Raw genomic sequence first — 72,089 nt, 5'->3', positions numbered from 1 at the left:
GTCTCATTTTACTTTCTGTTTGTATGTACTGAAGCACCTCTGGTCTCAGCAGGGCCAGAAACTGTGGAGCCCAGTACAAAGGAATCTGGGACTACCATATTCAAATTATATTCCAGTAAAATTAAGTAACTTGGGTTATCATCCAAAAGAAAAGTGCACCAATGTAAAAATATATATGCAATACTGCCTAAGATAGGATATTGATCTATATGCAGGTAACTCAAGAAGTTTGGTTTAACAAAGTGTGACTGAGATCGTGTGACTTATATGTAGAACTGTATTTATTTATTTTATTCTATTTAACTCTACTCAAACTATTTGTTTGTTATCAATCTTATGTTGTCCCTGCTAGTCATTGAAATATTTCTATATGTTCACTAAAAGTGTAGTATCAAGGGCTTAAATCCCTTCAGCAATATCTAAAATCTCCCCAAAAGGAACCAATTTCTCTTTTGTATCAAGTGTCTTATATAAAATCTTTGCTCGAATCAAGAAAAAGTCTTAGGGCCTGATTCATTAAGGATCTTAACTTGAGAAACTTCTTATTTCAGTCTCCTGGACAAAACCATGTTACAATGCATGGGGTGCAAATTAGGTTTCTGTTTTGCACATAAATTAAATACTGTCTGTTTTTTCATGTAGCACACAAATACTTGATAGCTTATTTGTACACTGAAATCAGGTTTTTTTTTTCCAGATATTCTAGCTGTAATATCTGTAAATTTGAAGATCCTTGTAATAAATAATACTTATAAGATCAATTGTCTTTTGAATTGTCAGACTTCATCAGTCTTGGCTTGTCATCATAAATATATTGGGAAGACCAAAAGGTCATTGATATTGCGTTTACAAAAGAGCTATTAAAAACAAATCAGAGTTGAATGCAGTATCTAGACATTTCAATATATAGCATAATGGTGATGTGAATTGTCTTAAATTCAAGTCTCTCAAGCATGTTATATTGGGCCCTTGAGGTGGTGACCTTAGTAATAAGTTGGCCCGTAGAGTGATGTTCTGGATTTTCAAATTAGGCACTCTCACTCCTCTAGGTTTAAATGAGGCCTTTGTGATAGCCCCTTTCATCTGATTTTATCCCATTGGTATTATTGTCCATACTAATTATATCTTTTTGTCCTTCTCTTCCCCCATTTTTTTATATTTTTTTAATTTTTTACGAGTTTTTTATTTGAATTTATATATTTGAGTACATTGTATATTATTATATTCATGCATCATTGGTTATGCTTTTTATATGATGTCAATAATTTCTTTGTATGATGTATCCTTCATTCGAGTCTGGTATGTCATTGAATTTTTCTTTGTATTTGTAAGGCATACCTTTGAATGGTTTCTATTATGGAGCCCCATGTGATTTGATTTTATATGTGCTTGTTTTTTTGATATAATTATTTATATATATATATATATATATATATATATATATATATATATATATATATATTCGTATCGCTAGATTTGAAATAGCCTTTTCAGTCGGGCACGTTATATATTTTGTGTCCTATTACCTTGTGTCTATATTAAGTCATGTCCATGCACTGAGCCATTATTGCCGATTGTCATGGCAACGTTACCGGAAATGACGTTACGGATCATCTTTTGGGCGGAAGTATCGTTGCCCGCAAGGGTGGAAACACACTCAGATGTGTGTGGTTCCCTGATTGGATTTTAACCATCATACTTACTATAAAAACACGGAACGTCATGATAGTTCATACTCCTTTTGATAAAGTCCTGGAGATGAAATACGTTAAGGGAAGGACTTACCTGGTACTTCTCTGTTCTCCTCTTTTTGATGAGTTACTTTTGTGGCCGGAAAGCTTTCATCATTGGGATATCTGCAGGAGAATTTGTGGTTACCAGATAAGCTGTTTATCATTGTGCTCTATGTATGGGCATTTTATTGTCTTTTATATATTAAATATAACCTATTTTTTTATGTTCCTGTTTTGTCCTTTGGTCTAAACATATTACACCATGGGATTTCTTGTGTTCTGGGTTTGCAGTACCTTGTTTTGGATTATCTGGCTGATGTATAGTATATCGCTGTGCAGGAGGTCTATTATTATTTCAGATAAGCTTCTGATTTATATATTCTTGGTACGAGGCCATTCACTTACGTGGAGTTCACTTTCCTATTGTGAAACATTTTACACTATGTGTGGCGCTTCTGTTTTGTTTTCTGTATTTTTTAGGTATTAATCTGCAAATAGATGATAAAAGACGTGAAGCTGCCTACTGTATGTGTTTATTATTTTACATTGTGTGCACTTTTTGTTCACTTTTTGTATTCTAGTGCCGTTGTGTTTTTCACGGTCGTTTCTCTAAATATAAATATATATATATTTGCTTATCTTCACTTAGACGATCTCTCTGTACCCACCTCTTCTTCATAACAATTCTTTCTCTCAACAGAAATGGAACATACAGGACAGCCACTTGGCGTAGTATTTAATTTTTTTTTTATTATATATAAAAATGATAATATTGCACGTACAGCATTGTAAAGGTATAGAAGACTTAGCTGTCATGTAAATGTTAATCCATTCAGGTAGATGTGAGAAGTTAGGGTTCTCAAGGGTGATTTGTACGTTTACTTGCAATTACTGCTGCCACTACTGTTTATCATATTTATAATTTAATAAATGTGGTGGTTCCTGCACCTAGCTTTGTGTGGTCTGAATTTTGTTGATAGATCTGATTGTTGATATCATCTAGGTGACCTGATTCACCAAGTGGAAGAAAAGGGTGGGTTTGTCCCTGAGTAATGTAGATGGAACTCGCTTGAAACACTTACTGTGGGGAATGCTAAAGCTGGCTCTGCTAGCACCAAAACTGTTGCATGGGCCTGGACCAAGAAAGTGAAAACTGTGAACCCAAAATATTAGACCTTTTCCAGAGATGAGGAGATTTTTAAAATCTACAAATATATGTGCAGTGATACTTAGGATAGGAAATTCATATATATTGTGACACTTCCAAAGTGTTGCACACTAGCAACAAAGTTTGTGCTTGTCAACTTAATAATTGATTGACAAAAGTAGTAAAACTTTGCTTTTCATTGCAATTTTAACTTTTACTTTATTAATTAGTGAAATATAGCGTTCACATTCCTGTGGCCAGACCATAACGTTTAATAGCAACAGGCAAAACAGGTGGTTTTTAAAATTATATATTTAAGTCACCAGCTCTTCTTTGCTCTGATTTGGCTTAATAACCTATACGTATTTGTTTTTTCATTAATGCTCACACAAATTCAATCAGGTTAAAATCTGGTGATCTATTTTTCAAATGAGATTGTCAATCCAAGCTCAGGCCTGGGCTACCCTTTTTCTTTAGTAACAACTTGTATTATGTGGTAAATTATGCGTGATAAACATATGCAGAGCATTGGCATTATGGTACTGTACTTATAGTAAATGTCAATATTGTACATGTGTACATTGTGTTTACACTCTTCATACTGTTTATCATATTATTGCGCTACTGTATACTGTACTAGGTGGATCCGAAGGTCCATTCAAGTTTTCCTCTTATCATATGTTACTTTCAGAGGTTTCTATGCCATGTTGACTTTGTAGCAATCTTTTTATTTGGGCCGCACAAAGGTTATCATTGTTGCATCCACCTAATTCCTTACTTCACTGTGAATGAACGAAAGGCAAACAAACTTATTATATTGGAGCAGTAGCATACCGTAGTCATAAATTACTGAGGTGCTATACCATTAATAAATATATACGATGTGGTTTTTATACTGTAGAGCACCTTGTTGTTTTTTTAGTCCCTGGCCTAGTACGGGTTGGGTAAGTTACTGCGACTAGCAGAATGCTGACAAAAGTTTACCCGACTTGGTAACTGCAAACCTGTCAATCACGACATACTGGTAAGATGAAAGGTTTGAAATGACCACCTGCTACAATCGTGAGGAATAATGATGCCAGCAGCAGAAAGTCACGGAACTTTGCAGGACGATACTATTATAAGTGGTGTTAAGGGAGTAAAATCTGATCTAAGAATAAAGAATTACCTTCATCGGAGAGATGTACCCCATCCGATCTATATAAGTGACATTATTCAACTGTAATTGAATGGTGTGAAATGACCAAACCACCCATCAGCTTAACAACCTTACCTACTATCTTGTTTGCGTAATTTAAAGAGTTCTTCATAACAGATGCAGGTACCAGGGCTCTCAGGAACGTCTGGGTATCATGTTAGACCAAAAAATGCACATCTGCGGCGATTGAGCCTGTATGGTGCACAAATCTTCTCTAATAGCTACCAAAAGATTTAATGACTTTCCAAATCTTAAATTGTTACCCCCTAACTGTATTAACAAAATATCAGGAATGCAATTTCTTACGTGTTCACCTTTAAGAAGAGGGAGAAGAGAGGCCCACTTTAAGTCTCGACTTCCCAACCATTTTATGTTAACCATATGGGAAAATTCAGGGCTATTAATCGCAAGTTCTTGTCTGGTCACGCAGAACACATATGAATGCCCCTCAGACTGTATTTGGATCTTCCGACAAGATGAACCTGTAATCAAACAAATAAATTACATCAACGTAAGGATGTCTGTCCATTTCCACAAAATTCCTGCTAGGAAAAAATATTGAGTTAACATCCACAAGGTAATGATTTAATGGGAGGTGAATGAAAGGAGATAGGGATGGAGATAGACGGGGTAACCCATATGAAGGTAAACACCCATAAACCATGGAGGCTCACTACTAATCAGGATTAAATCCGAGGAGAAAGTGGGAGAAAATTCCTTCATGCCCTCGGTAAAAGCAACAAGCAGAAAAGCCCTGGGTTACTGACAAATTAAATGATAATATTACCAATTTACTTGTAAGGCTTTATAAGCATCAGATTTCCACCTGCCTAAAGATTGAATGTCAGAAATTAAAGAACCCCTTTTGGCTGCAGTAGTAGACGCCCAAATGCTGAAAAAATGAGTGCCATAAAGGGCTGGCTCTAAACCCAGACATGTTTAAGAATTGCTTGAAACTGAAATTTCATAAGTGGGGAATCTTCATGAGTTAATGACGGTTCTAACCCTTGTGGACATACTTTTTCCAATTTTTTACAGAAATTAACAGGACAGATAATCCAATCCTCTTGAGCTGTCAAGGATAACCAGTAGCCTTTGCCCAGCTGATCCGTCTTGGACCTAAGAATTTTGCAAGACAACATATTATGCATAACAACTATGTGCCTAGCTGTCAAAGCACCACCTAAATCTCTCTTAGAAGGAGCCAATATTTTACTCACTCAAAATGCTCCAATGTTAATTGACCTTCAAATAACTTCAATAATTGGGCCCATCCTTTTAAAGCTTTACAGTAGTGAACACAGAGGAATTACGGTTATAAGGATTAACCTATAACATAATTGTGGGGAATAAGGCCTAATCATATCTGCAGTGTAAATATGGTATATCAAATTAATCCATTGATAAATTGAGCTACTAAGGTGTAAAATATGAAGAGGGTCTGGTGTGTGTTTACCTGGTGGCTCTGCCCACCTCTATGTTAAAAGATAACAGCACCACTTTCAGGGAAAGCTGAGCAGCTTCAAAGGCCCATGGGGTGAGCTACATCCTGACATAGTAGAGTTGTTTGACACTGGGAAAGACTCTAAAGAGCCGTTTACAGCTTGTGGTCTTACCCAAGGATGATGGCTTGCTGTATCTTATATAGACAAATATAATTCATTTTCCGAAATGCAACTTAAAATCAATGAAAATAATGATAAACCACATATTCCTCAATAGCATGATGAATGGCTGCCCATATGTCAAAAAAGCATTCTGTCACACAGAGAAGTTGAGGAAATGAGTACAAGCTCAATGAATATGCTGGATCTAGGTCTGTTTGGTATCAATAAATTGGTAAATTCGTAGTGGATCTATTAATAATAAACTTGGGTCTGCATGACACTCCACAGGAAAGTTAGGTCACATAGTAGAATTGGGTAGTAAATCAGGCAACATGAAAATGGTGATTGTAAACAGTGTCACAGACCACAATACCTGGAGGTGGGGTAAGGTGTAAAGGTGTCTTTAAAAAGCTGAGACCAGTTTTAAGAAATTGTCATTGATGAGCTGTCCCTCTTCCAAGCCAATTTCCCTTGGTGCAGAATATACCATTTGCCTGTAAACTATATTCTAAATTTAATCCCTTTATTTTAAATCTGTTTTGCTCATGTATGTCATGTTAATTGTTTCTTAATTGTCTTTTTTTATATATAGCCTGTAAGCATTGTACTTTTTGTATATTAAATCTAAAATTTAATTTGTGATGTCCTTATTGCTCTAAACAAATTCACAGCCTTTTATGAAGAAGATTGCTTGACCTTGCTAACCCTTAAAATTATGAGGTGTGATTTGTGAATACATTTGTATACCAAGTCTAGTGTGTTTCTGCATGTACATTTGTGTCATAGAGCCTTAAAGGGTTAAGTGTTAACTCTTTGATTGCTGGTGTTTGCCTTGCTCACCTGTGATTAACTAGGTGTGCTCATTGTGTGTCAGTGGGAGACAGTATATTGGGGTCCTATTGCTCTTATTCAATAGGTGGTGGCAAAACCAAAGTGGGTAACTCCAGCTGTCTGTTAGAAACCTAAGGTGACGGGCAGAAGCAGTTATAATTTGAAAGAAAATGCAACCAAATGCGCAAATCTTTATTTCAGCCGGCAATGACACCCTAGAATGGGATTTAGTGTGGCCCGCAACTGCCATTTATAGCTTCCTACAGAAAATTTTCCCGATGGGAATTAATCCAGCACCTCCTAAGGGTAGTGAAAATGTTGGCCACAATGTTCACAATGGTTACCAAATAAGCACAGCTCTTACCTTGCTACCTTGTGCAGTCAAGGAGGGTTCAAAGGACTATTAATAGTCACTCTGCTACCATATTTAGAGTCGCTGTCAAGGGAATTGTTGAAGTGGGGAAAAAACTAGTTATAAATAGCTAACTTGGCTCTCAGACCTCTCTACATGCCCATCAGATTTCACTAGATGTCCCTTACAGGTATCTCAGACCCCACTTACATTTACTACTGTAGCGCGTGCAGAGAAAGGAGGGAGAGCACACTATCCAGTCCGATATGCTGTCAGCCAGGAGCCACATTTTATATTGGTTCCTAGGAGGGGTGAGTGTGTGACAACATGTTACTGTAAGCCATTAAGCACCATATGGAAGCCCCTGAGAAGTGTCCCCACCCATAACGAGAGGAGTTTGTTGCAAAGGCAGTGTAGCTAACAGAAGGATCTGAATGAGGGAAGGAGGCCCTGCTAGATGAGAGCCCACTTGTAAAGCGCTCCCAAATTGAGGGTGGGGGGTTGCTGCCTCCAGGGGGAAAGAGTGAGCAGGAGAAACATCTTTATGATTAAAGCATAGTGTAATTTGCAGGGGCAGCGCTCCTAATTGTTATTGGTGCTATGTGAAAGATCTACCCTAGTGAGTGTGAGGATACCACCCTTAGTTAGGAAGGCAGTTACCCTCTGTGGGATTCAATTCACTTGGGTAGACCAGAGTATATACAAAATAAGGCTTTATTACGACAGCACAACACCACAAGACGTTCACAAGATACAGGGTAAATGGTAGCATGTATCCTGTATCCTCCAGCAGCCTCTTGCAGTCAGAACTCCAAAGTAATAATCTCAGTCTCTTTCAGAGTCTTATTCTCCCGCAATATTACCACTACCGTTTAGCTAGATAGTTACTATGCCGCCCAGCTTGGGATACTGGCTCACACAGACTCCAGCGGCACTACAATGCCTGCCCAAAGTCCTTTTCGCTAATGTCTTGTAAACCAGGATTCTCCAAGCTAGCATCTCTCTTGGCATTCTGCTTCCCTTCTATTATTGGCTGTATACACAGGGAGTAGGGTCAACTGTCTCAATCCTCCCCCTTTCAGCAGGGGTCTATCAGTGGATACTTTAACTGTTAGACATACTGTCTCTGTTACCTTGATTATACAATGGAATGGCTTGACTCAATTAGCTATTTGGCTGGATACATTAAAAGAGTTACAATATAACATCAAGTAATGACACTTCACGCTTGTGTGTGAAACATCAAGACATTTGACACATTTTAACTGCAACATTATACAATCTGAGTCTGTGATATATATTGATACCATATCATTTATATTGATACATATTAATACATTTCCCAGAGCTATTTCAGCCAGTATATTACTGTGGTCATTACAATGAGTAATATACTCATTGTCATGAGTATATTACTCATGACAATGGACATTTGAGACAAATGGTAATTACCTTAGCTAACATAAGCAATATGACTTCTGTTGTCCTGTTATTTTCACACAATATGGCATTATTATTTATTTCTATTTCTAATACATACAATATTGCAGGTAATAGCAAGAGCAAAATGTACCTAATAACATGAAATAATACTACACATAATACACCGATGCTCTGGTGTATATACTTAAGACTGTGCCAAGGATTAAAAAATACATTAAACTGTGAAAAACAGGTGATGAATAAAAAGTTCTCAGTCCAGTAGCACCCCGTTTCCTCACATTCCTCCCCCACTTTTTAAACTTGAGCCCCAGTCTCTTCTGCAGCCACTACTGCAGGTTTTATACGGTCTCCGACAAGGTGATCCAATTTCCTGCTGGGCTGTGCGCAGCATCCAGCGTTCACTTGTTGCACCTTGTTATATACTTGTAGCTGCCAGCACTGCTCAATTCCCAGAGCCTCTGCAGGAAGTCTCAGTCTCCTACTCCTGTAGCTACTCTGAGCCCTACTGCATGAGAGCCCTACTGACTGCCTTTCCCTGGTTATCTGGGGTCCTGCCTGGCTATGCCTCCACCTCCCCCAGTCCCTTCCTGCCTTGGGGTCATGGCCGGATTAAGGGGGGGTACATGCCCCGTGCCCCCCTCTCTCCGTGTGCCCCCCGCCACCTGCATGACCCCCTCTGCTGACAGCAGCCGCGGTGCTGCTGACAAAGAGTAGTCGCATGTGTAAGTGGAGACCCCACCAGCCGCCGCATCTGACAGCTGTCAGTTGTGGTCAGCCAGCAACTGACAGCAGGCTGTCAGATGTCAGATGCGGCAGCTGGCGGGTTCTCCACTGACACATGCATGCAGCACCGCGGCACTTAGACTGTGAAAAACAGGTGATGAATAAAAAGTTCTCAGTCCATTAGCACCCTGTTTCCACACAGTGACACTTTTACAACAAGTAATGCGCATCAGCAGGGTGGTTCCCAAGGAAGTAAGAGTCCTTGGATATATATGATCTGTGTGGATAAAAATCTGTATAGAGGCAGAGAAGCAGTGGGGTTGCAAAAAGGAGAGTCTCTGTATATTGAAATGCTAGACTAGGACAGTGGATCCCAAACTTTTTCAGTTCAAAGCACCCTTAGGGTCTCCATAAGTTTTTCAAGGCACCTGTAAGCCAAAATAATAACCAAGTAGTCCCCTGCCTTGCTTACCACCAGCCCTGGCCGCGGCACCCCTGTAAGATCACCACGGCACCCCAGGGAGCCGTGGCACACAGTTTGGGAACCACTGGACTAGGAGGATAAGTGACCTTGACTTACTTGAACTAAGAAAGCCTGGTACCCAATTTAGTGACTTCACCAGTTTAGATCACTAGTGTCCACTCCATGTTAAATACCTGTGGTAAACATCTCTGTATTTGGGAAAGGGGGCACTGGTCTTTTTTTGCGTGTACCCACCAGCTAGCCAGAATAAAGGGCCGCATATGGTCATTAGACCAGGCCATAAGTTCTTCAGAGTTATATTTGCAAAATATAGAACTACAAAAAAAGGTTCATATAGTAGTAACATTCTCAATGTTGGTGTTTCCTGACACTGACATCTCACCAAGAAATTACAGTGGATTGTGAGGATTTAACAGGGAAACATTGAGCTGCAGTATTATTTTTTTTCTATAGGGATGTTTTAAATCTTCCATTTGAAGAAATACTAAACCTGTGCAACATAGCCTTTAAATTGTGAATTAAAGCAGTGTGCTTATTTATTATTAGTTGTCACGAACAGCACTCACCTGAGTCTGCGTGATACATATGTGACACAGGGTTAACCAAAAAAACAACCACCTGGGCTGTCTAAAATGATTAAATCCTTCCCTATCTATGCCACCCACTAGCTTTGCGATAATTTGTCACAACCAAGGTTTTTTCGGACAAGAGCTGACACTCTTATTTAGGAAGCCTTCGGTTCTCCCTAGCATTAATCTAACACAATTTACTTTAATCAGAGTTCACATAAACCACAAGGTTTGCACAGTTTCAATTATGCAGCGTCTGGACCAAACTGTCGCGTGAATTCGTAAGAACACAGAGACTAGAACTTATTAAGTGTAATTTAATATGGAAAATACATCCACAATGCTTAAGATAAAACAGATGATAAAAGACATACAAATATAGGGCAATTGTTTCTTATAAAATAAAAAGGATGAAACACAGAATTGATACCTCACTTAGAATCAAGGTTCTGGTGCTGGGAGAAGCAGAAAAAATGGGACCTCTTCAATCAAATGACTCCCTCAGAGTGAACCAAGACTTACATTTCCACTATAGTTTTAAAACCCAGCTACAGGACTCCCCAGCCCCCTTTCCTGTGAGGTCAGAACCAACAGGATGGTAGAATGCAAATTAGGGTTTTATGACTCTGCTGTTGAAATACCTTTAAGTCAAGTTTTCTTTACACCGTCCTAACTTTTCAACAGTATGGTTTACAAACATGATTTTACCTCCACACAACAGGTCATAAGTTTCCCTTCATCTGCATACCACACATGCCTCTGGTAGGTATGATATTGGAGAAAATGATATGATATTTTCCTGTGACCCTATTCAGCTTGAATCTGTCATTACCATACAACCCTTTCTCTGCAGTCGGTATCTCTGGGGCTTCCCAAACATGTGTTAGATTTCATTGTCTTGCAAGAGATATCCTCAAAGGCTTTCACATTTGCGTCCTGCCATAAATGGTATAAGGTGCTACCCTTATCTACCAGCCCCCTCTGGGTAGTTTAACATACACAAAACCCATTGATCTAACAGCTTCTAAGAGAACCATGTCCCACTATTCCTTGGAAGTAATTCACAAACATATATTTGCAGATTTATGCCTAAAAATTAGCTTGCACATGACATTAGTGGATTGTAACATCTTCGCAGATGCAGGTCCCATAGGTATCTATAGGGACTGCGTAAATGCCCTATTTATCAAGCTCCAAATTTATGAGCTTGACCACGACAGCTAACACCATCTGAAAATACTATGAAGAGAGGTCTTTGGATCCCTCCCTGGCAGACTTCATTCTCCTCCCCTCCCCCGTATTTCAAAGTGAACAAAGTTCATAAGAACCGGTATGTAAAGATAGACTATTACCCGGGGCAGGCTCCTGTCCCAGGTGAAGTATTTCAATAAGCAGGCACCTTGAGATAACAAATGATAATTAATGTGAAGGAAATATGTTGGGTCATAGACCCCTTTGTTCCCACTAATAAATATATGTTTCAGTCTATTTCTCTCTGTTAGCACCACTGAATGAAAGTAAAAGTGTGTGATTTAGATCTGCTTGTGGAACCATATGCATATCCCATGTTGGTTTCTCTAACTGCTCATTATAACTGCACAGAAGGTTACTATCAGCTTGCAGTCTGGGAACCTTGCCAGCAATACAGAGAACCAGGAAATGACTACAACACTAACCTCCTTCTGACTGCATGACCCATAAAAAGACAGCAGCTGTTACCTGGAGGAGGATAGATAGAGATGGAATAGCCCCTCCTTTAGCTGAGGGAAGTGTTACACTTGGATCCTTGGTGCAGATGTACATTTTGTGAACTTTGTTTTTACAGGCTGGCATTTTCAGCATGATTGCCTTTCAGTCACTGGGTGTAAGTTTATAATTAACACTGTAATCAGCATTTCATTGCTTCACCATTAATCACTGAAATTGTTGAAGAGTTTTGCCAAGAATTTTACTTTCCAATATGTCTAAAAGAATAATTCCACTTTCATACAAGCGGCTTCCATTAAATATTTTAGGCGTAAACATATGTGCTAATACGTACTTGGAGAGCTTTAGTTTAGAAGAACTAGCGATGGCTGGCCGTTTTCAGTGCTGCTATTGGATGCATTTTTCCATTAATTATGTGAGTTGCTATTTACTGCCACAGTAATTGCACATACCACCCACCGCCCTGCAGATCACAGTGTCCTGACAATTTTGCCAGCCAGGTAGCATTAAGAAGTAGATTGGTTGGGGCATTTGTAATACTTTGGAATAATATTGAAAAATGCTGGAGGTTATCGCCAGGGCCGTCTTTCCGACTGGGCACGATGGGCAGGTGCCCGGGGGCCCAGTAGGAAAGGGGGCTCTAGGCAGGACCAAAATACAAAATCCTGTTTAAAAAAAAACCCCCCAAAAAAACCTTACCTTTTGCCTCTCTTCACCGCTGTTGGGCACATATATTTTTAAGTGCTTGTTTTTAGCAATTCATTGACATTAATTACACTCTTTGTATAGGCTGTACATCTGCCTTACACTGTAGTTTGTTTTGCGCCCTTTTACTCTATATTTGTTAGTGTAGTGTTTGTACTCCCTCACCCTTACAATAGTGTGTAGTGTTAGTACTCCCCTCTCCCAATAATAGTGTTTAGTGTAGGGTTAGTACTCCCCCAACCTAAAAATAGTGTGTAATGTAGTGTTAATACTCTTCTACCCTAAAAATAGTATATAATGTAGCGTTAGTACTCCCCCACTCTAATAATAGTCTATAGCATTAGCAACACCCCCTCTAATACTAATGTGTAGTGTTAGCACCCCCCAATAATAGTGTATAGTGTAGTGTTAGTACTCCTCCCCAATAATAAAGTATAGTGTGTAGCATTAGTACCCCCCCCCCACCCTTAATAATAGTGTGTAGTGGTGTGTCGTGTAGTGATAGTACCCCTTCTCCCATGGTTTCTATGACAGACACCATAGAAAATGGCTAACCTGCCATCTGACTCCTGGATCCATGTTTCTTCAACTCCTCCGGTCAGTAGCTCCTACTCCCAGCGTCAGCTCTTCAACACATGCAGCGTTGCTATGTCATTGACGACCGCAATGCTTAAAGGTGCAGAGCTGGGTGTCTCGGTTCTGAGTGAATTATTTGTGGGTAGATTAAGTTTGTCACGCTTTGCAGTAGAGGGCGGGGCCATCAGGGATCGAGGCCCATCATGGATTTCCCCGGTAGCCTAATGGGCCAGTCTACCGCTAGCCACTCTTATCCTCTTAAGGTTACTGCCATGTCAGGATGGTGGTTACAGAGCCTTTACAAAGAGAATATGCTTTATTTAAATAAACCTTTTTCTCAGTCTGGCTTAATTTAAAAAAATGTTTTTAATATTTTTTAAATATATTTTAGCATTTTAATTATTATTATTATTATTATTATTACTTTGGCTCCCATTATCAGTGTGAATGCGCAAACTGGCAATGCCAGTTCACTCCTGCGTAGAAGGACCTGCAGTGGCTGGCAAAACAGTATGAGGCAGAGTCAATTATGGCCTCAGGGTTTGACAGAAAAACGCTGCTGATTTTTTTCTAAAGGCTCATAAAACTGCGAGCAAAAATCGGGAAAAATAACTGTAGCAACGGTAATAATGTGCAGCAGCAGCTAATTGAATGTGCTCCTAAGTCTTTTTACCACCTCTTGCCAGTATTGATGGGGTGCTGAGCATGACAAATTGTAGTTATGTTACATATTATTTTGCTGTGAAAACCTAGATTTTTTTATTGCTACTTGTTAAATAAACTCCATGATCACAGAACGATCCTTATAATATACAGTAGTGGGTACTTATAATATACACCAAGTTCTGAGATTTACTGTATTAGATAACAAAACATTGAAATAAACTAATAATAGTTAGCATTTTGAATAATTAAAAAAATGACACAGAAAAAATGACTTCACAGATAAATGCTGAACACCAATATCTGAAGTGTAAATGAGAGTAGTTTTGCATCTGTGTGTAAGACACATGTTGTTGTTAGTATTATGACAGTGAAGTAGGGACACTGTACATAACATGGCAGGGTGGTGTGACTGTTTTGGGCAGTGTTGGGCTGAGCTATTTGAAGTGACAGAGGAGGGGCATGTCCCAGGCAATTAGAGGAGCTTTGAGTCGAGTCAGTCACCTCCTGTAGTTGGTCCTGTGCAGTCTGTGTGTTTCACTGGAGCTTTAGCCTTGGTGCACAGAGAAGCCTCCTGAATCTGAAGATCTGTTTGGGCAGGACCCTTCTGCCTGCCTGGCTTTGACTTCCCCATGTGTGCTGGGCAGGCACACACTGATGGACACGCTGGATCTCACCGAGCACCTGCTGCTGGCTCTTGTATTTGGTAAGAAGGAATACTAATGGCAGTGAGGACTGAGTTACAAACAGCTGTGTGACGTAAACTAAGATATGGTTCTGGGAAATAGTAAATGTAATATTACCACACATTAGGTGACATATGTTTATATGTAGGCACACGTGTATGTTTAGGAGTAAGCATATGTTAAAGGAAATATTATTATACTGACAGCTATACAATCCAAAGTGGGTACAGGAAATGTAATATAACCACAGGTTAGGTGGCATTGGTGCTGTTTCTTATCATTGGCAATAGCTATGATTTTAGATGTATGTTTTCATGTATGCACACCTATTTTTTTTCTTCAGGTACAAGCACATGTTTGCCTATAAGACTGTATTTTATGCTTTTGATTAATAATGGAAATACTGTAAAATATAAGGATATAAGTCACAGTTTCATGACCTTTTATATAGAATGAGGTGGCATCAGATGTACACAGAAAGACATTATTTTTTTTTTAGAAAAAACAAGTTTCAGTTTAAAATAAGGCAAGTTTCTTGTATGAAGTGATCCTTATATTCAAGTGTGTTTTAATTTCACTAACTGTTACAATTACAAATATAAGTTATATTTTAAGGTAGAGACATCGCTACTATCTAAATATAAGCAATGGTACCACTACTAACCGACTATAAGGATATATTTTTTACAGTATATTTTACATATATTAATGCCATTTGTTTTTATTACAATGTTAGATGGTTAACATAACACTTTTGGTAAAATCATGTTAACTACAATTTTAAAGTGATACTAAAGGGTCAAACAGTTAATTACAGATCTATTATGTAGATCATTATTATGACCAGCTCTGGTGCGTGCTCTAATGTCTTTCTAATATTTATTGTTGCAAAGTTCACTTTTTTTCTTAATTATTTATCAAACACTTGCAATGGAGTTACCATGCAAGACATAAGGCAGTAAAGTAAAGCATTCTAAACTTTGGTATTGAAGAATAAACTGAGATTATATTTATGCAGAGAATACATGGGAGAAAGTGTTCTTATATAGACACAGAGAGAGAAAAATAGATGATCCCATTCTTGCACATGTAAACAAACCAGACAACTGCCTTTTTCTGTAATGTGTACACAGATTGTGTTTTGTTTTCTTTTCTTTTCCTTTTCTGCTTGTACAAGGATTGCATTAGAGTATTTGCAAGTGCGTGGGAAGTATGTTGCTGTTTTCACAGAATATGAATACAATGCTTGCATGCTTCTTCTATGACTTAAGGCAGCGTTCCAGGTAACACATTACATTTTTTCTGTTTTGTTGTTTCTCCTTACCTGGATCCTGTGAACTGCCAGCTGAAATAGGTTTTCTCATGGCTCCTGTGTTTCTGTAGTATAGCACCAAAAAAAAAGCATACTTGCCTATTCTCCTGGAACATCCGGGAGACTCCCTAATTTGTGACTGTTTTTCCCGGACTCCAGGGAGAGTAGGCCACCCTCCCGTATCCAGCTTCTGGAAAGGCCTTGAAAACAAAATTTGCAATATCAAGCCTTGCCGGACGGATCCTGATGACATTATTCATGTCACCAAGGCTCCACTCCCTGCAGCACAATGATTTGATTTTGTTATTTTGCAATGGGGGAGGATCGTGATGAGGCAAATCACGTTCTCATGCCCCTCGCAGTTGCCCATACTTGCCTACTCTTTGAAAAAATGTTTATTGTTTTACCATTCTAAAATGGCTGCTTCGATGGGTGTAAGTGGGGAGACCAATAAGAAGCTGCAAGCTCATAAAAGCTTAATCTATAGAAAACCAATTTTAACATAGAAGTTTCAAAACCAGTCAGATAATAAGAATTAGTGTTTAGTCAAGTAGAACTTTATAAGGCAAATAAACCAGTTACAAGGTTTGGATGAGAAGATCATGGAAAATATTGAAAGTTTACCAATAATGACAAATTTTATAATGTGTAACCCATGGCATGCAATGTGTCAGGAACGTTATTTGACCTATTTATGTTTATATATGTTTATATATGCTTCCTACATTTACTGGTAGTCCCTAACTAATGTAATGAATATTTTATGCAAACAATATTGAAGAGACATATATAATAGTAATTTTATTTTGGGGAAATAATATTGCCATTGCTACTGCTGCTTTGAGGTGAGAGCGAATAAAGCCGATTACCAAAGTTCCTTTTTGTTTTAAAGGAGTTGGAGTATGGTGGCTGTTTGCATTATTTAAAGCTGTATTAAAGTCTAAAGTGGTGAACTTTTTTGTTCACCAATTTTAAAAAGGATACAACATACTTGCCAACTCTCCCTGAATGTCAGGGAGACTCCATGAAATAGGGGTGATCTCCCTCACTCCCTGAAGAGTCTGGCATTCTCCCTGATGCTGAGCCAGTACAAGACGTGGTTGGCTTCGCTATCTGTGGCATGATGACACAGTTCAGAAATTGTATCCTATGTCCATGTATTGATGCCTATGGAGGTGGCCATTTTTATAAGACCAAGATTTAATCATAGGGGCGTATTCAATTGTTACTCCGGCCGCCGGAAAAACGAGCGCTCTAAAACTATTACCGTTTTTACGGTAATATTGTGCGCAAAAAACGTTAATACGGTAGTTTACTCGCTGAATTTCATCTCGCAGCTACCTGAAATTCAGCGAGTAATTACCGTATAAACGGTAATAGTTTTAGAGCGCTCGTTTTTCCGGCGGCCGGAGGAACAATTGAATACACCCCATAGACTGACAGGTAAGACAACATGACTTCAATAATGGAGCCAGAAATGGTAAAGTCACTTCAGTATCTAGAGATTCATTAGCTGCTTTTCTTTAACACATAGTTGCCTACTCTCCTGGAATGTCCGGGAGACTCCCGCATTTCTTGGAGACCTCCCGGTAGAGCAGGGCAACCTCGCCCCCGCAATAGACAAGTCATCTTAGCCCCGCCCCTGCCGTAATTGGCCAAAATCGCGACAATTGTTTAGGGGTGGGGTCAAATGATGTGATTCGTAAAGCCCCACCCTCGCACGCCCACCTCCCCCGGGATCTCACTGAAGCCAACGAGGAAAAGTTGGCAAGTATGGGATACAGAAGTCTGATTTGAACTGGTGGACCAATCAGAAGCCGGAATGTCTTTGATTGCAACTTCTTATTGGTCCTCCCACGCACACCTTCCATCTGCAGGACCATACAGCGCTCTGCTTGGCCTGGGAAAAACAGCAGCATAGAGCAGCCCCCATAACTCCGGGGAGGAGGAAATCTAGTTAGCTCCAGGTGGGAATGGAGCTTTATGCCCTTTCAGCCGGGAGAGACAGAAACAGCCACCATTCCTGGTCGAAGAGGGTGTCCTGTGCTGGATGTGAGTCGATCACGTGATACCCACATCCAATAATGTGCATCCCTCTTTGCTCAGGGATGTTTGTGATTGTGATTAAAATTTCATGATAATTCCCCTTTAAAACTATTTTTTGTTTTTTTAGCTTAGCAGTTTGAAATTCAAAAAAATTGAGTCTATTCTTAGCCAGTCTGAGGACTAGGGAAGGGCATATTCACAAACACACAGGAATGTACCTGCTTTTCAATACCTGTGGTTACAGGAATACCCTGCATTTAGTTTTTAAATTCTACTTGCCAACATAAAACTATTTTAGTCAAGCGTTTATCCGTCTATGTGTTTATGATTCAGGCTTTCATTAATTACCAGGAAGTGTATTCTAAACCTGGTTTTAATGAGCCTGGGAAAGTTGACATTCTACAAGGAGTCATTTTCATATGATGTCATCAGTGTATGGAGAACCAAAATTTTGATGCATGGGGTAAAAAAGAAAACTGACACCAACTTGTCCTCAAGTTTAATCAAATTAAACTAAAATATTAATTTCCCTGCATTTTGCCCCTGGAGATTTGTGCCCTGTAAAGTACTGCACAATAAGAGTCAGGTGGAGATGAATTTGAACATACAGCACTGTGCTGCACTGCAGCGAGGCCACTACACTTGTGACTTCTTCACATGTTTATTGACAGGTATCAGACTTCTACTGCAAAACTGTATTTGTGAAGGGTTTTTTCCATGTATTGATAATAAATCATACTTGCCAACCTTTGAATAGTGAATTCTGGGAGATCCCGGGCAGGGGGCGTGGTTTGAGGGCGGGAGCTGGTGAGGTGTGGTAAATTGTGTCATTTTGGCCCTGCCCCCGCATAAAAATGACGGTTTTGTCGTGGGGGTGGGGCCAAAATAACGCAATTCACCGTGAATCGCGTCATTATGGCAAGTAAATTGCAGTATGCAGGATACTTGCCTACTCTCCCGGTAGTCCGGGAGACCTACCCGGATTTCGGGAGTCTCCCGGACATTCCGGGATAGTTGGCAAGTATGTAATAAATCGATGATCTTGTGCAACTTTTCCACAAAAATAAGCAGTGTCCAATTTTATTCCCATAATTACAATACTTGACTAGTGCAGGAGGGATTGAGTGGATTCATCATCATCATCATCATCACCATTTATTTATATAGCGCCACTGATTCCGCAGCGCTATACAGAGAACTCATTTACATCAGTCCCTGCCCCATTGGAGCTTACAGTCTAAATTCCCTAATATACACACACAGATAGACATACAGACAGAGAGAGAGAGAGAGAGAGAGAGAGACTAGGTTCAATTTTGATAGCAGCCAATTAACCTACTAGTATGTTTTTGGAGTGTGGGAGGAAACCGGAGCACGCGGAGGAAACCCACGCAAACACGGAGAGAACATACAAACTCCACACAGATTCATTTTTAGAAGCCTGCCTTAATAAGACAAGATAAATACATAATATGAATACATAATGAGCATGTTAGTGAAAAAATCTCATATTACTAAAATATAAAGCATTTTTTCTTGCAAGATGTTGCATCCTAGCGTGAAATGCAGTAATACGTACATCATTTCCCACCTTGCTGAATTTGGTTAAAGAATAACAAAAGAGAATAGAAAGGCTAGTACACATTTTTAAAACAATAACATAGCAATGCATGTAGATGCTGCTTACCAGAGTTGTTTCATATCAATAAAAATAAAAGTTCCCCAAGCGCTTATGCTTACTTCTTGTTTACAATTACTATAGGGCTTTTTTCATTGCTTACAATAGTAACTGTTTATACAGTGTGCGGTAGTGCATGGAAAGATTTATTAAGGAGTTGTTTGACATTTCCCTGAACACGAAATTACCAGGCATTTGCTGTTTTCCTGGGCTTCTTACTTATTGCCCCGCCCCCATCACGCCCATCAGGTGGGCGTGATGGGGGCGGGGCTCCAAAATTTGCGTCCTTTTGTACCCGCCCCCGTGACGTAATGATGCACATGCGTCATTTTACAGCAGGGGGCAGGGCCAAACGCCGCTATTCCCTGTGAATCGCGGCGTTTTGGACCTAATTCTGCCCACTTCACTAGGAAGTGGGCAGATGTGAGAGATTGCCACACTCTCCCGGGAGTCCGTGGGACTCACACGAAATGCGGGAGTCTCCCGGACATTCCGGGAGAGTTGGCAAGTATGCCATACACTCCCGGGAGTCCGGGAGACCCACCCCGAATTAGGGAGTCTCCCGGACATTCCGGGAGAGTTGGCAAGTATGCCTTAACTCCGTTATGACTAGGGGTATTTTATATGTGACCAGACAGACATGGTGAAATCTTTTTTTTATTTTATGTGCATTACACAGGTTAAAATAACAAAACAAAACACTTTTCGCATTTATCCATGATTCTATCCATAGCTACTTTATCTCAACTACAGTTAGTCCAAAAATAAATTGGCTTTTTCTTAGAATTTGGAGATGCATATATGTGTATGTTATGTAAGGTGTCACATCCAGCACTCCACTCCACCCTGCTGGTGATGAAGAGGTTAATCCTGCTGAATACATGGATAGCCTCTCCTATGCAAAGCAATCTCGGGGCAGGGAATATTCAATGAAAAATGCTTCATTTGAATAAGAAAACATCTTTCAACAATGACTAATTTTAAAATAATGTAATATATATATATATATATATATATATATATATATATATATATATATATAATTTTCACAAGAAGGGCTGCCCTGTCTAAACATAAAATGTCACACTGAAAGTAGTGGCTGAGTTTTAAATCATGTGTACAAATGTGGCATAATTTTGTTACATAAGAATCTCTGCAGCCTCCATTCATCCAATCCGCACCCATTGAAACTCATTGGATTATCTTGTCCCACAAAACAATATCTTGTGTTTGTATTTGTATGCAGAATGAAGTAGTGTGGATATCCCATGTGTATGCTCACATTCTTTTTTCTTTTTTTTTCATGCTACATCTATTTACTTGGTGTGTATGTGCTATTTGTCATATGAAAGGTACAAGGAATGTAACCCTCTACACTAGTGTTGAAACCATATAAAGCATGTAAACTTGTTCTATTGAAGGCATGTCTCGGGTCATTATGCTAAATATTTGCAAAGTCCTAGACATTAGGCGTTGGCCTATAATCTTGCAACACTGCCAAATATTCACAAAAGTCTAATTTGGTGAGTGTGAAAAAAAAAGACCAACTGTGCTGAGGACTCATAGGGTGTATGTACTGGCATAATTTATACGGCAGTGTAACATGATGCCATCTTTCATGCATATTGTACATAGGTGAATTCCCGTGGCCTATGACATTTATTTGCAGACACCTGTAGAGAGAGCCAACAAATGATGACACAGTGATATTTTTACTGAAAACAAATTTGGAATTGCAAATCTACGTATGTGACAAATACATCACTATTGAATTAGCTGCCATCACTTCACAAATCTCTTTTAATAACAAACTGCGTCACTCTCAGCACATAATCTAATCATATTTTAACATAGTCCAAAATAATTTTAAGGACTTTATGTGATCACTATGAGCCAACGTCATAGAAATCTTATTGATGTGGTTTTTATATGGTGCAGATGGTTAGATTTGGCAACGGAAAGGGTAGAACCTTGTAAAGCTCAGTGCTTAAATAGTGGGTGTGACTCTTCCCCAATCATCGTATTTAGCCCCATGTCTTTTATTTGATTCCAGTGGTATAGAATGCTGTTTTGATGCAACTGTATACCCCTTGGATCACATTCATTAGATATGTGGAATATTGTTGAAATAAAAGCATAAACGGACAGGTAATTAGCAGTTAACATATTCTAACCAGGGAAATATGTCATTGTTCTTTCAACCTTTATTCAGAAGTAGGTTAAAATGTTATCTTTAAAGGGCATAGCCACACTGATTTATTGTGTCTAAGCTTTTATCATCTCAGCCAATACATTAAAAATCTATTCTAAAAAGATTGTACTATATCTTCCAGCTCTGCCATTGCTTTCCTTCATCTACAGATTCCTGCACCCTTGTAATATCGCTCCTTGATACAGATCTCTTCACACCCTCTTTCCTTGGTATATTGTGATTGGCTGTCCTTAATGTATTGGGATTTGCTACTAATTTAAATAAAAACACACAAATAAACTCAAATTATTTAATTTTTATATTTGTAGCATTAAATTGCCATACTAATAAGTCAAATTACAAAATTACACAACTTAAAGCCAGCACGTTATGCAAGTTTTATTTAATGACTATGAGGCATATTTATTAAGCCATATACCATGGGGAAACTGCATTTTTTAAGTATCAACTCTATCTTACAAAATGCCTAATGTAGGAGATGTCATAGATATCTCTCACAGTTCCCATAATTTTCGATGGGGACTGCGGTGTGAGCCAATTTAATAAGCTTGACCCCAATGACTAACTCCATCTGAAGATGGCGTTAGCCTTTCTACCCAATGTGGAGAGCATCGCAGGAGAGGGATCTTCGGATCCTCTCTGCAGCCTTCCCGCTATCCCCTCCAGTAACTATCGCAAAATGGCTCTGCGCATGCCTGACCTAAGATCACACAGTAAAGGCTCTGGGACAGAACCCGGAATTGTTTGGTAAGAAGAGTCATCGCTGGGACAGCACCCTATCGGATGCACTGTCCCAGGATGATTTTTTTAATAAATGGCAATAAGGGATGATATTTAACAGGGGTCATATGCGACCATTCATAAAATAGGCCCCTATAACTTTACAATGTTAAAAGAATAATGTTAACAGCTATTCAGTCCTATTGCTAAGCTGTCTGGTGAATCAGAGCTTTGATCACTCATGCTTCTAAGCAAAGCTTCTCCTTCTACTACCCAATCCAGATTGGTGCAAAATGAAGAAGCTCTATCAGTCTACGTGGATCTTGCAATTAATCTGCTGGATAGATGTCTGCTCCAGATACAAGAACCAACCAGGCGTTATAAGGAAGATTGTTGATGGAGAATAAAGCAGATATTGGTGGATGATTAATAACAGACCTTTACTTAACCGTCACCTGCTTTGTTTCCAGCATACAATTTATTACAAACCTGCAAAACAACTCATAAAAAAATTCCATGAGTTTGGGTAACTATGGTAGATCTACCACACTATGCCTATAGAAAGGAATATGTAATTGAGGTATCATGATGGGTAGCCACCACCAGCGCCAAGATTCGACGGGTGAAAGTTTCCCCAAAGTGTGTTGAGACTATTTACAAAGATAGTGGTAGCACCATATTTTTTCAATTGTTTAATATTTTAAAATATTTTTATTTTTAAAATATTTTTATTTATTTGTTTGTAATTTCTTTTGAAGTCAGAGCTTTCAGTTCCACTGCACATTCCTCAAGTCGTATAGCCAGATCACGTATGCACATATCCCCTGAGACTGGCCTGGCAAAAGTTCACTTTTGCCACTCTGGGACAGTAACTGGGACAGTAGTATCGAGGCAATTGAGTATCACTCAGTTGTCTCAGCAAGATTTTCATGATAAATTAAGACAATACAAATTGAGCCCAATATCGCCATATTTTGTTAAATGGATCCAATACTTTTACATTTTTATTTTTTTGGTTTTGTCACATAATTTTTTCTGCAAGAAATGGAATACAGATTATCTCCATCTCTGATGTTGTGTAAAGATCTGTTTGCTGTCCCCTGCTAAAGTATGAACATATTCAAATAAGCATAATCAACAACCCTTGAAGTTTTTAATACTATCCTGTTCTGCAAAATGAAATGTATGTCTTACATTTATGCATATAAAGTGGTGCATTATTCATCATCATCATCATCATCATTTATTTATTTATATAGCGCTAACATATTCCGTAGCGCTTTACAATTGGGGACAAACATAGTAAACTAATAAACTGGGTAAAACAGACAAAGAGGTGAGAAGGCCCTGCTCGCAAGCTTACAATCTATTAGACAATGGGAGTTTGACACATGAGGTTAAGGGCTAGATTTACTAAGCTGCGGGTTTGAAAAAGTGGGGATGTTGCCTATAGCAACCAATCAGATTCTAGCTGTCATTTTGTAGAAAGCACTAAATAAAAGAAAGCTAGAATCTGATTGGTTGCTATAGGCAACATCCCCACTTTTTCAAACCTGCAGCTTAGTAAATCTAGCCCTAAGTCTACATTTGCAGTCGGCCCAGCCAGACTGCAAAGGTAAAATAGACTCATAAGCTAAATGATCCTGTTTACACAAGAATGTTGGTCAAGGGGTAGTTGTATAACAGGTGGTAATAGGGTAATGTAGTGAGGTTAAGAGGGTGGTTGAGGAATATTATAAGCTTGTCTAAAGAGGTAGGTTTTCAGAGAACGCTTGAAAGCTTGTAGATTAGAGAAGAGTCTTATTGTGGGAGGGAGAGAATTCCATAGAGTGGGTGCAGCCCGGAAAAAGTTCTGTAACCGGGAATGGGAGGATGTAATGAGTGTGGATGAGAGACGCAGATCTTGTGCAGAGCGGAGTTGCCGAGTTGGGAGATATTTTGTGACAAGATGTATGTTGGTGCAGCTTTGTTGATGGCCTTGTAGGTTAGTAAGAGTATTTTATATTGGATTCGGTAGAAAACAGGCAAACAGTGTAGAGATATACAGAGTGAATTATTGAACATATTTCACATTCCATACAGAATACATCTCAAAAGACCACAAGTAAAACTTGGGGTAGTCTTGTGGTCTTTTGAAATTTACCCAGGGGGAGGGCTCTCTCCCCTTTTTACATTGTCCCCGTATCTGGCAGCCATCACCTATCTACACTGGGCATTTGCGCAGATATTTCCCCTTTTCATACAGAATACATGATCTCTCCATGTTTGGTCAGGTCTCTTCACTGTTCTATGCTCCTTTCCTGATACCGTTGTTACCATCTTGCTATACTAATGTTTGCACATCTCCAAAACAACATGATCCACAGTGCAAAAACAGCTCTTGCTGTATCACAAAACAGGAAGTTATGGCTTTGGCACTACAGCTTCACCTGTCTTCACCTTTAAATAACTCAAAAGTCTACATTTTTTTCCTGTTTATAGGGCCCATTTAATAATTACTGTTACTTTACCCCATTAAGTTTCATGATGACAGATGACCCTTCTGGGCAAATTACTATAGAAGTCATATCGGGACAGCGCATCTGATAGGTGGCTGTACCAGTGATTACTTTTTTCTAATTAAGACTCTGGGTCGTGACCCAGAGTCTTTACTGCGCGTTCGTGACCTAGGGTCGCACTTGCACAGATGCCATTTGCGTAAAAACAGTGCAGGGGAGAGCAGCAATGTTTCTGGAGAGGGATCCAAAGATCCCTCTCCTGCAATCAGGGCTGTCAAGTGGAATTCAGGGCCCGATACAGCAACTTCATGGGGCCCTCCTTATAGTTTAAGCATGGCAAAAAAATTTGCTCCGCTGCTGCGTGGCGGTGCAAAACTGGGAGTGGCCATACACTTGGGGGCGTGGCTTCATTGGTTCTTGTCTAGCAGGTGAAAACCTCTAGGCCACCATCCTACAGAAAAAACCCTGCATTGCTGTGTACACCATACTGGTAGGTTAATTGTCTGCTATCAAATTGACCCAAGTCTGTCTGTCTGTCTGTGTTAGGGAATTTAGACTGTAAGCTCCAATGGGGCAGGGACTGATGTGAGTGAGTTCTCTGTACAGCACTGCGGAATTAGTGGCGCTAAATAAATAAATGATGATGATGATAATTATACCACATTAATGCCACCAATTCATTTATGCCACACATAAGTGACCCCAGTTCATGTTATGCCACAGTAATGCCCCCAATTCATTTTATGCCACCATAAGTGACAACAATCACATTATGTCTCACATAAGTGCCCCCAATTCACATTCACAGGGAGGAATACAATGGTAGAGGCCCACCAGAGGGGGTGTGGCCAGCCAGTAGAGAGGCGTAACCAAACCACCAGAGGGGGTGTGGTAAGCCCACGAAGGACATCTAGCGCCATAGTGTAGTATATAAAGAATGCAATGTGTACATAAAGATTTCACAGACTTGGCCTGCCCCTTACATTGGGCAGAACAGTCACCAAAAATTGGGATTGTCCCACTAGAATCAGAACATTTCACAGACTGTCCTGCTCTCTCCTACCTGTTCTTGCCACTTTTACCACCTGTGGCTGCAGGTTTCTTTACTTGCGGCTTGTCTGGATCCTAGAATGTTGGGGGCCCTATTTGGAAAAAAAAATGGGTACATTTAGAAAATTCCAACCAGCCCAGGCATTAAATCAAAAGCACCTACGATTAATAATTAGGCTTCCCTCCAGACCCAACATTAAAATGATAGTATTCCCATTTAATAAATAAACCTATATCCCTCCATCCAAACAGTCCCAGCAATAAATTAATAGTATTTACATTTTATAAATATGCCTATTTCCTGCAACCATCACAGAATTAAATAATTCATAGTCACATTTAATAAAGAGACCTCATTCTCCCCAAACTCACCGCCACATTCAATAGCCCCTAAACCACTCCATCTTAAATTAATTGTCCCCACTATTAAATTGCCCCACCATCACCCCACAAACAAAATAGCACCCATTAATTAGCCACCACCTACCTCACACACACTACATTGCCACAAGCCCCCGGTGCCATCACACACACACACATTACTGTGCCCCTTCATCATCACCTTGCTGTGCCTCCTTATGATCACACTGTGCCCCTTCATCACAACCAGACTGTGCCCCCTTATGATCACACTGCGCCCTCCATGCTGCTTTTCCCCCCTTCACCTGGCCCTCCCTTCATCACACTGTGCCATGCTGCTCCCCCTTCATCACTCTGTGCCATACTGCTCCCCTCCTTGATCACTGTGCTATGCTTCTCCCCCCCTCTCCTTCATCACTCTGTGCCATGCTGCTTCCCCCCTTCATCGCACTGTGCCTTTCTCTCCCCCCTTCTTCATCAAACTGTGACTCCCCCCCCTTCTTCATCAAACTGTGCCTTCCCCCCCTTCTTCATCACACTGTGCCTTTCTCTCACCCCCTTCTTCATCACACTGTGCCTTCCCCCCCTTTTCCATCACACTGTGCCTTTCTCTCCCCCCTTCTTCATCACACTTTGCCTTTCTCTCTCCCCCTTCTTCATCACACTGTGCCTTTCTCTCCCCCCCTTCTTCATCACACTGTGCCTTTCTCCCCCCCTTCTACGTCACAGTGTGCCTCTATTCCTTTACTTACCTTTGTATTTGCTCTTTTCATCTCTTTTCTTTTCTTCTCTTCTGTCTTCTTGCTGGATCCTGTCTGCACCACTCCTCGATGAATGTCGGGCGTGACTTGATAATATCATGCCCGATACTCAGTGCAAACAGAGCACGGAGGAGATAAGAGGGAAGTGGCGCTGCGATCATTTGAGTATTGTATTTTTTTTTAAGTACCCTGCAGTAAGGGCTCGGGTCGGGCCCCCTGGCATGTCCGGGCCTGGGAAATTAGTACCCTCTTGGCGACCCTGCCTGCGATGCTCTCTCCATAGGATTGAATGGCTTTGGTCAAGCTCTGAAAAGCAGTTTCACACATTGAGCATCATGGGGACTGCAGTTTAATGCAGTATTTTGCCTAATGCTGGAGATATCGCCATGTTAGGCTTTTCTTAAATTACAATTTTACTTAAAAGGCCTAAATCATGAAAAAGTAATTTCTGCATGGTTTAGGGATCATAAATAGGCCCCTTAGGGTTTATTCACATATTTGAACATTGCTTATGCTTTCATTTATTCTGAATGTATTAATATTGGATTTAAGGACATGAAAACTGCAACAGATTAATTTCTATGGCACAATTCACAACTTTGATTGAACAGTATATAAGATTTTAACAATTTAATTTGCGCGCTCACTGATTGGATCACTTTTGCAAGCATTAAGTTGAGATGTTTTTCTGGGTGAGTCTGCGAATCTAATGGGCAATTTATCACATATTTCAGTGGAAAACACAAGGGTGTGTAGAGATTTATGTATGTATATCCATTTCTTGCCAAGAGTGTTATTGCTGCTAAAGTTTGGATACTATGACTACATTGGATGAGATAATCTGATATGATTATGATACATATGTCCCTGCTGCAAACACTCAGCTCTGAAGTCTATACTATCATACTATAATTACTAGAGTATTATGAACACATAGGGCATATTGAAAAAAATATACATGTCAGATTTATAATGTGACATTGTAACAAAGGGGCTATTTTCTGAAAGGGTGAAAAGCCTTTTATTTGTTTCCTTCTATACATCAAAGGGTTACTGCTGGTGATAAAAATGCTATTGTTGGCAGTAAGTTTTGTCAATGAATACTTCCCAATGCTTTTGTTTTGACCAGTTGAACGAATATTATACTACTGTACTGCTGCAATATCTCTTCTCAGGATGGCGATAAGATTCAAATCATTACAAAATGCTTTATTTTTATATTTTGTTTTATTTTACTGTGATATAGTCATATTTACATACAATGGGTTACTTTAGCTAAGTGCTGTGATCATGTCTACCAAAGTGTAGCAAAAACACTGTCTGTTTCCAGATGCTCCATGCTCACATAGAAGAGAGTGCAGGGCTTAGTGATTTGGCAAATTATGTCAAGTGGGCAGGCACTGGTTAACAAAACCCTGCGCCATCTGTTTGATGATGTCACACAAAGTTTTCCAGAAGAACAGTGCACATGTACCTGCCAGTACATGGGATGTTCATACTCTCATTAATACTAATTTTATACCTGCATACAGGTTTACTTCTCTCACAGAAATTACAAAAAACAGTAAGCAAAAACTTAAAATATAAGGCTGTAACAAAAAATAAATATGACTTGTTTATATGTTTTTATTAGAATATTGTTGTTAGGAACCCCTCCAGCCGGCACAACACAACCCGGAGTCTACTCTGCCAGTCAGGTGTTCACTGGAGCCCCTGATGGTGGGGACAGACTGGGCTGCAGACTGACAGAGGGTCGTGAAGTGTGTACCGGCTGGGGAGAACCCAGGCAAGAAGAGTCAGGTCCACGCAGAGGTCAAAGGCCGGCAGCAGGTAACAGTAATGATGAACAAGCTGAGGTCAGAGGTCACAGGCAAAGTAGCAGAACGGGTAAACAAGCCAAGGATCAGGGTCACAGGAAACACAAGCGAAGTCCAATACGAAGCCAAGGGTCATACACGGGAAGTCAAACGTAGATACAGGATACAGGAACTGGAACAAGCAGGTCAGCAGACTGGAGCACAGAAGCTATAACCGGCAATGAGGCAGCAGACCTCATTGCCTTAAATACCCAGCTGAACCAATCACAGGTTGAACACACTCCTGCAGGTTAATAGAGCAGTCACTAATAGAGCCAATCAGGGCTTGCCCCTGGCCTGCACAGTTGCAGGCTAATGCCTGTAATTGCCTCCTATAATCTGCCCCTATTAATTAGCCCACAGGCTGTAGAATCGCTGCGCCCGGCTTCCTCCTATTGCCGGGACGCAGCTCTGAAGCGTCTGCTGGTTGCCCCGGCAACGGCCGGGTTATGGCCGGAAATGACGTCCCGGTCGCCATGGCGACGGCCGGGACGCGGGTGAGTGAGTCGCGGCGGCTGGGCACTGCCGCGGCTCGTAACAATTGTAAGACATATTCATTGTCATAACATGGCTCCAGACACACAAGGTGGGTAATTTTACAGAAGAAGGCTAAACCTGAAAGTAAAAAATTAGCACTTTCAAGGGGTCATACTAGCAATAGCTGCAATCTCATGCAGAATCTAAGTTTCCTAAGTAATGGAACAGGAACAGGAACAGGTCTGGGAATATTTCTTAACCAATAACCTCAAGTTGGAGAGCAAGAAGTTGGGTCTTTTCGTGAGCCAGCACTGAAGCATTTCTTTCCGGACACTGGAAACACCCTTAATGCATTTACATTGTTAGAAAGCTTAGGCAATAGACCATTAAGATATTTCATATCCATCTAGATAGATACAGAACCTCTCTTTTTCTAATATAATTTCTTTTGCTACTTTTTTCATACTGCATTCTTTTTGTTCTATAAACCCAATAAGGCAACAATGATTATCAAACAAATGATATACATTTCAGTAAAAATAGCAATGAATATCAAAATATGTTAACCAATAAATGCTATAAAGCTGCCAGTCTGGCTGTTCTGCACCATTACCACACTCATACTTCCCAATATTTAAATTTGTAATATGTCCACATGCAAAACTGAGATTTTAATTTGTGTGACAGGGTATATAAATAAGATCTCAGGAATGGAGGGGTGCAGTTATTACAGAGTTTCTCATTTCCTGGAATAGTGGGAGGGGGGTCACCAAGTCCTTTTCCCCCCACAAATTGTATTGATTTTACACATCCTAGGAGATGGCAGTGAGTGGACCTCAACCTAGACTTTCAATCTAGGTGCACTTGATACATTAATGTGGATTTCTAACAATGTAACATATCACTGGGAAGATTTAAGTCATTAATGAGGTTTGTGGCAGCAGTGTATTTTGAGGAAAATTGAAAAGTTTTAATTAACTACTCTAAAGCAATAGTAGTGTGGAAGTAGGCTTTTTACTCTTTGATCCGTGTTACTGAATGTTTTTCTGTCATTTTACCTTGGATGTCCTCTTTCTATCTTATTTTAAGCTTTCACAAAGTGAGCTAAAAACATACTTGCCTACTTTCTCATAGCTCTTTCCGGGAGAGGGGCGTGACTGGAGGGGGGCGTGGCCAAACGTGTCATTTTGGCCACACCCTCGCAATGGAAATGCCGGTTTGTCTCGGGGGCGGGGCCAAAGTGACGCGATTCACTGCAAATCGCGTAATTTTGGGGTGCCAGTAGCGGGATGCGGGAGATTTGCCAGCTCTCCCGGGAGTCCGTGAGACCGACCCGAATTTCGGGAGTCTCCCAGACATTCCGGGAGAGTTGGCAAGTATGGCTAAAAATCTTCCCATCAGTCAACAGTAGGTACATACTTGACATCTCTATTTCTGTTGACAACACGATAATAAACCCTACCCCAGTGTTGGCTAACCTGTGACACTCCAGGTGTTGTGAAACTTCAAGTCCCAGCATAACCTTCCAGCAATAAGCTGCTATATATTGGCAAAGCATGCTGGGACTTGTAGTTTCACAACACCTGGAGTGTCACAGGTTAGCCAACACTGCTCTACTCCATAAACTAGCTGCCTAGGTATCTTCTCTGACCTAAAACTGTTCTTTGTTCCTTACATCCAATCTGTATCCAAATCCTGTATCTACATCCAATAAACATTTACATGTGTATTTTACCGGATCCGATATAAAATACTTCTTCTAACATACAAAACTATTAACAAACTCTACTTACATGTCTTGCTTTTGTCCAAACTGGACCCTTCATCTCTGCCCAAGATCTGTGCCTCTCATCCACACTCATTACCTGCTACTCTTCCCGATTACAGGACTTTTCTCGAGCTGCACCAGCAATGTGAAATTCCCTCTTTCATGCAACAAGACTTTCTTAAAAACTGAAAAAAACTCACTTTTTTAAGCATGCCTATTAAATTACCAAACCATCTTTAGATTGTACGCTCCTTTTAGCGGGGTCATCTCTCCTCCTGTCTTCACCACTTTTAACTCTGCTCTCCAGCTACCTTGCCCTCCTCCTCGAGGACCCTCTTCCTGCCGTCCCCTCTCGCTCCCTCCTCTCCCCTCTGGGGGTCTCCCTGTTATCCCTGCCCTCCCTCTTGGGCTCCGTCGTATGCGGACCTTTCCCTCTCCCCTCCCCCGCCCTCTCTAGCTGTGCTTTGTCGCTCAACGAGTTACTGTGCTTATTGTTTACTGTACTGTGCTGTCTCACCTCGTATTGTAATTTTGTTTGTCCCTGTACGGCGCTATGGACACTTAGTGGCGCCCTATAAATAAAAATTAATAATAATAATAATAATAATCTTCTGAATCTCACTTGGCTATTCTACCCAATTACTTCCTCTCTACACAAGAGGCCTTTTCTGTCTTTTAATACCCAGTCTTGCTTTATTATAATGTTTGTTCCCAATTGTAAAGTGCTGCAGAGTATGCTGGTGCAGTGGTAATACATGTTAATAGTAATATTGACATCTGTAAATGATGTCATTTACAAATATATTGTTTATTGATCTCTATCTACTATTTTCAGTTGCATATAGATGATAATGTATGCAGTTATAAGGATTTACAAGTACCAATATTAGAAATCATTAAGTATTTCTGTGGCCATAAATGTTGAGAGGGAAATTCACATCATCAACTTTAATGAGAAAACATCCCAAGATTCATGCAGAGCATGTGAAATGCACCTGCTTTAGTTTATTTTATATTTTAATATGCATGGTACAATATTGCTATGGCAGCTCAGCGATACTGTTTACTGCAATAACAATTATGTTAAATACCTCCCAATCATCTATTATGTGCTCAGTTAAATAGTTGTTATACCAATCCCAAAAATATTGTAATGTTCATATTTATTAAACAATAACCTGAAGTGTTGAGTGAACAACAAATGAATAGTTAAATCTTCTAAAGATCCTATGACGGAAATTGGTGTGATGTGGAAAATATTTTGGTATAATGGAATCAGTGTCTTTATAGAGATTGCAGAATACTAACAAATTCTACAGTAGATTATGCTTTATAATACTATACTAAATAAAATACTGTATTGCATTATACTGTATACTGCATATATTTTATATTGCATCATATACTACATTTTTTATCTGCTCAGAACCACGCTGGCATGTGATTTTTCTCTCCTCTTTGTGCATCTCTTGTGACCATGTGCAGAATTCAGATAACTTATTTAATGACCTTATAAACAAAATGTTCAGATGTCAGGGGGTAAATGTATTAACATGCGGGTTCTTCAACACCCGCGAGTTCAGTGTCTTCGGCGATTAAATTTAAAGCGGCGCTGCATTGTAAAGGGATGTTTCCCTTTACTGTTTCCCCAGATGTCAGAGCTCAACAATTACATTGGTGCTTTGTAGAGAATTAAACATTTATTATATTTATTATAGAAAGCTATATTTACATTGCAAGTTACATTTCCAAAATTAACACATATTAAATTACAACACTGTTGCAATAGTACAATAATCGCCATGAAATAAATGTACAAATTAAATAAGACATTGAGAAAAAATTTCACTACAAATAGCATTGCCACCTTCACTTTTCTTCTCGTCTGTATCACTTGAACAGTTAATAGCATAATCACTGTGTTTACTTTTAGAAACTGATGAATGTCACAGCTGCCAAACTCCCTACCTAGCAAAGCCACTGAAATAGAAACTCACGTGACTTGATTTGAACACAGATCTATGACTCATTTTTTGTTGGCTTCAATGTAGGTAATTCGTTTGTACCTTGCTGGGAAAAAATTTCCTTGCATATGTTATCAGAAATGTCATTTTAACAACGACAAGATTTAAAGTGTAAGTATGGTAATAATAATACTTTGTCCTAGTGCTCCTGCTGGACACCAGTTTAATGACCAGAACCAATAATAGAGTATAATGATGTCATCATCTGTAGCAAATTGCCTTTACCGCAGAGTGCAATATACCAACAGGTACTTAGATGCCCCCAGGAATTGTACTCAGGGTAGTAGGGATCGATCAGTGTGCCAGCTAGTGAAGGGGTTTGGAGACTAGTATACATGAGGAAATAAACATGGAGGTCAATACTTGGGGCAAGGAGATCCTGTACAACAAAACAAAGGTCAGGATAGGCAGCGAGCAAGAAGATCGAGTAAGATAAGCATAAGGTCAAGGCAGGCAGCAGACAGGGAATTCCAAAATCCAGGCAGTAGATCAGGCAACAGGGGAGCAAATGTAACAGTGGCAGGAATAGCAGGCGTCATAAACATGCACACAATAACAATACTATCATCGACAGTGAGGTGAAGCACTCTTTGCCATTTAAATCAGAGATGGGCAACAGGTGGCCCTAGGGCCATATACTGCCCTCTAAGCTTCACTTTGTAACTCTTGTTTAAAATACTTACTGATAACGTTATTATAGATAGATGTATCTTTGACAAGATTGGGCACCACAGTGGGAATATTGTTCCAACCTGGTCTTGTCAGTCATTGGGACAATCAGGCAACATCGACCCACCCAGTTTTTAAATGGCGCCCGGTGGACAGGTCCAGGATTATTTTGGTGACCAAAGAGGGAGGGGGAGGCAGCCCACAGGAAGTATGGAACAGCTGGGGACCCTGTGACATCACAAAGTAGTGGAAGGGGTAAAGAATGGGAGGGTCTGACCTCTATCTAAGATCAAGAGGTTGGATTTTGACTATTGACTGACCATTGTTTCAGTACGTCCCAAGCCAGACTTGGTGGCAGGAAACAGCAGGTGGGCTACTGTTGAGGTCATATTTTACTTCCTGTTACCAATTAAATTCCATCCACCACCAATGAAAATGGATCATGACTTGTGGGATTGGTCCAGGGAGGGGGCAAGGATTGTGGGATTTTGGAGAGAGACAAAAAGGGAAACCCTGAGGGGAGAGTGGTTGTTGCTTGGGAATTTGGAGAGAGAGGATATGGGCTGATGTTGCGTAGTCATACTCTATCAGTGCCAGAGAGAATCGTTTGAACCAGGGGCCTGCTTATCCAGATCGGGTGCTGAACCTCTAAGACTGTTTTGTCATCACTCCATTGGGAGACACTCGCAGATTCTGAGGAATTGGTGAGCCTACATCGGTAGACTGATACCCAGAGTCCTAACAAGCTGGGGGAGAGATGGCCAAGTGGCGCAGATCAGCAAGACATACAGGCACACTGACTGGATCAGAACCACTGACCCACTTGGACTTTTCAATTGTAGGCTGTGTTTTTGGGAAGTTGTGCCTTTTGGGACTCTGAGCTGAGAAGTAACCTGCGCAGGCGTTTGTTGGGGATTTTTACTGACACTGGTGAACTTACTGACACTTGGTTTTATTTGGTGGGGGATAGATTTCTCCTCAGGGAGCACTGTTGCATTTAATCTATGTGTATACATTTGATAAATAAGCAGGCTATTATCTCTTGCGTCCTTACCTGTGTGATCTGTGAATCTAGAGGGCTGTGTATCTAGAGAACTACGGTTCCAATGCCTGTGTCCTCAAAGTATCTTTCTTTGATTAAATGTATTGTTTTAACTTAGATTACTGATATTAAGGGTAATGTGATGACCTTTTGAAGTTTACAAGGCAGCCTATGCGACCCCTAAAATTTATCAGGTTACGTATCACTGATTTAAAGTACTAATACTAATATCTTTCTCTCACGCCACTCCTCCTCTGCTTCCCCTCTCTGCCTTGCTCCCCATCCCCTACAGAATCCTCTTCAAACTCCTTACCACCACTTACAAAGCTCTCTCCCAGTCTACTGCCCCCTACATCTCTGACCCCCTCACCATTCACACTCCTGCCCGATCCCTGTGCTCTGCCACTGACCGGCGCCTCTCTTCCACTCTCATTACCACTTCTCACTCCAGAATCCAAGACTTCTCCTGAGCTGCCCCCCTACACTGGAATGACCTCCCATTCCCATTCCAGCTCCATCCGTCTCGCTCCCAAGCTGTGCTCCTTCAAACGAGCACTTAAAACTCACCTGTTCCTTAAAGCCTACCAATCATCCACCTAACTCCTCACCTACTCTGCTCGCTCTTCCCTCTCTCCCCTGGTATCACCGCTCCCTCTTGTGTCTGTTTCGTCCACCCTCCCTTAGGATGTAAGCTCGTTTGAGCAGGGCACTTCTTCCCTCGTGTCTCCACACCTGTTCATCTGCTCCGTCCTTACTCCATTTGTCTGTCCCGGAGTTTCTGAAGCACTGGTACTTTGTGTTTACTGTTCTGTACTGTTTAACCCTGTATGGTTTACTGTTTGTACTATGTACGGCGCTGCGGACACCTTGTGGCGCCTAACAAATAAATGATAATAATAATAATAATACCAAATCAGATTGCTCTCTTAGGAGCGAGCACCCCCCACAGCCTATTGCTGCAATTGAGAACATGTGACAAAAACAAGGCTGGAAAATCATCCCGGCTGTCTTGCAACCAGCTGCAGCTGAACACACTGGCTCCCAGCAGTGTGAGCGTAGCGGCTCACAATACTTTGTAGACACATTACCGCCACCATATTTATTTGGAAAATCTGACACTCAGAAGCCAGCCTGACTTTATAGATGACTAGTTCCATTGACCACATGTGTGGAGTCACAAATAATACTCCTCAATAAATACCACTCGGATATAAGAGAATCATTTGCAGAATTTTACGTACAATGATTTTGGAATACATTAAATTTGATATAGACACAGTAGCACAAAATTGTGAGCAAATTTAGTTGTCACAAAGCATTGCCACTGATATGAATGAATAATTTTTTCAGGTACATTTGCTTACATCCTATATTGTTTCTTCATTGTATATGATTCTGGGGCCAGGACAGATCTCTCAAAAAGAGTGCACTTATTTGATGACTTGTCTATACAATAGTATTGCTGCTTGAACTTAGAAATTAGTTAGACTAAATTAAGTGATATTTGTAAACTATTGTTTTGATAGCAAAGCTTTACAAAATGAAATAGAATGAATGTTTATATGTTGTAAAAGAAACATATATAAATAGAATAAACCCTAGGGGTTATTTCTATGAAAGAAAAACGTATTTGTCATGAATTGTGGTGAGATACATTCTCTAAGAGTGTAGATCTGAAGGCAGGTCATCTCACACTGTTTACAATTAGTTTCCATTGTAATTCATTAGCTTGCAAATGTCACTACATTTACTTAAACCTCATGTATACAACTTAACAAGCTGTATTAGGTCAATGGGCACCTCTAAGCAACAATAATGCAATATAGATAAATTCCTTAGCAACATCAGCATAAACATCAAAATAACCTGGCCAAGCACTTAACTTGGCAACCGCCTTAGGTTTGCACATTAACCAATAAGTATAACAGGTTGTTGTCTAGTGCAACTGAATTGGGGGTGGGGCTGTGATAAAAGAGCAGTTAAAGTAGGAAAAGGCTTCAGTGATGGTATTATGTATGCCTAGGACATGCTTCACTTTGACATTTTTTTATTACACTAATACCTGCTGGAACCTAATCACAGGTGGTAAAAATGCAGATTGGTTATTTATTCCCTATAGGACTTCAAGATTGTCGCGCTATAGTAGAATACATCTGTTTGTTAGTTTAGCCATTCACAGCTCTATTGCCACTATGATGGAAAAGAGTTATTTGCACATTTTAATGAATTTGTGTTGTTTTTAATCTTTAATTTAGCTATTTAAATTTTTTTATTAAAAATTCTACCCATCGGAATCACTCTGCAGGTAAAGTTGTGAAGACTCAGAAGTGACTGTGGGGGAAATGCATTTTTTTTATTTGCGCTTTTCAAACTGATGCAAATAGCTGGCGAGTTTGATTTCCATGCACCGAATGTATTATACAGCATTTTGGAGTATCAAAACTCCAGTGATGTGCGACAGTTTACAAACCCCAAACCTGCAATCAGTTTATGGGAAGATATATTTGAAAAATAACATGTTTCTAGTTGCCTGTTTTTAACCACTTCAAACAAGCAAGATTTTAACCTCATCAGCACTGCAAACTACATCCTTATATTAGTTGATAGGCGTTTGAAGAGCTATAGGAATAGAGAGTAGAGGAGAGTCTTTCATTGAAGTAAGTTGATTCTTGTTCTTGATACCTGAAAGCATAATTAGAAATTCCAGTTACAAAGATAATTTTTATTCTTCAGATCTTATATTTATTACCTATATATTGAAGTAAGCATGTAAAACAAGTTACATGTCAAAAGTGATGGTATTGTTTGCATACCCAGCCATCCTTCTGTCGTTTCACTGCTCTCAAAATAGAAGGCTGACTGACTACAATATAAGCATGGCACGAGCCTGGACAGCCTGCAATATTTTGAGAAAGTGGAAATGGTGGCAGTTCATGTAGTTCTCCACCCTGTGGTGCGTCCAATGTGTGTGCAATCAATGGCTCCCAAGACATTAAGTAGTATCGGGAGCCGATAGAATACTACTGTTAAGAAATAAGGATCTCTCCTGTTGGTTTGATCTATCATCTGTGCAATTACTGCTACTATGTGTAGGATCATTCCTACAGTTCACTGATTCAGCTGGTTGCTAGGTAAATAGTTACAAGCTTCATTCAGCTCTCCCCCTGTCAGTCTCAGGTATGCAATCACCTACCACACTCATGCAGCTAATTATGCTGCTACTGTGTGTTGTTCACATACATGTTACACATCTTTAATCCTTGTATCGGTGGCCAGTTTGACATCACTGACTGCTGGTACCTTAATTATACTGCCTATTTAAGGCAGGCTCTGGCACTGATCCAGTGTCAGAGTGTTAGATCACTTCTCCTGTGATCTGGTGTGGTTCCTTAGTTTTCCTTGGAGTTGATCCAATTTAGGAAATCTTGTTCTGACTTCTGCCTCTTCCTGACTATTCTTCTGTATGTCAATTTGGTTCTGTTTGGTTCTCCTGGTTCTGACTTTCTTTCTGATTATTTTCTGCCCTTGGATACCAAAACTACTCTTTTGATTTCCCCTCGGTACTTTGCTGTCTGTTCTGCTTCTGACCCGGTCCTTGGTGAACACTGAGTGCGTGTTAGACTCTGAGCCTCTGTGTCCAGTTGCTACAGGTACATGTGCAGTCTTCCTAGCGAATTTGTGACAGTGGAACTCGGCATCATGCCAGGGGAAGCAGATATATGTACACATCATATTTCTTTTTTGTTTATTTTGAGACAGTATAAAAATTTTCGTTTTTACCCATACCGTTTACATTGTGTACATCATTTTACATGATTGGTTATATTGTGATCCATTTGCATCTTAGATTCCTACTACGAATTATATTCTGTGTAAGGTGGAAAACGGGAATCCATTACTCCTATAGGCAGCATTGGACTACCATATCCACGTACTGTAAGCCAGAACACATTTCTCTGTATCTAGAAATATATGTGCGCAACAGTTTTTTAAGAGCACTTAACACTTGGGAAAAGTGCCTTGAAAATGTTGCCTCTGTGAGCCCTACTTCCTGTGAGCACACAGACTGAAATCCCCCTGTGGCCATAAAGTGGAGAGCACATTAACCTTTGTATCTCAGACACTGCAGTGGAGTTTGATGTGGGTCCAAATCATCTCACCAGCTCATGAAGCTGCAGGATGTTTGTACAATTGAGACTAAACATTTGACAACCCCCTGATCGCATAGGGAGTCCAGAGTCAAGTGTGAGTGGAAGAGACACGGGGGTAAATGTATGAACATGCGGGTTCTTCAACACCGGCGTGTTCGGCGATTAAATTTCAAGCGGCACTGCATTGTAAAGGGAAGTTTCCCACGCTCTGCTGAGCTTGCGCAGACCCTGGTGCTAGTTATCCTCCTTGCTCTTCTCCTCAATACAAAATCTAACAGCATTTGCACACAAGCAAGAGCTTGAGTAGCATAGCCATAGTTCCACCCCCACAGTATCAGACAGGTTTGGAGCACTTTGTTATAGGCAACCTAAGCGTTTTTTGCAATTAGGTTTCTCAGAACCACCTCTATTTTTTTCTGGCGGTTTGCAGGCTTTGTATTGATATCATGGCTAAAAATTGGGATGGAATCTGCAAAGTGGCACTTTTGAAAATGGCGTTTTTCTAGCAGTTTTCGATCAGTTCACCATTTTATACATCAGTGACGCACGCAGGGGGGGTTTCTGGGTCTCCAGTAACCCCTTCCCTCCGCTAAAAAAGTGCCCTATATAGCAGCACTGTACTATACAGCAGCCGCGGCACTGTCAAAGAAGCGTCCGCGACGGTGCTGTATTGTATACAGCACCGCCACGGACGCTTCTTTGACAGCACTGCGGCTGCTGTATAGTACAGTGCTGCCTAAACTGAGCTGCTGCGCATGCGCGGCAGCTCTCTCGCTTTTTTTTCCGGTGGAGGGGAAACCCCCCTTAAAAATACTCTGTACATCTGCAGTTTTCAACCTGTCCAAAACAATCACAGAAAACCGTAACTTCCCCCTGTCTTTCCTTGAGTGTAACCTTTTTAGCTAGGGTAAATTTGTTTTTGTGTAGTAGTAGCCTACACATTCTTCCTTTTATGTATTTCTGTAGGTGGTTATGAAATATTTGTTTTCAATCCCATTGTCTTACCATAGACTATGGGAACCTCCTAAAGTGTTGTAATGAATATAGCATTTATTGGCATGTGTCTGTGTACACCAGACTCACAAGCAGAAAAATCAAAGTAATGTGCAATAGTTTTACAATTTGTCCCCACCTCTAGTCCCCAATGCAGAAATGAACTGATCTTTTCAAAATATGCACAAGAAATAGCACAAACTGTGGGCAAACAGTCAACGAAATAACATTTTGTAAAAAAAATCTAAGATTTTTTGGATCTAGAGGGAGAAATATGAATTTGCCATTAAGGCCCCTTCACCGCAAGCTATAATAATAATAATAATAAGAAGAAGAATATCCTGGGCCCTATGGAAAGATTGGTACTGCACCCTGCACTGCTGTCCATTAATTGCATTGTTGACTGACCTCCCCCTTCAGAATTTTATAAATGTTGGATAAATCCAAACTTTCTTGGTGACCAAACCGAGAGGAGGGATAATTAAATTGTCCACAAGTCTGTCCAAAGTGTCCAAAAGGGGCCTGTGCAAGCTCTTGAAAGTAAATGTGTCCATTATCATCTCTGAAACAAAATCCTACATATGGGAATAAAGCCACTACTATATCTATTTCTTTGAAAACGTCTCCAAGGGCAGCACAGTGGTGCAGTAGTTGGCATTGCTGCCTCTCAATACTTGGGTCATAAGTTTGATTCCAACCAGGGCCCTATCTATGTGTTTGTATATTCTCTATGCGTTTGCCTGGACCTTACTATATATCATTTAGATTATGTATGTATTAGTGAATTAGATCCCAATGGGGTAGGGACTGATGTGAATTATGACATATTCTCTGTACAGCAGTGTGTAATATGACTGGAACTATATAAAATAATAATAATTGTAATCAAAGAGGAACATTTATAATGTAATTGTGCATTTTTTAATTTATGGAAAATAGAAGATTGTACACAAAATATTCTTATTAGTACTGGAAAATGTCAGGGCACTCAGACAATGGTGTCTAATGAAGGGTTTGGATTAGAATATTAAGAGAAGTATACGCCTATCTAAAAACAGTTCTGGGGGTATATTTACTAAACTGCGGTTTGAAAAAGTGGAGATGTTGCAACCAACCAGATTCTAGTTATCATTTATTTAGTACGTTCTACAAAATGACAGATAGAATATGATTGGTTGCTATAGACAACATCTCCACTGTTTCAAACCCACAGTTTAGTAAATATACCCCCTGGTGTTAGAAGAATTTGTTTAAATTTGTAGTATTAAAAAAATTAATAATTATACAAGTTTAAGCTTTGAAATTAGTGGTAATGCAGATCATTATCACTGAATACTGAATATCTCATGTTATATTGTATGCTGCACTTAGTGTTAACATATAGTATGGAAATCACATGTTTTTTCTGCTTTGTTTTATTGAAAGGTCTTGCCATTTCCCCGTGTGTGAGATCAGATGGAAATTCAACAGCACAGCCTGAAACTAAAAGTTTTCCATGCCCCGAGTACATAGAAAACTGCTCAGGTAATGATTGCAAGCATCCTGTGATAATATTGTAGCGCTTTTAAGAAAATACTGTATAGTGGCTGATTGCATTTATGTAGGACTCAACAATGCAGAGGAGTCAGGCAAGTATACTCCATGTGGCGGCAGTGACCGGCGAGAGAGCATGATAAATGTGAAGATATTACTCACAATCGCTCTCATTCAGTGAGAGTCAGATTTACATCTCTATAACTTGTAGGCATAAAACCTAAAAAACAGCCTCCAAACAACTTTAGCACCCATACACACCACTCTTCCCACAAAGCACTCACATGCCCACTTGCTCCAAAACTCCACCACATGCTACTCTGACCTGCCACTTACTCCAAAATAGCCCCACACGCCCTTAGACCCCAAATGCCCTCAGATCCAATTTTAGTCAAACCCGATCCAATTTTAGTCAAACCCGATCCGTTATTGGACATACCAGATTTAACTATTACCCTCTGCTAAAGACATAAAAGCGTGAATTCCTCCCCCCTTCTCCTAACCTTCCCAACCTGTTCTTCTTCCCCCCCCCCATTTTGCCCCACACTACCTCCTTATCCCCTTTTCTTTCTCTTCTCTCCCTTACTTGTATAATTTAAAACAAAACAACATCTCCATGGTACCATGTGCACATGAAGCTGAATTTGTTTCGCAAAAGCTATGCGAGAAAGTGTCATTCATACTGTCAAACTTGTATGCGCATTTATCATCTCACTAATGTACCCTTCAAGAGTTTTATATTTTGTAATACTGCTCAAGATAAGATGTTATTAATAAAACATATTGTGTGTGTATGTGTGTGTATATATATATATATATATATATATAGATGTGTGTGTGTCGAAGTGTTCTGTATACGGTGGTAAGCCATAACGCCAATTCTTTTACTGCTTTGATTGTAAAACCATAAAATTCCATCCACTTACATTTTTCGTACCGCCACTACTAAATTTCCACTTTGACCACTGTGTGTATATAAATATATATATATTTTTTTAAATCAGATTAACTTTTATTGCATTTTTTTTTTTACATTTTCTAAACAACAAAAAAGCCCATAACATTGGACTTAATCCCCAATTATAACCCACACAGTGTTACAGGTATTATCAAGTAACCATACACAATAGTATCACAAAGGAAAAAACATTGACATTCACATATATAAGCCAAGGTATGCACACCTTCCACAGTTTCAAGATGCAATAAAATAATATCACAGTTTTGATAATACAGAATATAATCATTGACCTTAATGACTCAACAATAGGCGGCTGGATGTCTGCCCCGAGCATTCATTAGGAGAGCTCCACCTCCCTCAACCCTTCCGTAACATATGGGGATATCCTCCATCTGTACCATATTCTTTCATACTTATCCACTAGGTTCCTGCTGGTGTACATGAACCTTTCATGGCCGACTGTATCGTTAACAAGGTCGATCCAGCTACTCAAAGTCGGGCCTTCAGGTGCCATCCATTTTCTAGCTATCACCACCTTTGCCAACATAAGTAACGTGTTGATAAGCAGTCTAATAAGTCTACGGGTTTTTTTGTTTAAGCCCAAACCGAATATAGAGAGTTTTGGAGTCAAGGCCACCACTCCCACCTCCAATCTTTTAATACAATCCTCCACCTCTCCCCAAAAGGATGAAACCAGCGGACATTCCCAGAGCATATGCCAAAAATCTCCTTTTTCACTCTTACACTTAGGACAGAGCACCTTCTGACCCCCACTAAACTTAGAAAGCCGATGAGGGGTGAGATACGCTCTGTGTAACAGAAAAAACTGGACCTGGCGAAATCTGACTGATGCAGTGACCTCTTTCGGGCTACACAACACCATATCCCATGCCTTGTCACTAAGTCTCCCCAAATCCCCCTCCCACCTGCATCGCAGCTCCGGCAAGCCCCCTTTACCAGATCCTTCCACCAATATTGAATACAGAAAAGAGATTTGCCGTCTTTGGCCCAACCTTGACAGTTGCACCCTTAAGGAGTCTGCACTAAAGCTCGGGGCAGCTCCCCGAAACTGCGAGGCCAGAGCATGTATTATATTGTAGAGTCACCAGGCTCCAGCTACCTCCATCCTAATCATTTCTCCAAAATCCAAGTTATCCCAGAGTGGAGTGCACGGATCTAAATCCAATCCACCCCCAATCTGGGCTGAGAGTCGCCAAACCTTCATGGCCTGAATTAACAGGGGGGGGGGGGGTCCCTCCCAACCTTTCTTCCAGCCAGGAGAAACTGCACACGTGTATGATTAGATCCTGTCTCAGAGACTAAAAAATCGTGCAAATCTACACCCAACCGCGACCGGAACCATACCTCAATATGCGTTAACTGGGAAGCAAAATAATAAAGCCGTAGATTCGGCAAAGCCAAACCCCCCGACCCTCGAGAGCGATATAAAGTAGTAAGCTTAACTCTTGCTCTCCTGCCTGCCCACACCAAAGAAGCCATGAGACGTTCAATATATCGAAATGTGCTATGAGGAATATACACCGATGACTGCTGCAAAACATACAACAACTTTGGTTGGATTATCATTTTGACCAGGTTAATTCTACCTGTGACCGACAGTGGCAGCTGCTTCCATACCCCAATCCGGCTCCTAAGATAATCAATCTGAGGTTGGACATTACGCTGGATATATTGACCCATGTCACTGGATATCCAGATACCAAGATATTTAAATACCGGGATCCATTTAAGAGAAGTCTGCAAAGCTTGACCCAAAGGGCAGGCACCCTTAATCGGAGTTACACTGGATTTGTCCCAATTAATCAAAAGCCCAGAGTACCTGCCAAACAGGATAGGATATGACAAAAAGAGCAACATATCATCTGCATAAAGGGCAATCTTGTCCGTCCTACAGCCCATCCTCAATCCAGTAATATCTGGCTGCATTCTAATCATACATGCCAATGGCTCTATGGCCAAGGCAAATAGAGTGGGGGACAAAGGGCACCCCTGTCTGGTACCTCTGCCCATAACAAATTGACGGGACACAAAGCCATTTACACAGACTCTAGCTGTAGGGGAGGAGTATAGCAGTCGAACCCATTGAATGAAAACCGGTCCAAACCCAAATTTCAACAGCACCGCCCACAGATACCTCCACTCCACAGAGTCAAAGGCCCTAGCAGCATCTAACGACACCACCAACGCCTCCTCCTCCACAGGGTGGGGCAACTGCAGATGGCAAAAAAGCCTACGCAGATTTATAGCCGTAGATTTACCCGGGATAAAACCAGTTTGGTCAGGATGTACAATCTCACTAATTACCCGATTTAAACGTGTCGCCAAAATTTTTGCCAAAATCTTAATATCCGTTGTCAATAGCGATATAGGTCTGTATGATTCTGGAAACAAGGGATCCTTTCCCGATTTAGGGATAAGAACTATAAGGGCTTCAGACATAGTATAAATATATATTTAATTATTTCTTATTTTATTACGCTAATACCATGATAATATTAATAGTAATGGGACCAACAAATAAACGTTCATGTTATGCCATATAATAGTGCCCCCAGTTTATATTATGCCACAGTAATACCCTCAGTTCATATTATGCCACAATAATACTCCCAATTAATTTTATGCCACACATAAATCACCACAATCCATGTTATGCCACATAGTTGTGCCCCCAATTCTTATTATGCCACATAGTTGTGCCCCCAATTTAAAGTATGCCGCACAGTTGCCTCCAAATCAAAGTATGCCACATAGTTGCTCCCAATTCAAAGTATGCCACACAGTTGCCCCCCCAAATCAAAGTATGGCACACAGTGCCCCAATTAAAAATATGCCACACAGTTGCCCCCAAATCAAAGTATGCCACACAGTTGCCTCCCAATTCAAAGTATGCCACACAGGTGCCCCAAGTCAAAATATGCCACACAGTTGCCCCAAATCAAAATATGCCACACAGTTGCCCCAATTCAAAATATGCCACACAGTTGCCCCAATTCAAAATATGCCACACAGTTGCCCCAAATTAAAATATGCCTCACAGTTGCCCCCCCCAATTCATTTTATGCCTCACATGAGTGCCCCCAGTTCATTTTATGCCACAGTAATGCCCTCAATGCATTTTATGCCACAGTAATTCCATCAATACATTTTATGCCACAGTAATGCCACCAATTCTCTTTATAGCTCAAAGTGCCTCAAAATATTTTTAAGATACACAAAAATTCACCCAATGACTATTATGCCTCATAATGTGACTCCAAATTTTTTTAAGCCACACATTAAATGGCTCCAATGAATATTCAGCCGCCCAAAAATGCCCCCAATGACTGTTATGCCTCACAATTGCATAAAAAATAATTTTAAGCCACTAATAAATGAATAAAAAAATTATATAATTGTGTACTTACCTCTTCCAGGCGTGATCTGGTCCGCAATGGTGCTTGGGGGGAACTGTGCAGAGCTGAACTAAAAGGAATAAATGACAGCCGGTGAAGAGCTGAACTGCAGCTCTTCTCCGGCTGTCATTTATTATTTTCCAGACACTGAATTGCTGCGCTTGCGCAGCAGTTCAGCTCTTCTCCGGCTGTCACTTAGGACGGACAGCGTGCCAGGACGCAGGGGGCTGCGTGCCACCTTTGGCAAAAAAGTTATCCATGAAACATGGCATGACAGACACTTTTGTGCTGGACTGAGTGCTTTTGTTTAAATGAAGTTTATCACTTTTATAAGTTTTGGAAATCTTTTACATCTATGGGTGGCAGTGAGCCTATAAAAACTCAGTGTGGGGAGAGAGCAGCGGAATTAGACAGTTCTGTGATCGTGTCCACTCCTCACACATTGTTAAAATAAATGTAATAAATTAAAATACAGGGTTACCTGGTGGTGATCTCTCTGCTCTCACCTGCTGTAAAAAATATGGGCTAACTAGCAGTTAGGGGCCCCTCCCATCTCCTGTGAGCAGTGGAAGCTGGGGTTATCACAGGCCAAGGAGCTCGCAAGCGGAGGGCAGTAGTATGGTATCAGGACACCCTGCATTACTGGGCTTATAGACAACAGCTTACACCACCACCTACCAACCAAGCTATGTGCATCAAAGGTTTATACGCAGATATACCGTTCATAAACATAACAACATTTATTTGACTTTTTGCAACATAACATAACATAACAGAGATGCCTCACCACAGTTATTGAGATGTTATTGAAAGTCAAACAGTTCTCACAATAAACTGCACTGTAACAACCCAGGGTACTTGATGGAAGACTATTAGAAGACAAGCAGGAAAGCCTTCCTAGAGCATTAGGAGTGCCTTAGCCACCAGTATGCATCTACGGTTTCTCTGTTAAGCTGTAGTTGCCACCACATCTGCAAATCCATCTGCAACTGGTGCTGGATCTTTTCCTTTTCTGCAGGCTAGGAGGAGTGCACTGATTCCCCAGACCTGACTCACACTGAATTTCCTGGATTTCTGTGTTACTTGGCCTTTTATAGCTTGCTTGGTTCTTCAGGTACCTTCCTCCAGGAGAAAGGAGACCTTGAGGTAGAGTCATATATGGACATGAGGCAGTGGCTATCTTGCTTCTTTTGCTGCCACACTACAGTCACAGATGCTAATCTTGCAGCTCTCCTGTCCCATACTTTACCAGCAGACCTTAAAAGAGCAGACAGTTATAGTATCCTTGCAACAGCTAATTAAGTGAGGATCTGCTGCTGGTAACTCCCCACCCCCTCTCTGGACACATGTTCACATCTTTGTCTGATGAATGGTTTCCAGAGGGAGACCATTATTACTAGATATTGCAGTGCCAGTGTTATTTTGGTTTCTTAGTTACCCACATACATCACTAATACCCAGATAGCTAGAACAAAACTTTTATATTATTAGCCCTTGGATTGGCAATTTGTAGAGGAGTGTACCTTCTATTTTCCATGGACTTGTTTAATAAAATATTGAGTACAGCTCTGATTAGCCTGTGGTCTGATCCCTTTGAAAACAACTCTTGTGCACATATATGGCATTCTCTGTGCTAGCCAAGGGTGCCTATGAAAATTACACAAGCCAACACTCCTGACCACAAGCACAAATGCTAGTGTGTATAGTGTTCATCTGAACCATTGGGTACGATTGCTACACCATTTACAAGGATCATGAGACAGTAGTATTGCAATGTGACGATTTTGTGTTGTCTCATGCAACATTGGTGTCATACGGTGAAGATGACATTTTACCTCTGCTTGATAAATCAAACTCTGGTATGGGCACAAAATGCAAATTTGCTCAGAAAACTCCACGTTACTAAGTAAATTGAAATGAATAATGAAGTAATGAAAAGTGCCTCTTATCAAACTTTCTTAGAATCACAAAAAGTTAATAGGTGGTAAACAACACAAAGCAATCTATGTTTGTAGCTACTGGCAGCAGAGCCTTACTAAAATAAATTACATTAGACAAATCATTTAAACACCTTTTGTAGCACATCTGAAAAGCACTTAAGCCCCCGCCCCAAATTAAAGTCACCATACTGCGAAGGAAACTGCAATATATCATAAAGTGCATCCAATACTACACAGTGTAATCACTACCAGATTTATATTACCTACAATCTTACAAACAAGCACCAGCAAATGTTCCAAGCCAATAAATGCAACCCATATATAATCTTAAAGGCCAGCAAATGAAATAATCAATTTGGAAAATGTTGTGTGTTGTGAATAGTACAGTGGCTTCAGTTGAGGTCAACATGGAACAAAGCTCGTAAAGTCAATCCTTATCCAGCATATCATCATCATCATCACCATTTATTTATATAGCGCCACTAATTCCGCAGCGCTGTACAGAGAACTCACTCACATCAGTCCCTGCCCCATTGGAGCTTACAGTCTACATTTCCTAACACACACACACACACACACACACACACACACACAGAGAGACTAGGGTCAATTTTGTTAGCAGCCAATTAACTTACCAGTATGTTTTTGGAGTGTGGGAGGAAACCGGAGCACCCGGAGGAAACCCACGCAAACACGGGGAGAACATACAAACTCCACACAGATAAGGCCATGGTCGGGAATTGAACTCGTGACTCTCGTGCTGTAAGGCAGAAGTGCTAACCACTGAGCCACCGTGCATATGGAAAGTCATCATGGTCTCCTTTGAGAGAAAAAAAGGCAGATCTGACAATTGGGATGACTGTTCAAAGATTAAAACTACATTTCAATTGTACATCTAGCATTATTGGCCTTTGCGATGGTGAGGGTGATGATGTAAATTAACATGCTTAATTTGGGTAATTAATGACTTCTGCTGAATCGAAATGGCAATTACATAGATGGTATTATTCAAAAAAACAAAACAAAACCTGTACCCCTTTTATATGACAAAATAGAGAAGGTGCTCTCAAAATCTGCTCATGCCACAATGCCTATGTGGTTTAGTGAATATGGCCTCTAAATGGTTTCATTACAGAGTGAATAAAAAAAGTCTGAAGCCATAGGGCCACCAGCAACACTATCTTTATCATTGTCATCTTCATCATCATCATTATTGTCTTTGGCTGCCACACTTTTAAATAATGACAAACTGAAGTGTTGTCATGCCATCATACATGTAAATCTGACATCACATGTAGTAAATAAAATCCTGGCATACATTAATGGTGAAATTAAGCACTACCTGTCATCCAGACAACTGAAGATTGGCAAAATGGTATCTGACAATAGTTTAAATATCATTGCTGCCTTGTATCTCCTGTTTTGCTTAGGAAACCTAATAGTACAGAGATTATTTTGTACTTATTAAGAAATTGAAAGCATATTAGCAATGCCAATATAGATGAGTGCCCATACTGAGCAACAAATGTTTTTACCTTGTTACATAAAATTACTAATAGTTTGCCACAACCTCAGTTCATATATGATCTTCAAAATAGATGTGTTTCTACCTTTACTATGCTTTAGGGACCATATGGAAAAAGAAAAGGTGTCAATAACTATGTTATGGTATGTCCAAAATCTATGGGAAATGTATTGTCTTTTACCCAAGGTAATAGCTACAAATGGAGGACATTGGTAAACTTTGTGTGTCACTTTGACGAAGCAGGCAAATTTGTCAGGAGGGATGATTATGACTTTCTTAATAATTTACCTAATAATTGCCAGCAATTCTTAACGTAATCCTTAAGTTTTGTGCAGAAGGATAATGAAAGTGCACAAACCACACACACAGGGGAATATTCAATTGACGGCGGGATCGCTCAAAGAATATTACCGTTAATACAATAATTACTCGCTGGATTTCAGCTCGCAGCTCCCTGAGCTGCGAGCTGAAATCCAGCGAGTAAATTACCGTATTAACGGTTTTCCCGCGCAGGATTACCGTATTAACGGTAATATTCTTTGAGCGCGGGATTTTCGGCGATCCCGTCGTCAATTGAATACCCCCCACAGTGTCTTAATACAAATATCTTTCTTTCAAAAATATTTATCAATTCAACTGTCAAACTTCACAGTGATAAACGTCCTCAAGTAAGAAATTAGATCCAGCTGACCACCTCAGTGTTTTAACAAATCACCAGTGACATATAATCAAGCTCATATCTTCTCTTTTTTAGGTGTTTTTGTATCCAATTCTCTTTTGTGTATTCAACATCAATCATTAAAAATAAAAAATATATAAGAGCAACATAGTGTGGTACCTTGGAGACATGGCCTGCTTGGCATTGGCAGCATCTCCAGGGGCTGTGCCACACTTATGTTAAGTGTGTGGGCTTTGTACTTTGTTTATTATTTACCAACCTGCATGTGTTGTCATTAATACTCTTTTTGATTGCGGCTGTAATTGTTGATGTTATACTGAGATTTTAGTGGTCAGTGATCTAATAATGCTTCAGTGACATCATTATTAATGTAATGTGTTGTGTGGTTTTATGAATGATGCAATAAAAAAATCCTTAAGTATGGGCCAGTTAAAGTTGCATCCAACCTAAACAGCCCAATTTCCTGAATCCTTGGTCAGAACATTAAGAGCCTCACTTATAGTTGGAAGTATATGTGTTCAGAACGTACAGAGGCAAAATGCGTACACGAAAAATTATATTTATGTATGTAGCATATGATCAGTTGGATGCACCTCAAGGTGCATTCAATAGCATTTGCATCTGGCTTACCTCAATCATACAAGTGTGTTTACTTATGCCCCGATAGTGTAGTGATAGATATGGCTTAACAGTGTTAGTGATAAATGAAAAATTTGCATTACTCTATTTGTCCACAATACAATAATGTAATGAAGTGAACTATGTATCCAATACAAAATGAAATTAAGTGCACAAATGTAGTATACAAATATAAATTAAATTAAATAACATATTTTGTTTTGCCCTTCCAATGGGAATCTTCTTCCCTGCAATAGTACAAATGGAAATATCAATAATGTAATGTGAATAAACAGCTGTGACTATATATAATATAGCTGCCATGCTAATGATTTAATTAATTGCATTTGGAGGGGTCGATGTGCATTCAACAAATCATAAGCAGCTAAATAATGCTGCTGTTACTAATCATCATCATTGAATATATCCAGCCCTTCAGCCCCCGCAAGAGAAACATCTTTTAAAATGCATATCTGTGAATACACCATCATCCAAGGGTGTCGCAATTACGAGACACACACATATTGTACATATTGCCTACACTTGCCCACCCATGCCTACAACTATCCCACCTCTCCAGACATTAGGAGTTGCAAGTTAAGGAAGCACAAAAATGTATGTATATGGACATATGCGTGGTGCATGTATGGAAATGCATATTTTACACAAAAAAGCCCTCAGAGACATACGTCAAACTGTAAATAAGCCCCAACTTTATAACAGTCTTATCAATCAATGTACTATATAGTCATTTTTTATTTAATGTTCCCTGCTAAAGAATCTATATCAAATAAAATACCAAACATTATTTTACGTGCATCTTGATGGCAAGATTATATATGTGTATATCTATCTATCTATCTATCTATATATATATATATATATATATATATATATATATATATATATATATATATGTACACCTGCTTGTTAATGCAAATATCTAATCAGCTAATCATGTAGCAGCAATCCAACATAACAGCATGCAGGCACAGTCAGGTGGTTCAGTTATTGTTCAGACTGAAATGGGGAAGAAATGTGGTCTAAGTGAATTTTGACTGTGAAATGATTGTTGGTACCAGACAGCTGGGGCAGACTGGCCTACTGGCAATTCTGGCAAATGCCAGAAGGGCTGATGACTAGATCGGCCACTGTGAACTGACTATTACATCCTACCTGAAAGCTAATGGGACCGGCCATAGCCTATAAGTGGCTGGTTGCTGTAATGTGGGGCTAATGCTGGTTGCTGTAATGTTGGGGGTAATGTTGTTTGCTCTAATGTAGGGGGTGATGTTGATTGCTGTAATGCTGGTTTCTGTAATGTGGGGGTAATGCTGGTTGCAGTAATGTTGGGGGTAATGTTGTTTGCTCTAATGTAGGGGGTGATGCTGGTTGCTGTTATGTGGGGGGTGATGCTGGTCGCTGTAATGTGGGGGGTGATGCTCGCTGTAATGTGGAGGTAATGCGGGTCACTGTAATATGGGGGTAATGTGGGTTGCTGTAATGTGGGTTGCTATAATGTGGTGGTAATGTGGATAGCTGTAATGTGGGGGAATTACGAGGGATGATGTAATGTGGGGGTAATGCTGGTTGCTGTAATGTAGGGGTATTCATGATTGCTGTAATGTGGGAGTTTTGCTGATTGCTGTAATGTGGGTGGGTGTTGATGTAGTATAAGTGTGTGTGGAGTTATTTATTGCTGTAATTTGGGTACTTATGGTATTTATTAATGTATTGGGGGTGCTAACAATGCAATATTGGGGGTTATTAGGAGAAATAGGTATTTTTGTTGAATGCTACTGATTTTATGTTGGAGCTGGTTGAGGTGCCTAGAGTGTTCATTAGTTTTGCAGCTTTCCAGAAGGGGAACAGTATCTATTCCTTTTCCAAACAGGGCCCCAGCCTTCCAGGACTTGGCCAAGCAGTAACTGAACAAAGTGGCGGGGGGGTCTTAATTAAATGTGTGAGGTAGGCTATTAATTTAATGGCGGAGTGTAGGAGGGGTCTAATTATCTAATGGTGGGTGCTATTAATTTATTTGTGGGATAATGGTGGGGCTATTTATTTTAATAGTGGGGCCTATTAATTTAAGGTGAGGTAACAGGACCTTTAATTTAATGCTGGGGTGGTTTGGGGCTATTAATTGAATATGGGGCTGAGTTGGGGAGGAGGGCTATTTATTAAATAGGAATTATTTAATGGTTATGGGAAATGGTTATATTAAACATAAATGCTATTTCATTTATTGCTATGGCTGTTTGGAGGAAGGGAAATAGGTTTATTAAATTGGAATACTATTAATTTAATGTTGGGGGCTCGTTGGAGAGAGATAGGTCTACCTATTAAATGTGTAGCTATTTTAATGTCAGGGCAGGTTGGAGGGAAATAGATCAATTTATCAAATGTGAGTACTATTATTTTAATGTTGGGGGTGGAGGGAGTCCTAATTATAAAACAAGGGTTTTTATTGATTTAATGTCAGAGATAGTTGGAATTTTCTAGATTTCGTGTACCCATTTTATTCCACATAGGGTCCCAAACATTCCAGGATCCAGACAAGCAGCATCTAAATACACCAGCAACCGCAAGTGGTGAAAGTGACAAGAACAGGTAGGAGAGAGCAGGGCAGTCTGACAACTGTCCTGAATCTGGGGGGGCAGTACCAAATTTGGGTGTCTGTCTCGCTTAGTCAGGATTTGGTCGGACTGCAAGGACAGTTGGAGGCTATGTTCCACTTCACAACGTACATGCACCTAACAGTAGCGCACACAGTATTGCCTGTGTACTTATCTAAAATGAAAACCATATTACATCATAGGGGCACCCGTTTCTTAAGTGCCCCAGGCCCCCCAGAGTCTTAATCCAAATCTGGGACAGGGTGTCAGATTGACACCCAGTGCTCTGCTCAAGCCCTTTTGCTGGCAAAAACATCAGGTTTTTTTTAAAGCAATAGGGCTTTTTGCACTTTTATAAATCAGCCCCTATGTTCTGTACTGTAATAGAACAATATTATGTCATCTATTGCTATAATGTGATATAAATATCTACCCCATTATAATCAGCCAGGTAATTAAAGAAAAAGGTGCTGTAGGAGGAAAGAACATATAAAATAAAATGCATATAAAGTGAGTTTGTTTTTTGTTGCATTATTTTTTTTCACTATTTAAATTTGTCATTTATAATAATAAAGTACCGATGGATTAAGCAACACTAAAAAAAAGTTTTTTAAAACATTATGGTTTTATGCATTTTTATGGTACTCCAGGTACTTTCCACAACAAGGGAAATGACCAGGATGGGTAGAAGACCAAGCGTGATACATAAGTGTGTGCCGATGCCTCGGGTTGCACTGCACTAGCATTGCCACATCAGCTTACAACAATATCCTGCAAGGAGCCTCACAGCAGGTGGGCCGGTGTGCTTTACATGCCAGGGCTGATATTTAGTCCCAGTCCAGCCCTGCCAGACAGTGTGGTTCGAGTGTCTCTGAAACTGCTGGTCTCCTGGGGTTTTCAAGCACAACCATCTCAAGAGGTTACAGAGAATGGTCTGCAAAATATCCAGTGAGCAGCAGTTCTGTGGGTGAAAATGCTTAGTTGATGAGAATGGTCAAAGGGGACTGGCCAGGCTGTTAGACCTGACAGCAAGGTGACAGTAACTCCAATAACCATGAGTTGCAACAGTAGTATGCAGAATAGTATCTATAAACTTAAAGCATGTCGAACCTTGATTTGGATGGGTTATAGCAGTACCACTCCTCAGAGCCGTAACTAGGCAGGTGCGGGCGGTGCCGTCGCCCAGGGCGCAAGCCCAGGGGGGGTGCAGCCGCCTGATACCTGCCTCTACTCGCCTTGCGGAACTTCACAGTCTCCTCTTCCAGCTCCATCCTTAAAATCTGCCACTCAGCGCTGGCCCGATTATTACCATCTTCCTCCTGTATATGGCGCTGTGCAGACCGCAGATTGGCAAATAGGACTTTTCGTCACAGAATTCTCAAGAGTGCTTCTTGTCTAAACTACGAACACACCAATATTAGCACAAGAGATCGAACTATAAACTAATAGTTTGTCTCCAGTTCTTGTGCTTTGTCCTGGAGAGGTATCCATTTTCACGAATATAAAGGATCAACGAGACTCATAATGTGACAAATATGGCGTCTGTAAGGAGACCATAGAAGTATGTAAATTTGTAGGAGTTATCACGGTAAATTGACAGCTTTCCCCATGTCTCTTCCTGGTTACCGGCTGTGTACATGGAGAGAGAGAGAGACGGTAAAGATCAGTGCCCCTAGGGACGAGGCACTACGAGACTTCCAAGTTTCCCTTTATTATGCAGTTTAAGCTCACAGTCTTTAGTTTTATCACTGACCTGACTGCCAGGTAACAGGTTATACAGATCTCAGCACAGTGCAGAGGCAGAGCTGTCACGTATCAGGTTATTCTGTAAATCGACCTGTAGCATTACACTTGTTGTTTTTATAGTGTGTCTCTGTAGTATGTTTCTTTGTTAAATAATAGCGAAGAGTATGCCAGCTGATTGTAAATAAAGAATAGTAATGCTTAGCATTATTAAGTATTTTATATATGAAGTTCCTATTAACCTGCAGAGCCGTAACTAGGCAGGTGTGGGTGGTGCCGTCACCCAGGGCGCAAGCCCAGGGGGGGTGCAGCCGCCCGATACCTGCCTCTATGCCCAGGCTCAATCACTCCACACAACGCCCTACGTGAACCACAACTCTAATCTCACCAGCTATATCGCCAGCTTTCCCCAACTCATTCCCGGCATCAGAAGCAGTGGAACGCATGTGCAGGAAGTTCGGCATTTAGAACGCAAGTTTGTGTTCCAAATGCCGAACTACCTGCTTTCGGTGGAACGCACTTGCGTTCCACTGCTTCTGATTCTGGGAATGAGTTTCTGACCCCGATCACTAAGTAAAGAGCATTACTCTAAACTACCTCACTGACGTGATCGCATTCAGCTGTGTGATAGGCGCGCTCTGATTGGTCAGCGCTGTAGCCTTTCACATCTCTCCATTAAAGTTTGCAGTTACATCCTCTAAGTCCGGGCACAGAGGGGCCAGGGCTGTCTGTGCGCCGTAGTTCTGTGCTCCATGTTCCCTGTCTTACACCGCTGTTCAACACCCGGCAGCTGTTGGAAAGCAGGCCACGTCCCGTTTCAAATATGCAAATTGAGGATTTTGGTAGGTAAATTATAATGTATGTATCAATAAGACTGATAGGGAGATGTGTTTTACAAGGTAGAATAGTTTAGTTAGCCCTCCTATAGCCCAAAAGCCTATTGTAGGTATACTGTTACAACATATTTAACGAAATAGTGAGCTAGGCATTTAATATAAGTGTAAGTACAAGGTAAGGTACATATAAGTACAAATACAGACAGCATTTGATCTATATTATGTCACTCCCATTTAGATGGGGGGCACAAATGTCTAGTTACGGCCACTCCTGTCAGCTAAGAACAGGAAACTGAGGCTACAATGAGCACAGGTTACCAAAAGTGGTGATTTAAAGATTGCAAAAACATTAGCTAGTTTGATGAATCTTAATTTCTGCTGAAACATGCAGATGGTAGGGTAAGATTTTGGCATAAACATGAATCCTTGGATCCATCCAAGAAGTGTCATTGTGTCAATGGTGCAGTCTGGTGGTAGTGGTGGTGTAATGGTGGGCAAAGGGTGTCCTACCAAGTACTAGAAATATGACCTAATAAACTGCCCACTGAGTGCATATGTGTGTGTAATATAAATATTATGTGTTTACGTTTCCTGACACAATGGCATACATTACCCATTTGTGACATTCAAATTTCTAAATCCCTAAATAATTTTAAAGTGTTAAAAGTTACTATAGATTAAGAAAAAAGTTTTTTTTGTTGAGATATCATCAGCGTATATAGCTTATATAAAATAGTTAAAATAATGTCATATAATAAACATTAATTTAACAATTAAATAGGTAATGGAGGAAATGAGAAGCTCACTCTAGTATGAAAAAACAATTAAAAAATATAATCAGGAGAACAGGATTATGAAACATAGATGGTATTCTCTAATAATGAGATTAACCTTTAACCATTAACCTTGTCTCAGTATGTCTAAAACCTTAGCATAGTTGGCAAGCCTACATTTGTCATAAATGTCTTAAAGCATGGGAGTAACCGACAAACTAAATCCTCTGGGTTCAGTCATACCTATCTGCTTTTCATGTGCTTTTAATAAACACATAAAAATAGGGTGAATAATAGTCAATGGTGCCCTTACTATCATTGTGTTCTAAAATTTTAACAGCATATTTAAGATTTTAGAAAGCAGAGCACCATATTTGTTACACGTTAATGCATGCTACCACTATAGTACTGTATTTGTAATAGTGCAATGCATGAAAACCACATGGAAAAGTACGTGTATGAATCATAGTTGCCAAATTTCTATTGTTGCCATCCAGGACATGCCGGAGGGGGGAGTGCCTGGAGGTTGGAAGCGGCTGCGATGTGGCAAATCACGTAATTTAGGCCCCGCGACAACAATAGTAAATTTGTCATGGCGGACGGGGCCAAGATTTTTAAATGTGACGCGAATTGCAGCATTTAGGCTTCTGGCGGGCAGGTTACGGGAGAATTGCCTGCTCTCCCTATCCGGAATTTGGGAGTCTCCTGAACATTCAGTGAGAGTGGGCAAGCATGGTATGAATCATACATTAGTTTCAATGCATTTATATTCATTTTCAATTACATCTAATATAGGTTTGACTCTCACTTACTTATATTGCTTAGGTTTGCATTTAATATGCGTTTGATAGATAAGTTTACATATGCTTTAATTACAGTTTTTTAAACATGTATCTGTTGCAAAACAGGAAGTTGTCAAACGTGAATGAAACGCTTCTTAAGTGCATCTCTTTGCTTCCATTGTGATGAATGGAAGTCATCAACTACATTGACTCTCATCAGAGTCACATAAATGAAGCAATGAACATTCAAAAAGTACATGTGCTTAACTTGCTTTTGAACTGCATCTTAAATGCAGAATCTTAATGCCAGTGGGTACCTTGTGCTTGGAAAGACAGATCATTTATATTGTGTACATAATGTGACTTTAGAATTTACTCCTGTGTCTACATTTGCCCCATATATCATTTCAAAATACACCTAAATGTACTAGCCAGCTCAATTCTAAATTACTGTGTAAAAATATAGATATAAAAAGATATAAAAAAGATGCCTTGTAATAAAAGCGTCCTGTGAAGGAATTGTTCAATATGGGGATATACTGTATCATATGCATGTAAATAAACAACAGTTTATATTTTATTAGTTCATCCAGTCAGTGCTTTGTTCTTTCAGAAATAATTTGAAGGCCACAGAAGTACTTAAACATGGTTAATCCTGTTCTCATTCATGCCAATGATGCTACATTTCTTTTACATGTGTATGAATACTTCCTTGCAGGGATTTCTGAGCCAGCAAAATGGAGGGGTCATTTCTCCCGATGTCCAAAGTCATATCGACATTATTGTGTAAAAGGAAAGTGTCGTTTTGTTTCAGCTTTGAAAGAGCCAGCTTGTATGTAAGTGTTCACAAAAAAGAGCTTACCCTTTAACATTTGTGTGCTTATTAAAACATAAACATAATGTAAGTAATAACATATGAACTACATAAATTCACTTGATGCGTTATTATGACCCAAAAATAAATAAATAAACAAAACACGAGAGAGAGCTGCTGCGCATGTGCACCGCCATGGATGCTTCTTTGACAGCGCCGCGGCTGCTGTATAGGACAGTGCCGATATGGTGGCCACTTAGATACCGCGCAGGAGGGGTTTCTGGAGACTCAGAAACACCACCTGCGTGCGCCACTGGGGGTTAATTCACTAAGCCCTGATCTTTCTCATCCATCATTAATGGTGCAAAGTTATACTTCATTTTCATGTGTAAACCAGGACAATAGACCATCACACTAGCAATTGTCTCCACCTGTGAGTTGTCTAAATGAAAGTTTTAGGTGGGTAACTTGTTTCACCCTTAAAAAAACACAACAGCGATACACACATCGAATTACACACCAAGGGCCTGATTTAGAGTCAGATTCAATTTACACTGAAATTGTAAGTGGAAATTGCCTCCTGTAATTTACACAGTATTTAAAGTGGCTCGGATCCGTGCTACTGAGAATACTGTGCAAATTGGACAAACATGTCTCTTTATCCACCTTATGGGCCGGTGTGCAAGTGTATCACGCACAGCGCCCTGTAAAGCAGATAATTAAATAAAAAAATTAATGTAAAAAAAATAAAAATTGTGCTTCCCCCCATAAACAGCATAAGGGATGGTTATGCTGTTTGGGAAGGGGTGCACACCTTTTTTTTTAATTTTATTTATTTTTTACTATGTTTTTTAATACACCAAGGTCTCTTGCGCCAGCTGAAAGCACCCGCAAGAGGTATGTCTCCTAGTGTCCCATCTGCGGCTGCTTTCACCTCAGCATAGCATGTAAAGAGCGTGAACACGGCTTTACATTGCTAGGCTCACCCACTACCTTCCCCGCTCCACCTCACTAAGCGCTGAGAGGTGCAACAGGATGATCCGTCTCAGTCAAAATGCAAAACTGAGACGGATCCTTAGCTGGAAGTGCTTTTTACACTGATCAGAAAGATTTGCATCTGACTCTAAATCAGGCCTCAAGTGCGTATTTTCATCCTAGTTAGTGCCCAATGCTACCTTAATAGAATAGGTAAGAGCACGCTGGGTATATTATGTAATAGGCTGCAAGGACATAATAGGGGAATGACTATGAATGAAAATTAGAGATTCTATGAGGAAATGTCGTGTGGAGCAATTAATGAAGCTATCCTATCAAATAGGATCTGGTGAATCAGTCGCATAAGCATAATAAATGTTATTACATTAGAACATACCACCCCCATGTGGTAAAGGATGGTAATACCATATAGCAAAAAAAAGTTAATATGAGAAGCAATCAAAAAGAGAAAAAATTATGTAAATTGTTATTTAAAGGGAAATTAAAGTCTTTCCACCTCATTCCATTTATAGCTCGTTTTACTTTTATGTTTATTAGTGTTCTCAGTTAAGTTCCCATTTATGAAGTGATTCTAAAGAACTTGCTCATAATACTGAAAGAAACAGCTGTGCTTTTGGTGTTATCTGAACACTTGGGACCTCATTTAGAGTCAGACGCAAAGTCCGTTTTAGGCGCATCCAGCAAAAAAACACTATCACGCATGTGCAGAAAGCACCAAATCCGCCTGCATCTTGGACGCAATTAACACTTGCGACAGCTTGCGACTCACTACGAGAGAATGGGAGGAACGCAGAATTATGAAGGCATGACCATGTAAATACATCCTAGTCGCAGTGAGGCCCAGACGCAACACACGTCAAAACAGGGCTAAAGCTGTGCGGCAGGAATTAGGTGGCGCAAGCGTTAGCTAGCTGCAGGAACTGCTCGCAGCTCGATAGGTTATTACGAGTGGGGCAGTACGGTGGCTTAGTGGTTAGCACTCCTGCCTCACAGCGCTGGGGTCATGAGTTCAAATACCATCCATGACCTCATCTGTGTGGAGTTTGTATGTTCTCCCTGTGTCTGCGTGGGTTTCCTCCGGGTGCTCCGGTTTCCTCCCACACTCCAAAAACATACTAAGAGGTTAATTGGCTGCTATCAAAATTGACCCTAGTCTGTCTCTCTCTGTCTGTATGTGTGTGTACATTAGGGAATTTAGACTGTAAGCTCCAATGGAGCAGGGACTGATGTGAATGAGTTCTCTGTACAGTGCTGCGGTATCAGTGGCGCTATATAAATAAATGGTGATGATGATGATGTAACTGGGGTTGCTTGCCACTCGTAATACCCTACCAAGCCGCGGCACCCTCCCACTCCTACACTTCTTAAACGGATTTTGCGTCCGACTCTAAATGAGGTCCTTGTTGTGCAACTTCTTTGCTTTCTGAAGTAATTATTTTTAATAATGCATCTTTTGTTTATTACTACCCTTGATATTATATAACCTCAATCAATAAGTTTCTTGTAATGTAGAGTTTATGCAAAGCACAACCTGTTATTTATTCTCTAATTTGCCTGCAGATGTGAACGGGGTTATACTGGATCAAGATGTGAATACCTGGACTTATTTTACTTAAAAGAAGACAGAGGACAACTTGTTGTTATTGGCCTGATTGTTGCTATGGTGATACTCATCATTGTCATCATTTGCATATGCATCTGCTCTCAGTAAGATACTCGGCTAATATGCACTACATTTTAATGTGTTTGCCTCTCTACTGTTCTTAAAAGTAATTAAGCTGTCTCTGCGGTATGTATGTATATATATATATATATATATATATATATATATATTGTTATTATAGAAAGAGGGATGATGGCGCCAAATCTAGTAGTGCTAACTGGTACAGAACGTCCAGGCAGTCAGTATTACTGTATATAGAGATATAAATACAAAGTGTTCATCATGTCAGGCTGGTATAAACAGTATAAACCAATGTTCATAATTCCTGATCATATGCCGAAACACAGACAGAAGAAAGCAGGAAACAACGTTTCAGATGTATCCGTGACAATCAGTAGCAAGTGATATAATACTGACTGTCTGGACGTTCTGTACCAGTTAGCACTACTAGATTTGGCGCCATCATCCCTCTTTCTATAATAACAATACTTATTTCTCGATCGGAGTACCATCCGAAAATTAAGAGGGAGGCTGCCTACTCTTATGAAGAATAGTGCACACCAAGATCGGTGATTTATATTATTATTATTATTTACTCTCTTATTTCGAGTTTGAGCGCCAGTATTTATTATATCTAATAATACATACATATATATATATATATATATATATATATATATATATACATATATATGTATATATATATATAGTTGTAAAACCATATATATATATATATATATATTAGGAGAAGTGGCGTTTCACTTCGACCACTGCGTGTGTATAATATAGGTACACACTGAATTTCTACGGTATATACATTGTGATGATAACACTGGAATGGTATATTGGGCAGGTATGTTTGTCCCTGGTTTCTGACCTATATGTTTAAAAAAAAAAAACACAAAAACAGGGAGATTTCTGTGGGACAGAGCTTTCTGAAGAGTGTGTTCAGCTTTAGGAAAAAGCTGTTAAGTGTCCTTGGGGTATAAATGGAGACAGAAGGGTGAACCCCATTTTATAAGGCCCAGTCTGGATCTTCTGATCTTCCGACCTGACAGCAGACTAATTAATGGTTGCACCTGAAAGGTGTGTCAAAAAGATGTTAGTGTGATCAGTCTCAGTCTCTACTCTGCCTGGGGAAAGGGACTGCAGGGTCTCTATTGGAGATAGTCTGATATCTGTTGTGAGTAATTATATCTGCTGGAACTTCTAATGTTTTTGTTTAGTTTAATATACAGGAACGACAAGTGTTTATTTTGATGTTACCTCATAGTTGCCTACTCTCCCGGCCTAGGAGACTAACAAATTTTTGGGAGCCTGAATCCTGCCCGCTTCTTTGGTGAAGTGGGTGGGGACGGGGCTAATTGCGTAATTCTGGCCCCTCCCCCTGCTATAATAGGACGAAATTGCTATTGTATCGGGACCTAATGATGCAATTAGCATGGCCACACGCCCAAGACACGGCCAACTATGGAGATCTCCTGGAGGGGTGATCTCCAAAGTTGGCAGCTATGAGTTATCTTTGTTTTGTCTGCTCAATAAAACTGTCTGAGGCCAGTTGTACCAAAACCTTAGACTTGTGTGTTGGCTGTTGTACACTATCATCTACTCCAGGAGATGGCACCTATTCCCCTATTCCGGTTATGACACAAATGTGTGTGTGTTTGTTTTAAAAATCTGAACATGAATGAGATTCTTGCGTGCACCAAGTCCATTCAATCCTCATCTGAATATTTAACAATTAATTATTTTTAACAGTCATTGCAGAAAAGCACACAGGAGAAAAATGAAAGCAAAGGAAATGGAAAACCTGAATAATGATTCCACAAGAAAAATGGAAGAAACACATTTTGCCTAGAGGTAAATTCAGATCAAAATTGTTAAATCATATGCAGCTTAAAGACACTTTTCATACGCCTCTGCATATCAAATTTTGAGCAATTTGCTCTGCAAACGAGACTGTGCAAATAATATTGTGTCCGTCAAGCATCTGAAATCTACACAACTTATTTGACATTTCTTAGTTTTTGCAGAAGACTGGACAGTTATATAGAAATGTAGGTACTCTGTACATATACTTTATACTCTGTAAAAACTATATGTATGTAGGTGGTAATACTAGGTACACATATTATATACATTATTATTGAAATATTTTGTAATAGATTCTAATCGTACCTGACAGACATAATCAAGGTTACAAATCATAGATTTGATTTTAAAATGTGAATATTGTATTTTTTTTTAACAATCAATTTAAATTAATTACATTTTGATTCACTCATTACTGTCTATGAAGAAACATATACATTTATGTATTTACACAGGTTACAAGGAAGCTACCTGCGGGCGGGTTAGATGCTGCTGTTACAGAAAAGAATAAGCTCTACCATTGTGTAAAAATAAAAGAATGACACATGGAAAGGATCAGAACTATGGCACTTTTGAAAGCTGCAATATGTATTAATCTTCAAACAGTACCTTCTATTTTTATGTAATCCTACAGTTATAATGAGTTTTAATATTTATTGATATATGACAAACATTTCTGTTGCCACAAAAGTGGATTATGCTGTGTAGATTGTTGGTTTGTCTTAATTTAAGACATGTCAAACTTTCAGAAAATACAGTGTGTTTCTTACAATATACTTCACAACCTTTCTCAGTCCCCCACTCTACAAGTAAGTGTCAACTAAATTGTTATTTTATTGCAAGTATTATTGCAAGTCTAATTATATATCAAAGACATCCCTGGATATATCGGATGCAGAAAAGTTATTATTTGTCAATGCCACTAACATATCTCTACAGACCTCTGAAAGATCACATTAACTGTACTCTAATATTGAAGAATGCAATGTGTGGAGAAAATAATACTATTTCTGGGATTTACTAACCTGTGGTTTACAGAGTTTTTCAAACCACTATATTTCAGAAACAGTTTGAAAAAACCTAAACCTCTTGCTGAAAAGATTTTTGAAAACAAAAATTCAGCTTTATTGTGGAATATAAGCAAAATTAAATTATTAAAATAGGGAAGTGATCCCTCTAAATTCCTCAGTGACAAGTGTGGGGACCCCCTGTCATAGTGGTAACCAGCCCCAGCTGGCCAGCACAGGGATATGTCCCCCCTTACCCATCAGAGGTTACCAGCCCTGTGCTGAAGAGCACTGGGACTCTTTCTGACCCTCTATTGAGCTGAAACAAATTATACCATTCTATAACATTAACACAAGGAGCAAAGTGCCTTACAGTTTATCCAGCCGGACTGTGTATGTATGAAGAGGGGTTAGTTCTTGTTTGGTAAATAATGAAAACAATGCAGACATACACATATACCTACTTACACTGCACTAATACAATAATTGATACACTACATAATAATAATAAACACACAGAGACCTGATAATTGTGTATACTCCAGTTATGTATATTCCAGTTTACAACTTCCTTCCCTGTACTTTTCCATCTGTTACACTCTCTTCCTCTCCAGGGAGTATATTTGCTAAACTGTGGGTTTGAAAAGGTGGAGATGTCGCCTATAGCAACCAATCAGATTCTAGCTATCATTTATTTAATACATTCTACAAAATGACAGCTAGAATCTGATTGGTTGCTATAAGCAATATCTTCACTTTTTCAAACCTGCAGTTTAGTAAATATACCCCCAAGACTCAAAACAAGAACACTACCTGCTTAGTATCCCAACTCCCAAACTAGACACAGCACACTGTCATTTCACGTGTCCAGCACCATGGTTCATCATGCCTAAAAACAATGATGTTGGAAGCACTGACCTCTGTACAACCTATAGTTATGTTATGCAGTTTTACCACTAAGCTGCAATAATCCCTACTTTTTAACTAAATGATTAGTGTTTTTCTATCTTGGGGCTAGATTTACTAAGCTGTGGGTTTGAAAAAGTGGGGATGTTGCCTATAGCAACCAATCAGATTCTAGCTGTCATTTTGTGGAAAGTACTAAATAAATGAAAGCTAGAATCTGATTGGTTGCTATAGGCAACATCCCCACTTTTTCAAACCCGCAGCTTAGTAAATCTAGCCCTTGGTTTTCAATGGATTATAAAAGATTGCATCTAGTTTAGCTACTTCTAAAATACAACACTAAGGGGGAATTCAGTTTCCCCTGAAACACCGCCGCGTTATAGATATTACCGTTAATACACTTTTGCTCGCAACTCAGGGAGTTGTGAGCAAAAAGCCGGCGTTAGAACTACCGTAAAAACGGTAATTACGCGCACTATTACTGTAATAATGGTAATAGTTTTAGCGCGGCGGCACTTCGGGGGGAATTGAATTCCCCCCTAAAGGGGCTGTTATTTTATTTTGAACTACGGCTACTGTCAGCATCAAGGTATTTTGTTGGAAAATAACCAATAGATTCTAGCTTTGTTTTAAGACAACAGTAGCAGTGATGGCACTTGCAGGTTATACAAAGGTACTACTGGAAACATTAATGAAGTTGAATTTTGTAAATGCATAAATGGAGTGAAAACAAAACCGTTTTTCTAATTAAACAAATTGCTATTTTAATTGTATTTACTTAGATAATACTATTACTATAATATGTTTTACATTTCCCTAGACATTTTAGAGTGCTCTTCACAGTACCTTTCAGGCAGTTTATTAGTTTTTCTAAAACTGGTATCATTTTCTTTTCTTTTTTATTATCAGGAAAAAGTTTTAGACATCATAAAACTAATTTATGTGGCACAGTTAATTTTGAATCATAATGTGCATGTGTTCTTACTTCACACTTTTTGTGTGTAGTCTCAAGAATTTATTTTTATACAGTGATTTTGGAATGATAACTAGTTGAATGTAGATAAGTGTATTTGACCTACAATATTTCATTAGAAGAGAATAAGTATTTGCTGCTCCTGAGGCATCAATATGACTTAACAATTCAACTGATAAAGGTACCCCACATGCTACATAAGGTGATAAACTGTTACAGTGATATCTCAAAATATGCAAAAATGTGTAATACATATCAAGTAGAATTTAGTCGCTGCATGTTGTAATGTATGCGCAGCTGAACTTAAAGAACTACACCCTGACACTAAATTATAACATAAATTCCCAGACCGCCATTATAAACTAACAGGTGTCTGGTGTCCAGGAGTTGTGCCATTTGTCAGATACTCACTGAGTTGGCACCTCTGTAACAGAATAGTGAATTTCAGAGATTTAACGCCTCCAGCACTGAGTGGACATTTGCTACAACATCCATTTGGTGCTCTTGGATTCAATTCTCTACTGCCTTTTACAGTAAGAGTTGACCACAGAAGCACCCTGTCTTCTTTCTAGCTGATTTCGGGTGAGGGTACAGAGGCAGTACAGTAATAAGTGTACAATGCTTATGTGAATATAAGACAATACTCCACAAAATGTTTTTAATGCTGTACATGTCATAACTTACACACAATGTACAAAGAAGGTAATTTTAGGCAGCATTTACATTTCCTAGGCTTACTAAATAAATTTCAATATCTTGTTAGGAGTGCAGACAAAAAATAATATGTGGTTTACTTTGCAGAGAAAAATTGAGCATGGACATTTTGGATATGCCCCATCTGTGCTCCAATGATGATGTGTGAACGGCACACATGATCAATGATCAAGTGTTTATAAAGTCTCTGGACAATACTGAGTTTTTGAGCCATGCCTCTATTTTAGGACAATTTTTCCCATTTTATATTACTATAGAATTTTTAGTTAGGCTCATATGTAGATCCCAAAAGACTATTCACCTAACCCATGGTGAAATTGTGTGTTATGGATTTAAAAGTATAACATTTTAATGCTTGGTATTGCTGGTGCTTGAAAATGAGATACACACGAGTAACAATTAATTATGTGCTTATTGTACCTTAAAGGGGAAAAATCATGTATGTGATTTTATTTTATAAGGTAGTTACCAATAACTAGTACATACAATACTGGGAGAGAATATTACAGATTAAAAAAATAGTGTATGGATGTAATGTCTTTAGGATGCTGTATCTGTTAGCTACATGTAGGTGGTGATATTGCCGTTTCTCTCCGTGTACTTATTTAGCTAAATGATCAGACCTGATAAATGGGAATGAGACTGTAAAACCTATAATACATTTAGGTGCTAAAGTAATTTGCTAAATTCATTTCTATTTGAATTTATACAACATTTATACAACGCTTTTTATTGAACAGGCAAAAACAGTATGATGATACTTCTCTCAGACATTTGCAGTAGGTAATCATCAGTATGTTACTACATTTCGTAACCAAGATATAATTTATCCAGGATATCTACCTGATATATAGAATTATACTTTCTGTATATTGGCATCTAGACTTTTGAAACTTGTCTTATAATTCTGAAGTTATTAACTTAAACTTTTGTCATTAAGAATATTCAGGATCATTTTCTAAGCACTTTACAAGCACATCTGCAGACAATTACCGTGGGAATGAAATCACTTTGTGCACATGACTGGCTGAGGGACATTTCATTATATAGAAAGAACCTTACACTTGCTCAGTGCATAGCACTGTGAAAAGATGCACACCAGTTTATTAAAATGACCTGAAAAGGCATAATAGGGGGGGTTGTAGGTATTTCTTTGTCATGAAAACAGTAGCAGACCTTGTACCAATGCAAGCTTGCATTTTTAATCTTCTATGATTATTTGAAGCCTGTATACCTTCTGTAAATAGTATTATATGTACACATGATGCAGTCTATTACATTGAATCTAGGGATGTGCACCGGCGACTTTTGAGGTCTCGTGTTTTGTGTTTTGGATCCGGATTTTCGTTATTTTTGAGGTTCGGATTTGTCTCGCAAAACACTTGACGAAAGGTCTCGGTTCGGATTTAAGGTATTGGATTCGGATTTTTTTTGAAAAAAACATAAAAAGTTTAAAAATCAAGTTTTTGGGCTTATTTTCACTCCTAGGCTATTATTAACCTCAATAACATTCAATAACAAGCATTTCCACTAATTTACAGTGTATTCTGAACACCTCACAATATAGTTATTAGTCCAAAACGTTGCAACAAGGTATCTTTCTGGACTGCGTAGAGGAGTGGGTCACCACAATATATATTAAAAACCCTGAACTTTTATGATTCGCACCAATAATTGTACCTGGACTGCGTAGAGGAGTGGGTCACCACAATATATTAAAAACCCTGAACTTTTATGAATCGCACCAATAAATGTACCTGGACTGCGTAGAGGAGTGGGTCACCACAATATATATAATAAGAAAACCATCAACTGGTTTGATTCGCACCAATAAATGTACCTGGACTGCGTAGAGGAGTGGGTCACCACAATATATTAAAAACCCTGAACTTTTATGAATCGCACCAATAAATGTACCTGGACTGCGTAGAGGAGTGGGTCACCACAATATATATAATAAGAAAACCATCAACTTGTTTGATTCGCACCAATAAATGTACCTGGACTGCGTAGAGGAGTGGGTCACCACAATATCTTAAAAACCCTGAACTTTTATGAATCGCACCAATAAATGTACCTGGACTGCGTAGAGGAGTGGGTCACCACAATATATATAATAAGAAAACCATCAACTTGTTTGATTCGCACCAATAAATGTACCTGGACTGCGTAGAGGAGTGGGTCACCACAATATATTAAAAACCCTGAACTTTTATGAATCGCACCAATAAATGTACCTGGACTGCGTAGAGGAGTGGGTCACCACAATATATATAATAAGAAAACCATCAACTGGTTTGATTCGCACCAATAAATGTACCTGGACTGCGTAGAGGAGTGGGTCACCACAATATATTAAAAACCCTGAACTTTTATGAATCGCACCAATAAATGTACCTGGACTGCGTAGAGGAGTGGGTCACCACAATATATATAATAAGAAAACCATCAACTTGTTTGATTCGCACCAATAAATGTACCTGGACTGCGTAGAGGAGTGGGTCACCACAATATCTTAAAAACCCTGAACTTTTATGAATCGCACCAATAAATGTACCTGGACTGCGTAGAGGAGTGGGTCACCACAATATATATAATAAGAAAACCATCAACTTGTTTGATTCGCACCAATAAATGTACCTGGACTGCGTAGAGGAGTGGGTCACCACAATATATTAAAAACCCTGAACTTTTATGAATCGCACCAATAAATGTACCTGGACTGCGTAGAGGAGTGGGTCACCACAATATCTTAAAAACCCTGAACTTTTATGAATCGCACCAATAAATGTACCTGGACTGCGTAGAGGAGTGGGTCACCACAATATATATAATAAGAAAACCATCAACTTGTTTGATTCGCACCAATAAATGTACCTGGACTGCGTAGAGGAGTGGGTCACCACAATATATATAATAAGAAAACCATCAACTTGTTTGATTCGCACCAATAAATGTACCTGGACTGCGTAGAGGAGTGGGCACTGGGCACCACAATAAAATATATAAAAAACCTTCAACAGGTCTGCATTACACTACACATACGGCTGCTCCTCCATCCTCTCCATCATATACATGTTGGAGTTTTAGCATGTGACAACCTCTTGTTTTTGATAATGTCAGTGCATTTTGAATATTTTTCAATTTGCCCCACACCACTGAATGTACTTTATCTATGATACGCATCTATCTATCTTGACTGCGTAGTGTGGTGGCCCCGGTACACAATTTGGTACCGGGGCCACAATAAAATAAATACACCCTCCACGTGTCAGAATTCCACCAAACAAGTATCTGGACTGCGTAGTGGGGTGGCCCCGGTACCCAACTTGATACCGGGGCCACAATAAAATAAATACACCCTCCACGTGTCAGAATTCCACCAAACAAGTATCTGGACTGCGTAGTGGGGTGGCCCCGGTACCCAACTTGATACCGGGGCCACAATAAAATAAATACACCCTCCACGTGTCAGAATTCCACCAAACAAGTATCTGGACTGCGTAGTGGGGTGGCCCCGGTACCCAACTTGATACCGGGGCCACAATAAAATAAATACACCCTCCACGTGTCAGAATTCCACCAAACAAGTATCTGGACTGCGTAGTGGGGTGGCCCCGGTACCCAACTTGATACCGGGGCCACAATACCTCCTCCAAACATGCTACAGACAATTCGTCATTGAGATCCCATTAAGTATGTTAAAGACAGACAGGGTCCAAGTGTTATTAGTTGACTTTGTAAAGAAAAAAACTGTCCCTGTTGCACATAGTCGTGCAATGAAGACTTACTTTTTCATTTAAAGGCACGATCTTTCAAGTGTAGTGTTTGTAAGTCTAAGTCATATTATACTTTTGGTAAAATTGGTTTTTTTGGTTCCTCTTTATGTTAATTAATTAGTAATAGAATTAAAGTAGGAAATAGAATTAAATAGAATTAAAGTAGGAAATAGAGTGGTATAGAGTTGTAGTGTGGTATAGATAGAGTGGTCCACACAATATAATAATAAAACCCTCAACTGGTCTGAATTCCACCAAACAAGTATCTTGACTGCGTAGTGTGGTGGCCCCGGTACACAATTTGGTACCGAGGCCACAATATAATTAAAAAACCCTCCACGTGTCGGAATTCCACCAAACAAGTATCTGGACTGCATAGTGGGGTGGCCCCGGTACCCAATTTGATACCGGGGCCACAATACCTCCTCAAAACATGCTCCAGACAATTCGTCATTGACAGACCCCAGACAGACAGGGTCGTAGTGTTACTGTTTGACTTTGTAAACCCAAAAAAATGTCCCTGTTGCACTTGCACATAGTCGTGCAATCAAGACTGACTTTTTCATTTAAAGGCACGATCTTTCAAGTGTCAGAAAGAGAGAGAAGACACAGGAGAGGAGAGTTGTAGCTGGGGACCTGGGGTGGAAGCTCCCAGGCTCCCCCAGCATTGCCTGGAAGTCTGAGCGTGGTGACTGAGCCAGGGCAAGGAATGTGTGCCCTGGATGAGGGGGAGAACTCCATGCCACTATAGTGAACCCAAGAGAGAGGGGGACACTGCACATGGAAGAGGCCCTGGAGTGAGGGCTGCTACAAGAGGCATGGTAGCTGTAGTGTCAGATCCTGAGGCTGAGAGTACACAGAGTGACGTGTCAGAGCACAGGAGACATTATCCCCGCAGAGGAGGGATGAGCTGCAGTTGAGAGGTCTGCTGTTGAAATAGGACATGCACACTTTAACAAACCAATCATTTCAGCGACAGGGCCTACCAAACAACTTTGACTGAAATGATTGGTTTGTTTGGGCCCCCACACCAAAAAAGCTATTCATCTCTCCCTGTACAGACTAAACAGGCTCTACTGAGGCAAGATGTCGTCCTCATCCTCAACCTCTGATTCCTCTCCCCCTACAGTGTCTACTTCCTCCTCATCACACATTATCAATTCGTCCCCGCTGGACTCCACAACCACAGGTCCCTCTGTAGTATCTGGAGGGCAGTGCTGTACTTCATTGAGGAATTGATTATTCATTTTTATAAACATCATTTTTTCAACGTTGTGAGGAAGCAACCTCCTTCGCCGCTCACTGACCAGGTTCCCCGCTGCACTAAAAACTCTTTCCGAGTACACACTGGAGGGGGGACAACTCAGGTAAAATAGAGCCAGTTTGTACAGGGGCTTCCAAACTGCCTTTTTTTCCTGCCAGTAACAATATGGACTGTCTGACATGTCTACTTGGATGGTGTCAGCAAAGTAATCATCCACAATTTTTTCTATTGTGACAGCATCCAATGCAGCGAGAGTAGACATGTCTGCAATGGTTGGCAGGTCCTTCAGTCCGGACCAGATGTTATCAGCATCCCCGCCAGTGCCTCTTTTGGGAAAACTGAGCTTTTTCCTCGCAGCCATAGATGTGGAAGAAAATGAGGGTGGAGCTGTTGGCATGTCACGGTCCTCTTCAGAGGACAATCTCCTGACCAGCAGGTCTTTGCACCGCTGTAGATTTGTGTCCGCCGGAAACAGAGACACAACATACGCTTTAAACCGAGGATCGAGCACGGTGGCCAGAATGTATTCCTCTGACTTTAAAAGAGTGACCACCCTCGGATCCTGGCAAAGCGTACGAAGGGCTACATCCACAAGAGCTACATGCTTGCTGTAATCGCAATGGCTTACCAGCTCCTCCC

General features: G+C 39.9%; 1 protein-coding gene across 1 annotated transcript; it reads left to right on the top strand.

Moving 5' to 3' along the window:
• Positions 1–14,220: 14,220 nt before the first annotated feature.
• On the top strand, positions 14,221–65,493 carry BTC (betacellulin). The gene is made up of 6 exons (XM_075202218.1): positions 14,221–14,444; positions 41,467–41,565; positions 58,181–58,298; positions 60,833–60,979; positions 62,694–62,795; positions 63,263–65,493. Exons 1-5 carry the CDS (start codon positions 14,396–14,398, stop codon positions 62,791–62,793), a joined length of 513 nt encoding a protein of 170 aa, XP_075058319.1. The 5' UTR covers positions 14,221–14,395; the 3' UTR covers positions 62,794–62,795; positions 63,263–65,493.
• The last annotated feature ends 6,596 nt before the right edge of the window (positions 65,494–72,089 follow it).

This window comes from Mixophyes fleayi, chromosome 1 (genome assembly GCF_038048845.1).
Source record: "Mixophyes fleayi isolate aMixFle1 chromosome 1, aMixFle1.hap1, whole genome shotgun sequence".
Lineage (NCBI taxonomy): Eukaryota > Metazoa > Chordata > Amphibia > Anura > Limnodynastidae > Mixophyes > Mixophyes fleayi.
Note: the sequence above shows the minus strand (reverse complement) of the source record. Positions and strands in the feature narration are given on the sequence as shown.

What these genes read in the sequence shown, in the direction of transcription:
- BTC (XM_075202218.1), top strand. Translation starts at nt 14,396, where the DNA reads ATGGACACGCTGGATCTCACCGAGCACCTGCTGCTGGCTCTTGTATTT. An exon ending in GCTGCTGGCTCTTGTATTTG is followed by an intron (nt 14,445 to 41,466) that starts GTAAGAAGGAAT and finishes TTTTATTGAAAG; the next exon opens with GTCTTGCCATTTCCCCGTGT. An exon ending in GTACATAGAAAACTGCTCAG is followed by an intron (nt 41,566 to 58,180) that starts GTAATGATTGCA and finishes ACTTCCTTGCAG; the next exon opens with GGATTTCTGAGCCAGCAAAA.